Source organism: Pezoporus flaviventris, unplaced genomic scaffold, assembly GCF_033815535.1.
Source record: "Pezoporus flaviventris isolate CSIRO_AGI_PZ_B2104156 unplaced genomic scaffold, CSIRO_AGI_Pfla_v1 ptg000015l, whole genome shotgun sequence".
Classification (NCBI taxonomy): domain Eukaryota; kingdom Metazoa; phylum Chordata; class Aves; order Psittaciformes; family Psittacidae; genus Pezoporus; species Pezoporus flaviventris.
Window position 1 is genome coordinate 37613119 of NW_026892563.1, and position 70761 is coordinate 37683879.

General features: G+C 48.0%; 2 protein-coding genes across 2 annotated transcripts; both read right to left on the reverse strand.

Moving 5' to 3' along the window:
* Positions 1–1438: 1438 nt before the first annotated feature.
* On the reverse strand, positions 1439–31347 carry CASQ2 (calsequestrin 2). The gene is made up of 11 exons (XM_061454036.1): positions 30873–31347; positions 18207–18291; positions 16924–17024; positions 14826–14937; positions 13656–13729; positions 13079–13209; positions 9168–9213; positions 6344–6398; positions 5578–5678; positions 5182–5256; positions 1439–2111 (listed from the first exon to the last, which is right to left on the reverse strand). Exons 1-11 carry the CDS (start codon positions 31143–31145, stop codon positions 1902–1904), a joined length of 1263 nt encoding a protein of 420 aa, XP_061310020.1. The 5' UTR covers positions 31146–31347; the 3' UTR covers positions 1439–1901.
* A 30291-nt stretch (positions 31348–61638) lies between these two features.
* On the reverse strand, positions 61639–66603 carry NHLH2 (nescient helix-loop-helix 2). The gene is made up of 3 exons (XM_061454035.1): positions 65406–66603; positions 65136–65213; positions 61639–63295 (listed from the first exon to the last, which is right to left on the reverse strand). Exon 3 carries the CDS (start codon positions 63270–63272, stop codon positions 62835–62837), a length of 438 nt encoding a protein of 145 aa, XP_061310019.1. The 5' UTR covers positions 63273–63295; positions 65136–65213; positions 65406–66603; the 3' UTR covers positions 61639–62834.
* Between the last annotated feature and the right edge of the window lie 4158 nt (positions 66604–70761).

Genomic DNA, 70761 nt, shown 5'->3' on the forward strand with positions numbered 1-70761 from the left:
TACCATATAAGCACAGTATTCATTCATATACATAGAGGTAAATAGATACCCAGCTGTGTGTTGTTCATACTGGCACTTTCCACCAAGGGGCTAAGTACATGTAGGAATATATCAGTACTTCAGCTTTGTTATACCAGTAGTTTAAAATATCTATTTCAGCTAATGTAGAGACAGAGTCAAAGAGACTGATCAACAGGCAGGGGAAAACAAATCTGTAAAATATTGCTTTGCAGTTCATCTGATAAAGGAAATACATAATGTGTAAACCCTGTGTCTCATCAGGCTGAGTCACATTTGTACAAGGAGCTCTGCTTCTCCCGTCCCTCACACTGTTATTTCCCCTGTAACATCACTTACCTCTGACATAAGCCAGTATAAGAAAGGTCAGGACAATGGTTTTTGCCTGTAGCAAGAGAGGACGTGTTAACCTATGCTAACAAGGCTGGACAACTGGAGAACATATTTATAAATGTATTTATAAAGATAAAACTATCTCCAAGCTTTCCATTCATTGCACTATTGTCAAATCTAAGAAGCTAAGACAACTGAAATCTACCAGCATGGAAAAGCAGGGCAACCTAATGCTGCTGCAGTGACCTGCACATGGATGGTGCTGCACTCACCAGGATGGAGCTGCTGACGCTCTGCTTTGAGAGTGACCCCCTTGACTATGAGCTCCTTCTCAGTCTGTAGTCAAAAGAGGCTTCTCATGAACTACCATGAGTCTCTAAGCAGGGAGTAACTATGGAACTGGATATGTAAAAGCCAAACAGCTTTCACTGCTCGTTGCCCAACGCATGTTATCCAGCATCTAATACGGTTGGATGGATGCGTTCCCTCCCAACATCTTGGTCATGGGAAAAGATGCTCTGTAGGCTACGGGTTGAAAGCCAGCCAAAGCTGGAAGGTCTTGGGCAATAGGAGGGCTTCAGGGTGGGCCCGCAAGAATGTTTCCACTGGCACTATCTCATGTACACCACCTTCAATCTGTCTGAGGTTCACCTGAAAGGGAAGGTAGGCCCAGCCCAGACCTGGTTGCAGATGTTTGCAACTGGCGTGGAGTCTGCTTTGGTGTTTCTTCTGGGTTAAGGCCAGCGATTTGGCTCATGATCTTCAGCCTCAAGAGGCTGGGCTCAGACCTGGATCAGCCTTTCCAGCCATTCAGGAACTCACAAAAGTTGATGTCCCCTATCAGACTACCTGCACTTACCCTAGCTTTGGCCTGAGCTTTCGAGAAGAGGTTCAGACAGGGACTGTGGTGTTCGGTTTGCATTGCGCTGCCAGACAAGAATATCCTGTCATATGGAATCACTGAAAACTTAAATAGAATCCCTAAATCCCTTCTCCTTTCCCAAAGCTTTTTGCTGCTTTTAAGGTGCTAGTGAGCAGCTACCGACTCCTGCAGCAGAACCTGCAGGATTGAGTGGTCTTGGCAGAGTAAGCTGCAAAGGGCATTGTGTTTAATAAAAGGACTGAACTTCACAGCGGCCTTCCCTGTGTCTTGAAGTGAGATTTGGTCTTTGGATGTTAAGTGCTGGGCCGATGAGCATGGAAAACACAACTTTGCTTCCTGTGTCCCTCTGGCAGTGAGCAGGCAGGCACTTTTCTCCCACCCTGGGAAGCTCAGGGCAGATTCCCTGTGGATTCCTATTGTCCTTTCTAAGGAGGCATGATTTGCAGCGGTGCTGGGTGCCTGCAGGGGCAGTCCTGGTGGCTCAGCACCACTGAGAATCAGGCTGGGGGGTCCCGGCAAGGGCAGAGGCAGGGGCAGGGAGAGCAGGGCAGGGGGCAAAGAAGAGCATCGGTGCTTGCTGACGCTCAAGCACAGGCCTTCCAATGGAGGGACCTGCCGAAGGGGGAGGGCTCTGGGCCCCCACAAGTAAAACTGCACAGGGTCACAGTTAATCATCATCATCATCGTCGTCGTCATCGTCGTCGTCATCATCGTCATCATCATCATCGTCATCATCATCATCGTCATCGTCGTCATCATCGTCATCGTCATCTTCGGTGTTTATCTTCCCAGAAAGCACATCTTCTATCCAGTCCTCCAGCTCCTCCGCTGTGGGCAGGTCATCATCATCTCTGATATCCATCCAGATGCTGTCAGCCTGCGGGGACAGGTCATGGGGGGGTTAGTCACCCTCAGAGACACAGGCAAGAGATTCACTGCTGCTATGGATGCAGGGGTGGTGTTGACATTAGCTCCCTCCCTGCCACAGCCTGCAGGCAGGCTCAGCCATAGAGTCTCTCTGCCTACACCCTGGGATTACCACTTCCCCCTGAGGTGCTGTTGCTTCTGACTAGGGGCAGTGGGACTGGTCAATGGGTTCGCAGGAGTGTGTGGTGCTGTTTGACCTGGGTTGGGTATGTGCCCGCTGCCTGTTCCTCTCCTGCAGCAAGAGCATTGTCCACCTGATGCATTGTCTTCACCCTGTCTGGCCAGATGTGTGGACTCCAAGTCTACATAAAGAGAGCATAAAGAGAACTATGCCAGCTCCTCCTGCATCACCCCAGTTCACAGGACATCACAGCATTCCCCTCCATCCTTCCTTCCTTCCAGAGCCCTTCTGGCACCTCTTCCTTTGAGCCTTTACACCCTGCTGTCAGCAGCAACCCTTCTCCCCAGCCTCTATTACTATCCTCTTTGCCTCAGGATGTTGCTCTGGACTCTCCACGTGTGATGGTGGCTCCTTCTCTTTGAAGAGCCTTTCATCACATCATCTCAACCATGCTCCAGCTGAAGAACGATGAAAAACACAGATGCCCTGGAATGCAGGTGCCCCCTGCTCTTTCTCTCCAGCTGTCTGCATTACTTCCATAAACTAGGTAGAACAGACGAGGGGGAATTCAATAAGAAGATGCTGTCTAAATTGTGGCTGCTACCCAGGGACAGGAAGCATAGCTTAGGTGGTCTCTGAGGCCTGGAAATGCAAGGTTTTCCCTCTGCTTTGCTATAGGTTTCCTAGGTAAATGCCTGGGTAAGCCTCTTTCGCTTCGCTGTCTCCCCTCCATGAAACAGGATCAGCGTCCTGTTTTGCGGAGGTGCTGTGAGGTTATCTCAGTCAGTGTTTAATGTTGCAGAAGCAAGTGCTTTTCATATCTCATAAGACAAATACCTGCTTTTGGAAATGTATCCAGTGCAAATACACCCCCAGTTTGCACTGGGTGCAAATGCATCCCTGTCTGTGGTACTCAATTCTCTTCGGTTTATGGCTTGCTAAAAGGCCGGACCAATTTGTGCTCAAGAAAAGTTGTTTCTCCCTTACAATATTTGTCTTCCTTCTAAACCACTAAAACTGTAATAAAAAAGAGCCACAAAGAGGCATGCAGCTCCTGCTTCATACAAACGATCTTGTCCTCAACCTCAGGACTGTTCTTGAAGCAAAACCTGACACCTTTAACGAATGGGAACTGGAGTGGGCCCATTGCCCCTCGAGAAGATGCTGTGCACATACGTAAAGCAGCATGGTGCAGAGCACCATGGCCCTAATCCTGAGCCAGTCCGACGTGACAGAGCAGCGGGGACTGCTGGGAGCTCTGGTGTTTGTATTGGCAGGTTCTTAGAGGAGTGATAGGGTCACAGGGGTTATGTCCACCGAAGCCAAGAGCAGTGTTTATTTTTACTCTGTTGTGTAAGCTTCACTTTGTACCTGTGTAACTTGGCTGAATGCGGTGATGTAACACTGAAATCACGAAGTGAGCTCAGTGTTTGGTTTAGATAGCACCCTCCAACCCAGAGCCTTCTTCAATCTCTCTCTTGAGGAATAGAAAATAGGCTTAAGAGGAATTAAAGAAAAAATGCAAATAATGTAATCAGCCACCTGAAACACTGCCTGTATCAAAGCTAATGCACGAGTTTTCACAGGTTTCTGAGTGACTGCTGGATAATGTGGCATATGTTCCTGCCTAATACTGCTTTCTATAGAGTTCTCTTGCCACTGACAATCCTACTTTCATGAATTTCTTCAATGGAGCTGTGACATGACTTAAACACGGAGAGCTGCAGTGAACATAATGCAGGGAGATACAGTGGACTAGTAATAAGGGGAAAAGACTGGAATACGTGAGCTCTGTTTCTGTCTTGCCTGTTCATTTCTCACATGATCTTAGGTTTCAGACGTTATCTGGGCCCTTTTTGCCTTTTATCTCTCCCTTCATAAGTTTCTAACAAGCCTTCACCCACTGGGTACTCACTCTCTAGGTGTACATCCGCTTTCTGCATCACACCAGAGCTTTGCTTTCCCTACCATGTCCCCCATCTTGCAACATTTGCTGTAACAGGAGGCACAATCGTACAGTACACCCTTGCTGCCCCTCTTGCCCTGCAAAGCTACAGGAGAGAGTGCACAGGAGCCACGAACAGGGTTGCTGGTGAGGTCAGGACCCAACCCCGGGTCCTTCCCTGCTCTCTCCTAATGAAACATCAGTTTCCCATGCAGTTGAAACTTCAGACACGAAGTCAAGCACCAAATTACAGCCACTTCAGCAGTGATTTATGCTTCCAGAGACACTCCCACACGGGTCCATTTTAAAGAGATTAAAACACGCAGCACTTCAGCATCAGAAATAAACCTAGGGAATAAGTCAGGCAGGCTGCAGGATGGCGTGGAAACCCTTCACTGCCATGGGGTGTGGGGCAGACATATACCCTCTTCCCACCCAAACCCCTGCATGGCAGTGGCTGGGGAGGATGAATCCCAGTATAGCCCCTTTGCCACAGCAGGATCCCTTTGTTACCAGTTTATATCATACTCTTATTAAAGCTGTGTATTTATTTAGGTTTTTTTTTCAAGCTATGCAGTTTCTCCCTGTCATCTGTTTGGGACCATCTTTCCCTCCTACATTCAAGCTGTGCTGTTCTGCTTCTGCTGCAAAAAACACGCTCCTTTTGCTACTCTTCTCCCCTAATCACGACTTGCTTTCCCCCCTACATGCACACTTTTCCTCCACAAACCCACCCAGGTTCAGTCAGACTGAAGCCCTGGAGCTCAACGTCAGAGGTGTTATGAACGCTGCACATGGGAATGGTGAGGTCTTTACACGTTTTCCTTGGGGAAAAAGCGTGTTCTGCCTGCACTTAACAGCAAAAATCCCACAGATTCCAGCAGACCTCAGATCCTGTCCTTTCTAGCACCCTCATTTTGGGATCGCTGGATTTCCTGGGTACACGCTACTCACGTCTGTGACGTTCACCACCCCGATCTGTGGCTTGAACAGGTCGATCTTGAAGGTCTTCTCCCAGTAGGTGATGAGCTGCAGGAGTGAGAAACAAAGCTCAGACGAGGGTGCCTGGATTAACAAATGCCTGTTGCATGAATGCACCCGGGAGAGGCTGAACACAAGCTTGAACTGCCACACATGGCAAAGGAAAGTGCCGGTTCTGGAGATGTTCCCGGGATACCCCCTTCATTGGGGGCAGACCTGAGCAAGCAGCTCTCAGGGATCACCCATTGCCCAGTTCTTCCCTGCTCCAAATTCCCTGGGGAAATCCCTGTGCTCATGCACACACCACCACACCAACCTACCCCCTTCCATGAGTTAAAACAGGAAAGGCAAGGAGCCCCTGCCACTCACCAGAGGGAAGTCATCGGGGTCAATCCAGACAATGCTCAGGTCGGGATTATCGGTGTTGTCCCTGGCAACCTGCTTCAGGACTTCCAGGAACTCAAACCCATCTGAAATGATACATGAAGTGCTGCAGCTCTCTCCTACAAACATCCAGGCACTTTTTGCTCCGGGGGGGGTTTCAACTTCCCTCTCCCCTCTGTGCACAGAGGGTTGTTCACAGAGCTCATTAAAACGCTGTCTGCCAGCCCTTTCTTCTGATAATAAGGCTTTTAATGTTGAGCATCCTCCCCGGGTACTGAAATTAGTTACACATGAATTAAGTCTCATAACCCTTCTGCAGACTGGAACAATGACACTGTTTTCTTGTGGCAAGGGAGCAATTGAGTCCCCAAGAGGCCAAAGCTGTTTGGCACACTGATGCATGAGAAGCACCAATGCTACGACTTTCCAGGAGCTGATGCTCATGGGTTTCCAACATGCCCATCAAAAACCAAGCCAGCAGCACTTTCCTGGAGCCACAAAGCAAGGAGGGAACAGAGTTAGGGACAAATCCTGGTGCTAAGGTGCAGGGGATGACTTTTCTTTTGCAGCCAGCTATTCATTTATACCCAGGACTTGAATCCTGGCTAGCACACCCACTAGTGTAGAAACCCAGAAGCATCCCAGCTCCCTATCCCAGCCTAGGCACTGGGCTCCACAATGCAAACAAAGCACAGGAAACTGCACTTCTTGACTGATGGAGAGTGACACAAGGAGGAAAAAAGCCTCCTACCTGGGTCATCTTCTTCTGCGAAGGCCACGATGTGAATTCCCTCCATGTCATCCTCCTGGAAACAGCAAAACTATTACTGATGGGCCAGGGAAGGAGAACAGAGTCCAACAGAGAAGTGATAGGCTGCCTTCAAGACACTGAGGTCAGGCTGAGCTGTGGAGGTATTAGGTTCTAAAGCAGGTAGTTTGGGTAGTGTTGCTGAAATCCTTCAGCTAAAAATGAGATGGGCACCACAGTGGCAAACGCAAAGGAGTGGTGCGGGATGGTGTGGCAAAAGCTTGCCTGCAGAGAAGGTCAAGAGCTCTCTAGCATGGGAATATGGGCTCACCTTCCATGCCTGAGGTCAACTACCCTCATAAATTTGCAGCTTTCAGGGAATGGTTTGCAGGGAAACAAATCTTAGAATCATAGAATCACAGAATGGCTTGGGTTGGAAAGGAGCTTAAGATCATCCAGTTCCACCCCTCTGCCATGGGCAGTGATGCCTCACTCTAGACCATGACACCCAAAGCTGTGTCCAGCCTGGCCTTGAACACTGCCAGGGATTCACCACTGCCAGCATTCACCACTTCTTTGAGCAACCTGTTCCAGTGCCTCACCACCCTCACAGTAACGAACTTCCTCCTTATATCTAACGTGAAGTATATGTCACCACTCTCAACTCCCAAATGTGCTCCTTTGGGGCCAGCAAAGGAGGTTTCTTCACAATGCAAGCGCTGAGGTGGCTCACTTTGGCCCCTTTGGGGAGGTGAAAGGTCTCTGCTTTAGGTGAGGGTTTCCACGACCAGCAAGGGGAATTCAGGGCTCCAGTGTGTGGAGGATTAGAAACAATGGGCTGGTGGACTGCTTTTCTCCATGAGACATGTAAGTAGTGAGTAATGATATTGGCAAAGGCCAATGGATCTACTGGCTGGTTCATCATCTGCCTGCTATGAATGTCATCTCTGAATTATCCCACAGATCAGCTTTGCCTTCCTCACCCGCTGCCAGTCCCAGTTTCCATTTCAATTGGTTTTAATGCAAGAAAAAATTCCCATCTAAATGCTAATTCCTTTTCCCTTCTGAGCCCAGAGGTGACAAAGCCACCATCAAGACCTGAAAGGAACCCCCCCCAAAAAAACCCTGAATGATTAAGTGGAAAACATTATCTTTAAAAACAATAGCGGATGCTGGGCCTTTGTTGGTGTCTCCAGGGAATACATTTTCATTGGGGCATTCTAGGCAGATCTACTTGGGATTCAGACCACTTGCAGCTGGAAAAATCTACACTGTTGTTTTTTCTCCATTGTCAGACAGAAAAGTAGAATATACATATATGTGTGATATATAATTATATATATAGCTATATAATGTAGCTGTATTCTGACCTCCAAGGCAGTAAACAAAACAAGGGTAACTCCAGTGAAGGCATTGATGATGTTTTGAATTTGCAGCGAGATCAAAATCCAGCCCATTGTCTCCTGTAGGTACAAGTCCCCTACTCATAGTAGAGACAAGCTCTGTATCCCCAGGCTGCTAGTAAAGCAAACATCCCACCACTGACAATTCCCACTTTTCCTAAGGTTCAGTATGAAAGCAAAACCGCTCCTTGTGAAAGTTGGGTCCTGCTGCAGCCCCATGAGGAAACTTGGAGGGACCTCAGTGGATGTGGGAAGCCATCATCTATACATAATCTGTATTTCCAAACCAAATGAAAAGCTCTCATGCCCAAGTGACTCATAACTCCTGCTTCAGTGTGATTACCTCTCGTCTTGTTGCATTAAAGACTCCCAAGGTTTTTGTTGCTTTGGAATCCCTCAGCATTTCCTGTTCCACAACCAAGCAACGAGGCAACTGAATGCTGTTATAAATGTGATGAGCTTTTTGGAGGAATGATTGCATCTTCCTTAGCATCTGTAAAGCACGTCTCCAGCTTTGCTTTTCAGCATTTAGCTGCCATTCGAAGGGCCCTGACTAGCTATTAACATTGTGCTCATCCACAGCAAAGGGATCATTTGTTATACAAGATTTTTCTTTCATTTTCACCCATCCATTGTTTCCCACCCTTGCAGACCAGGAGAGTCCTCTGTGTGTGACTGGTACCAAACTGCTGCTTAGTTCTTCATAATCTCTCACTTGCAGCTTGCTTACACTGTGAGAAGCACAATCAATACACAATTTGCTCTGTAATCTCTATAATTAACTGAACTGCCTGCCCTCACTCGCATTTTGAGTTGTACAATTGCTCTGGTACAATTGCCATGAATCATCTGTTCAGTGCAATCATAGAATCATAGCATCAGCTCACTTGGAAAAGACCTTTAAGACCATCAAGTCCAACCTTTACTCCAGCACTGCCAAGGCCACCACTAACCCATGGCACTGAGGGCCTCATCTGCACAGTGTGTGAGCACTTCCAGGGACAGTGACTCCAGCACTGCCCTGGGCAGCCTGTTCCAATGGCTGATAACAGCGAGCAGGCCACTGAAACCACCCCACCAGCAGCAGTGACGCCCATTAAATGACATGGATCATCCTTGGGGAGGATGCTCTCCATAGCTATGTCACAGCCACTAAAGCAGCAAGACTTGGCACGCTTGGTTAGCTTTCCCTGTCCCACCTGTGGAGCAAACAGCACTCAGCTCAGCTGTCCACTGCTGCTAAGCAAAGCAGCAGTGGGACCCGGGCTTTACAGCCAACGCTTTCCCTTCTTCCCAAAGCAGGCAAAGAGGCTTTGCTCACGGGGAAAGAAAGATAATGTTGTTCCCAGCCAGAGACTGGGGCTCTTGTGGTTTCTTGTTGGAAGCTATCAGAGGACACCAGACTTCCTGCTGTGCGTGCTTACCCATGTCTCAAACATGTCCTCTGGGCGCAGCTTCCTCAAGGTGGCCCTGAAAGGAAGACAGAAACACTCTTTGAGGACACGTCCAGCACCATCACGCGTGATGCTGATGGTGTCACGGAGAAGGTCACTGAGGCATGTTTGGTTGATGGCTGGAGTCAGTGTTGTCAGCCACTGCATTTTGAATGAAAGCAAAGGGGGCACGGTAGGTCAACTTATGCTTTTATTTATGGTGATAAAACCCTGCCCTTGCCCCTGCTGGAGTCGCTGCAGCCGCTGTTTGTGCTTGGGAAAATGAGACCCTTCTCTGTGCTGGCATGTGCTGGTGAGTTAGTCCCACACATGGCAGATTGTTCTGTCCGTGCTGAGAGCATGAGGGGAACCATTCACTTTTGTCTTGCAGTCCCCGGGACATTCCTAATGAGCTTTGTTCCCCTTTTCTTCTGGTTTTACCCCAGCATAATTCCACCATAAAAACCTTTCCAAAACCTTCTGAGGCAAAGAAGACAGAATAACCTCTGGGAAGAGAAGTTGGATCCTAATTGAATAGTAAACCTTTTGATACACGTACATAGCAGGAAACCTGTCAGAGAGGCTGGCAGTCTGAGGGGTGACTGGGGTGTTAAAGAGAACACAAGGAGAGAAGAACAAACAGTCCCTCACACCTCTGCTCACTGTAGCATGAGGTGTTCAGGCAGGTTCTCCAGCAGAGCAGGCCTCTCTAGTTGACCAGCCCCAGAAAGCTGTTGCAAAGAGAAGTATTGACGAATGTGGTCCTAGAACAGATTGGTAAAGGGAGTAGCAGCACGTTGGCATCAGTGAGATGTGTAACCTCTCGCTTCAGTTTGCTTCACTACAAGGGCAATGGAAACAAGGAGCATTGTTTTAGAGAGTTCCTGAAGGATCTGAGGGGCCACAGGTCTGGAGGAACAATGCCCTTATGGGCACAATGCCACCAGCAAAAGTAAAGTTAACAGACATTTGAAGGAATATGACACAGTAGCACTAGAGATGCGTGTAGCCTTTAAGTTCATGGCCATGGGTCTGCTAGAGTCGCCAATGAGTGGGTGAAGGTCAAGGCAGTGAGTTGCCTTAAGAGGACCATTGGCCAAGGTCCCTTACTAAAGGCTCTCAGGAACAGAGCTTCAGTTAGATCAGAGGAGGGGTCCTCCTGTGGATTAATGACATTGGAAGATGAAGGTTGAGATGAACAATCAATTTTCAAGACAAAGGGAATTAAGATTCATAGCAAAGCATATGATTTGGCATGATCGTATGCATAAGATCTTCTCACATAACCTGAAAAAGATGTGAAATAGGAATATAGCAGTGGTTGCTTATCGGATCCAGTTCTTTTACAATCAACACAGGTCTAACTACGAGGAGACACAGGGGGATCTCTGTGAGTTGAGAGGCTGCATGACAGATACATATAGCAAGCAATGCACTTGTAGAATAACCAACCCTGATTATACAGGTGCAACAATGGGTTCTAAATGAATTCTAATTAACTATTGTCTTCAGGAGAAGGGCCCAAGTGTCACAAATTGAGAAATCATCTGCTCCAAAGGTAAAAAGAGGGTTACAAGCAGTTGGGAAATGACTGAGGAGTAAAACACATCATACCATTAAGCAATAGGCAGCTCTACGCTGCATCACCACAGTGAGTGTATGTGTGATTCTGGTCATCCCATCAGAGAAATGATATGGAACAACTGAAAAAGGGACATGGAAACATGGCAGTCGTGAAGGCAGGTATGGAATGACCTCTGTGTGTGTGTGTGTGAGATTCAGCCGATAAGAACCCTTTATCTTATGAAAAAGGTGACTGAGGATGGGGTGGTGGGGCTAAAAATATTGGGATGGTAAAAGCTGCAAATGCAAAGCAGAGAATGGTCATGGTCCTCACAACACAAGAGCTTAGTGGTGCCCGTGAAGTTTTTAAGTAGCAAGTATAAACTGAACAAATAGAAGTGTTATTTTGATACAGTGCATAATTCAATTGCCAAACTGGCTGCTTTCAGCATCAAAATAGAAAGGAGGTAAAAAAGCCTGTAGAAATGGAAGCGTAGTTACTAAGTAGAAGATCAGGGATGCAATTTTTGACCCAGCAAATCTCCTCATTGCTGATCGTCTGAAGCTAGAGATTCTGTCAGGCGAATGCATGTTATGTACCTCTACATGTCTTTCAAGACGCTTTCCCTATCCGTCCTCTGGGGGCGGCTCTTGGAGAAGGGAAACTCTGTCAGGAGGATTTGATCACACCCAAGTGTACCGGTTGCTATAGAGATACTCCAGATTTACTCTGGTTACTTCCCTGTGCTGTAGGAAGTGGGGTTTAGGTGAGTCAAGAGGGAGCAGGATTCAGCCCCCATGTTGCTATATCACAATTACAGAAAACATGGTCGAGGGTAGGATGGGTGTCTAACCCCAGCATTACGGCACGCGAAACAAACGTTAACCCAGAGACCTCTTGCTGTAGGCAGAGGAACTAGCATGTAGTTGGTATTAGTGCAGCCTCTCTTACACTATTCCGTTCTGTCTTATCCCATTCTAGTCTAGTGTATTCTACTGTATTCTAGTCTATTGTACTATATTCTCTGTGAGACTCGGCATTAACTGCTGTGAACATATCACTGTCAGCTCAGGGTTTTTCCCCTGCCATGCCACCACCTTGGTCCAAAGTTTGGGATTTCAGGCATCTGATTTCATGAGACACCTTTTAATTCCCTTCTGAGCCTTGACACTTGCAAAGTACATGGCCCATCCTCTCACTCCTACCAGGCCCCCCATAGCATCTTGGGGGGGGGGGGGGGTGTCCACTGCAGTTTTGTGCTGGTGGAGAGCTTGTGTTCTTAGGCATTTAGCTGTGTTTGACACCTTCTTTTTGACAGAAAGAGCTTGAGAGAAAAAAATGGGAAGGACTGAGGTCAGGAAGTCCAGGAGATCAATGAAGTGACCTGCAAGTACATGTACATGGGATATAGAGGACCCCTTCATATGTCAGAAAAAGCAGAGATCTGTTTCCAAGTCTGGTAAATTGGGAATTCCAGAGATAATCTTTGTGTCTCTAAACCCTCAGTGTGTGAACACAAACCTCAAGCTCAGCCTGATTTTAGGGTCCCCCAGAAGTATCGATGGTCCTGCTTTTCTTTTCTGGTCTCTTAAAGGTCTGAAATGCAGATGCAGGAGCAGCAAATCGCTCTGTGACTACCTTGTGCTGCATTCCTAATGGTCTGAAAATACAGCACCCCATGGGTAATTGTGCCCTTATATTCAACCCTGTGCTTTTACAAAGGATCGGCCTTTCCAGTCACTTGTAGACTGAGTCCCTAAACAACTGTGCAATAAATCTGGTTGCAGAAAGCATAGAGCATCCACAGCTCCTGCTGAGCTGATCAAACACGGTAGGTGCTCAGCACTATTGCCACATGAGGCCCAACGCTGCCATAACAGCAGTGGCTTCCTCTCCATGCCTGAGGTCAGCAGGAACCTCTTAGTCAATCCTGGTTCCTCTGAGCTTGGAGCCTGCCTATGGACATAACTGGCATGAAGAGATGGATATAGGATATACCCATCAGTGATGCTGTTTTGGGGAAGGAGGGAACAGACCTAAATTAAAAGCATGGGCAAGTAGGGCAAGGTTTCCACTCTGCAGTGCCTGCAAGCCTCCCTGCTCCTCGAGGGAGCAGGAGGGAAGCTCTGTCACAGCCCCATGGTAGTGGGCTCTGATTGCAGCACTGACACTTGCACCTCAGGGAGTGGGAAAAGATCAGCCAAAAATCTCAAACCTGGGTCAGCAGGTGCTTGTCATCCCAATTTTTAAGGAGAGGGATGCTCTACGGGGGCAAGCCTGTGATGCCAGACACCTTTACCTGCTTCCCATGGCCAGGAGTGTCCTGCATGCTACATACCTTTTGTGCTCCTTCACAAATTCCACCAGCTCCTCTTCTGAGTAAGGCTTATCAGGGATGTGAACAGGCTCATCCATAAATGGTTCATAGAAATCCACCTCATTCATCTTCAGACCCAGCTTCTTGGCAACCTGTTGCAGTGCAGATGGTCAGAAGTGAGTGAGCCTGACGTGCCTCTTTGCCTATCCAGAGTTTCTCCTGGTCAAAGTGCTTGCTCTGTCTCAGAGCATCCACTCTCAGCGATGGTCAGCAGAATATGAATGGATCTTTCCTTGGTTATAAAACTATGGAAGCTCTCTGCACTACTGGCCTCAAGCACTGAGGCAGAGCAATGCCAGAGTCAAGCTCTCACAAACTTAAAGGGACTGGTTTCCAAACCCAGGTCAGGACCTGCCTTCATGCTGCAGAAATGGCCTTTTATCTTGCCACAGGGACAAATCCAAATTTGGACACCACAAACCACAGCAACACTGAAAATGAGAATCTGAAGCCTGATATTAAACCTGGGAGCAACCTGAGCTGCTGGAAATCAGGTGGTGGAGTCTGTGAGCTCCTATGGAGGTCCATGGATGCTTACCCCTTTGTCGAAGGTGGCAAAGAACTTGACGTATGGTTGGAAGTGTTCAGCAGCTTCTTCAAATGCTTTGTAATCTGGAAGGAGAAAAGGGGAATGAAGAAAAGATTTCATCGGCGGCTGATCAGCACAGAAGGCACCAGGGAAGAGCAAACATAAACTATGGCAAAATACATCAGATGATGGCACTATGCTTCTCCCACCCTTCCAGGGTTTGCATGGTGACTGTCGCCAAGGCATGCTTTGCCTGCTGCGGGAGGAGGGAGCAGGAAAGAGGCATGTTTTTATTGTTACTGGTATCGGGTCCTCAGCTGGGGTCAGGAAGGGTGCTCTCAGCCCAGCAGGAGCTCTTTACAACGGGTATTTCCCACCTTTCTCCAAAATACTTATTAGTGCCCTGCAGCCCATCTTGAGTGAAGAAGAAAGCTGAAGGGAGAGATGGAAGGGCTGCTGTGGTGCAGCAGACCTGGTGATATGTTGCTTGTTCGGGTAGGAATACCTGTCTTTTTGCTAAAGGCAAGCCTTGCAGGCAAGGCTTTTCAGCACTACCTGGAGAGCAAGGGGAGCACTCGGGGCTGGCAGAGGAGACCACTGGGGCTTGTCAGTGAGAGTCTCTGGTGAGGATTTCTCTAGGCTGGTGAAAGATGGTGGTTTGAGTTGCATGTCTCTTGGTACATGGGACCAGTGTCTTCTCAGCCTTGGGGTTCAGTGAGGAGAAACAAGTCAGTGACTCAGCTGGGCTAACCTAAGATGCCCAGCTTACTGCTGCTGTATGTTTGCCAAATGAGTACTTAGTGTGTGTCCCTCTCTTTCCCTTTTCCTCCTTCCCTCTTTCTTTGACCTGCTCCTAAGAGGGGGAGCTTTGCTTCTTTTAGGCCTTCAACCAGTGTAACTGTAACCTCATCTGACTCTGAGTGACATAGGCTTACTTTACTTCAGGAGCCCCTGGATTATCACCTCCTTCTTTTGCCAACAAACACCTTGCAGGAGGGTCATCACTGTTGGTGTAGACATAGGCTTATGCATGGCAAGAGCAGAGATTTGCCTGCAGCTCCATCTCATCTTGCCATATACCCCCAACACCCTTCTTAGCGTTCATGCAGAAGAACCAATGCCCAAGCCCCAGAGCCCCCAGTCAGGCTCCATGCCCCACGACGAACATATTTATCTTACGTTCAGAGTCTTCTCCTTTGAAGTAGCCAATGAGTTTGATTTCCTCATCGATTCGGTCAAAGGCCTGAAGCTCCAGCTTGCTGTTTATGACCTCCACAGGGTCTTCTAGCACCTGCCATGACAAATGCATTTGATAGCAGAATGATTTGCAGCACCAACCTATGCCTGGCAGTGTATGTCACCAGCAGGGAGAAGGAGGTCACCCAGTTTCTCAGCTGCTGGAAACACTGCTTAGTGTTCTCTGCCTTAATGTGAGAAGAGAGGTGCAGGTCACCTTCAGAGGGAGCCATTAATAGGTTCACTGCATATGTTGAAGCATCAAGAGGGAATCTGGGAGAGGTCTCAGTAACCCAAATTGGTGCTGAGGGACCTGCTGTGATGAAAGACAAAGGATAGCAATTGCAGCTGGCTTTAGTGGGGCTGAGAAGAAGGGAGAGCAGGTGAATGAGACTGATATGGAAGCTGTGTGCTTGCATATATTTGTTTTCAAGTGTCATTCGCTGGAACAGGTCATTGCAAAGAGCTTGCTTTTGGAAAACATTAAATCCAGCACACCAGAGGGTGGCCAAACAGTGTTTTGGAGCAGTGGAAAGTCTGGATGTGAATTTTCCTGGCTCATCTTCCTATGCAGAATGGCTTAAATGCATGCTTTGGCCCTGGACATATCATAGTTGATGAGGAAGCTGGAAGACCTATCTGCCACTTCAGCATGTGGTTGATCCAGACTTTATTTCTGTTTTCTCTATGAGCCACTGCTGATAAAAGGATTCGGTCTGGTTATTTTGCCCAGCAATACTGGTGTAAATCAGGTGTGGTTTCACTAGGAAAACAGAAGTGCAGGCAGGCAACTCACTATACAGCCTGCAGCAGAGCGGAGGATCTCTGGGTTTGTTTTCCTTTGAGATCAGGCTGTCCCGGCACCACAGACGTGTTTGTTTTTACTTCCCTGCTTTGCTGGGTATTTTCCCTCTTGAGTGGAAAACACACAAACAGAAATTCTTGCTCTCCTCCTTTGTTCACAGAACATGGCTTTTCAGCGGCACACCGCAAATCACAGCAAGCAAAACCTCACTAAATGCCTTACGCCAAGCTCCTTGTGATGGTCATAGAATCACAGAATCATAGACTGGTTTGGGTTGGAAGGGACCTTAGAGCTCATTCAGTTCCAATCCCCTGCCACAGGCACTTGCACTAGACCAGCTGCTCATAGCGGGAGCTTCATCTCAAAGGAAAGCCAAGCCCCTGCAAAAGGTTTTCACAACAAATCAAAGACCATGGTTTTGGGCTGTTGCCTTTCCTAGGAATAAAATTTTAATAGAATTGCAACATGCTGATGAGGGAGTCAGCATCTCTTTTGCACTTAGGCATAAAGGTGAATAAATGCGTCCATGCACAAGAGCAGGCAAGAGCATCCCATCCCTGGCAGCATTCAAGGCCAGGTTGTATGGAGTCCTGAGTGACATGGTTAAATGTGTGGTGTCCCTGCCCGTTGCAGGGTGATTGGAACTAGATGATTTTAAGGTCCTTCCCAACCCTAACTATTCTATGATTCTATAAATAAGTGTGAGGGCCTTGATCTTCTCCAACTCACGGCAGTGCAATTCAGGAAGTTCACTGAAGAGGCAGTAGTACACTGCTCTGCTTGAGTTATTGTGTCTAGAAAGGGGCAAATAGTTTGCAGCATATGCAATTTCAATGAATTAAACTCTTTTTAGATGCTCTGAGAATGCAACTTCCTGGGTATGTTTTTTTATCAACTTTAAAAAGAAAGAAGTGTGAGATTTTGCAAATGGCAAAGTGTTTGCAGGCCAGCTTGTTGAGGTGGGTGACTACCAGTCAGTTATGTGGGATTGTTACTTGATTCTAGTCAAATACACCATAACAGAAAAGAGAGCAGAGCATTTTTAAGATCTAAGTGGTTGGTAGCACATAAAGTTCCCAGCTTTCCTGGGAACTTGTGGTCAGACAAGTATTTGGGAAGCTGGCAAGTGTCATCTCTACCAGACAAACAGGGATGGAATTTCAATAAAGATAAAGCCACAGTTTTAGCAAAGTAAGGGCTTCTCAGAGAGGCTTTATCTATCTTATCTGTGCTTACATCCAAGAGGAATTCCACCAAGACATCTGTAGCCAGTTCCCCATCAAATTCAATCAACCGCTCTTCCTTAAAGACATAGAGACTTCCTTCTTCAACCAAGCCTGAAAGAGAGAGGAAACATCATGTGGTTAACTCATCCCTAAAAGCATTTCTGTTACAGGGCATCTTGCTTGCTATTCCAGCAACGCCTCCTGGGAACATGCTGATTCGCAGTGTTGGTCCAGTTAGAACCGATTTGAGCAGTCTCCTGACTGATGTTTCATGGCACAAGGGACAGAGCTCAGCCAGAACTCGCCATGGCTTCTTCCCAAATGTGGAACTTGTTGTTCAGGTCACAGTTTGGCCCCAGGTGGAAAAGTTCTGTCCCAGGACCTTGGTTTTGTTTGGCTATTTGTCTTGCAGTAAATAGTAAATAGCAAATAGATTTGGGCTCTGACATCCCAAATCTTAACTTCTCACTCAATGAAAAATGGATTGTGATGCAGGTTGTGCTCTCTGCCCAGAGAAGGCTATGTGAACATGAACAGTGACCTGAAAGCCAAAGTGAGTTCCAAACTCTCCGAGGCTTAGCTAGCCCTGGCAAAAGGGTTAGAAACCTGTGACAGAGATGCCATAGATGGCAGGCTGGCAGATTTGAATAGTAGATAACTGGACTGAGGGCTGGATGCCACAGCATCTCAATGGAGGCTCCAAAATTAACAGCACTGAGCCCCTGCAGTGCATGATGACAGGGTACCATGGGCCAAGGGAGGTGATAGTTTGTTTCTTCTAAGAGAGGGAGAAGCTCTCCCCTTTAGTTGAGTTTCCACCAGCATAGAGAGCCTTTAATTTAGGAAAGAAAATTACTTTGCCATCTGGTGGTGACATTTGTGGGCTTATCTGATTTCCCCATGGGTTTTAGTTCTGCACTGCTGTGTCAGACCTGTCTCTCTGTAGGAAGAGCATGGAGTTACTCCATGGAACCTATTTAAAGTATCTGCTCAGCAAGTGGTGAGCTTCCACCTTGTCACCAGTATGGCATGAACTGGCTTTCCTTTTCACTTTGTTTGGTTTGGTTTTGGCACTCTCAGCCAGAAAGCTTTTGCTGGAAGGGTCTTGTCTCATCCCTCCCATCCTCTCCCCATTTGATCCTGCTCATGTTGGGCTGGTAAGTGTGTAATTGCTGCCATCACCTTCGCCATCCTGGTAACAAGGATTTGGCTGTCCTTTATTGAGCTGGCAGCTGAGCATCACTCACACATCTCCCTCCAAGCTATTCCAGAGATTCCAGACATGGGACTCACCTAACTTCTTGGCAAGTTTGGCGTCCTTCTTGGAGTCAACCATCCCGAAGCCAATGCTCTTGGGCTCCAGGACCTGAGCTGCCAGCTGTGGGAGGAACCAGAGAGCCCCACCTTAGCAGCATTAACACCACAGGGTAGCTAAAGGGCATTGTGCATGGTACAACAGGCACAAGTGACCCATATTTTGCTTTCAGACAGCATTAACGGGTGGGATGCATCACATGCTGCCTCCCTGCTGAGATAACGCTGCCCAGAGGTCAAAAGGGTTGGGTTTCTTCCCACTGTGTTGCAGCACTGAGTTTGTTGGCCATACCACATGCTGGTAACTGCTGTTTGACACTCTGGCATCAGGAGAGGGCTCCCGACTGAGTCAGGGGCACCAAAGCAGTGGACATGGCTGGAGAAAGACTTGTGCCACTGACACAAAGCAAAAGCTGTCTCCTCTATTGTGCCTTTGTGGCCTCCTGAAGTGGAATGTAACGTGTGGGCACCATGGACATTTTAACTCCGGAAGTGCTTGGTGCCAGGCAGTAGTGGCTTCAAGCTGGATGGGATTTAGGGCACAACGCCATCACTTTTGCTTCATACATGTGATGGGGTGGCCAAAGCAGGCACGCAGCAAAATAAAGCAGAAGGGCTCGTGGCTTTGCAAAACTAGTCCTTTCCCTTATGAAACGCATTAAGTCATGTCTCTTGTCCAGGCTTTAGTCACCCCCCAGTTCCGGGTCCCTTCTTTTTCCTAAAGAAATGAGTAATCCCATCCATGCTTGCATTTGCCTTCTTGCAGCTCTGGGAAACGACTGCCCCCTGTTCCCACCATTTTTGCTGAAGGGGCCTCTAGAACATATCAAGTTCCTGCCTGTTTTGTGAAAATAGATATGTGAGGAAAGGGGAGACGCTCTGCAAATGCCCCATGGTGGGAGTGGCCATGGCTGAGACCCTGTAAGTTCCAGATGGACTCCATAAAGAGGAAGTGACCTTGGGAAATGAGACCCTTATTCACCAGATGACCGACTTAGCCCCGCTGCAAGCACGCCAGAGACCCAACAAGGCTGTAATGATGCTCTGAGATCCCCTCTGTCTCCCCCTTCCTCCCTCCTCCATGAATACCTCTGATGCTGATGGTCTTCTTGCTGTCCTCCCTCTCAACCCTGCTGGATGTGAGGGGATCAATAGGGATGAGGGGTTGGGGGCTTCCAGGACAGGAATGTCCCTATTAGGGCACAGCTGCCTGTGCTCAGTGGTGGGAGGCTGAAGGGGGGGGGGGGGACATAAGAGAAGCCATGGCCAGGGAGATGGCAGGCTGATTTATGAGGAACACCCTCCCCAGGACCCATTTTGGCATCCTCCCCCAGCCTCAAAGCCAGTTTGAATGTCACCCAGCAGCACTGCCCCCATGGCCACACGGCCCCTTGGCTCCCCTGCTATAAATAGTTTCCTCCTGTGCCTGGGCACTGTGAGAGTGAGCAGTGATTAAAGGCACCAGGGAGCAAAAGTGATGGGGCAGCCCCATTGCTTGCACACTGGGGTTTCATGGAGCCGGCATCCCATAGGCATCATTTTGGTGTCCCTGAAATCCTGAGGGTCAGGGCTCAGGGACTTTGCTTGGGTGAAGAGGAGTGATGGAGAACGTGGCTGTCTTCTCCCTTCCACCAAATATGTGTCTCCAGGTCTGTCCTGAAGCCCTCCAGGAGGACATGCTCTCTGCCAGGCACCACCGCATCACTGCAGCCTCGATCCCTGTGTGGCTGCCTGGCCAGTCCTGAGGGAAACATGCCACCATGTGTGTAGCACCATGCTCACGTTATGCAGGCAATAGGTGGTCTTGCTGCTTTTTCCTTGCTCTCAGCCAGCGTTTTGAAATAAAGGCAAGGCTGCGCATTCAGGGCTTGTGTTTACAATGGATACAGCATGCACTGCTCCATGTTTGTGCATCCATTGAGAAGGCATCCAAGCACCGCCCTGACTGGTCTAGCATCCCACCTCCTAGCTCAGGCCACAGCCATCACCTAATGAGCACCTGGTACCCTATAATACAGGGAGAGATGAACACTTCTTGCGAGCATCCTAGACGTTAGCAAGCAGGAAAAGCTGTTTTCTGTTCCCCATTATGGGGGTCTGCCTTTACTGGACAAGAGGATGAAGCCTGTAGGATCATCATCTTTTGGGGGCACTGTCAGCATGTCTCTGCATGCTGCCAGTTGTGTAAACTAGCAAGAGGTTCCTCAGAGTCAACACTTGAGCCTCTGGCTTGCAGTGTGAGCAGAGGTAACACACAAGAAAGCCCAAGGGAAGAAGACTGTTAATTCATATCCAGCCCACACTTGATCTAGCTACTTCCTTACAGGTATGTTAGCCTTGTGTCAGACAGCATCAGGGCAGTTCAAGCCTGAAAGTTCTTGACTCCTTCACACAGGAGGTGGTTGGGGTTTCTAGGGGCTGTTTGAAGCAGCTCAGAAACGTGCAGAAAAGCTGAAGCATCTGCTACAGACAAGAGCCTGGGCGTGCATGTTTACAGGAGAGGAGGCATTGACCAGGAGTGATGTGTGTCAGCATGCAGCTCTTGGGAAGGGAGTGGGTGCAGCTGGGAGCTTGCTGGGAAAGAGTAAACATGTCAAGAGAGCTTGTCTGATGGGGTGAAAGCCTCTTTGTGTGAGACTCTGGGTGTGTGCACTTCACCGGGGCTCAGGAAAGTTCACGGTGATGCTGGAGGTGTGCCTGGTGGTGTCTTGGAGGTGTGTGTACTGTGGGTATGAGTGCTTGGAGATGTTCCTCTGAAGAGGCTTACCCTGAGTGAAGGTGTGCAGCAGTGTGTGTGTATCTAGGAGAGAGCATGTACAGCACTATCCTGTATACACTGTGGGGATGGAGCTAAGCACGCAGCCTGCCTCCTTCCCTGGGACCTTGATGCTATGTGTGTTAGTGAGGTGAGTGGTACAGCTGTAGCCGGTGCCCGTCCACAGAGCACTGGGGTCTTGCACCAGGGGAAGATTCATGCAACATCAGACTCTGAGGAGCTCTTTCCACTGCGGCAGCGGAGACCTTTGCAAGTGTGTCAGTGCCCATGGGGGCTTTTCAAATGCAAATTATGCAGGGGTTGGATCTTGCATCTTTGCTTTCCATTACAGCAGGTGAGTTTCATCAGTGCTTAGGTGAGGATGTATTCCCACACCTAAACTTGAACCCCATAAGGCAGCAAAATATAAAGTATGCCAAAGGCATGTCAGCTTGGCTGGTTGTCCCCTGCTCATTACAGTATCAAGCATTTCTATATCCCCTTACAGTATTTTCTGATTCCATAAAGCTAGTGGGATTTGAATGCAGATAATGTTTCTAATCTTGACAATCCTCTTGGCTCAGAACCTTGGGACAGAGGCAACCGTAATGTAAGAACACATCCCTTCCCCCTCCCCCTTCTCCCTTTAAATTCATATCACTTGAAGTCTTGGCCAGCCAGAGCCCTTGCCTTTGTGTAAGCCTCTATAGCAAGTAATTTAGTTTCAACAGCTGCTTGGGGAGATGGAGGGGAGAAACTGCCTTGGAAGAACAGAACCTAACTGCTCTTGCAGTCCCTGGGATATAGCAGGAGCTTTGGGCAGGCAGAGTGGGCTGAGAGTGTGAGCAAAGATCCCAGCAGCACTCCTCCTTTCTCCCTCTTCCCTCAGATAACATCGGTACTTGAATTTGGTCCCTGGGATGTGTGAGAGGTGCCAGCCCAAAATGAAGCTTAAGTAGCACCGAGTAAGCACGCACCACCTCATCTTGGATGGTGCCAATGGTTAGAGGCAATCTGAATAATGGGGAAGGAAGGAAACAACTCCCTGCCAGAACATCTCAACTTCACACCTCCTGGACCAGTCTGAACCTAGGTGTGCTGCTGGAAAGCTTTCAGGAGACTTAACAAGTCCCACAGGATCATTCTGAAATGCTAGGTTACAGAGCAGCAGGGCTCCCTGACCACATTCCTATTCCAGCTTCAGGCAGCATGGATTGCACCAAACATCGCGTTTGGTGTCAGTTCTGCTGCTAAATGACAGACAAAATCCAGCAGAGAGGGTTGCAAACAGGGGTGGGAGGGGTGGGGGTCTCGGTAGGGTCAGTTTTCATTGTGGAGTGACTCTGGATTTCTGGCCTGGATTTTCTTCCCACTTCCCACTAGAAGCACCTGCTTGCAGCATCCACTGACAGGAAAGCTCATCACTGGGTGGCAGGGAGATGGGAACATTAAGGTATCTGTGAGAGCCACCGTGAGTAAAATACTCTTAAGCATTGGAGCATTCCGTTTCCCTAGCTGGCAGCAGTGGAAGAATAAAAGTCAAGCAATGCAGAGGAGAGCAAAAAGGGTTGATGAGGGAATGTCTCTCAGGCAACCCACACTTCTCTGTTGTTTCTCTCTAGCTTCGTTTAAAGCTGCACTCTAGGTTGATGGTCAGAACGTGGTTGATGCAATGATGATGATTTTATATCCTAAAATGTTAGGGGTTTATTTTCAGAAACAGCAGGAGGCAATAGCAAAAATCTAGGGTATTTCCCCCAAAGCTTTGAATCGATATGCAGGATTCATGCCTTCATGCTGTGGTTGGCTTCTCTGTTGTTCAAGCTAATGGGCAGTTTGTTGTAGAGCAGAGGGAGTTATCTCTCCTTGATGCTGTGTTGCCTCCTCTAGCATCCCCTTGCATACTCCACTAATAACATTTCAGGTTCTTGCTGGTGAATGAAGCTGGTCATGAAGCATCATGGTGATCAAAGCAGGCAGAAGCCTGCTGAGCCACTAGAGAAGCCACCCTGCTGGCAGCAGGGACCAGAGCAGAGCTCATTGCTTCCACCTTCCTGCCCTTTTCCACCACCTGAGCTGCCCCGAGAGGCTGTTTACTGCCCAACCTGCCCTCCCAGGACTAAAAGGCAAGTCCCCAAATATGGAACCCCTAAAGGTCACTCTAAAGGTGGTCACTAAAGGTGGCTTTCCCAGGTAATGCTCCAAGAACGCTGCCAGGGAGCTTTAATTGCTGCACAGCCTCTCAGCCCGGTCAGATGCACCATGTGCTTTTTGGCTGCCTCCCTAAAGGGTTTGCATAGTTAGGGCTGTATTTTTATCTGCACAGGGCATCCCTAATTTTAGCGAGCTGTAAGCTAACGCGCAGCCTCCCTTTCCATGAGCTAACCTGCACCACTGAGCACCCATGGGTGCTGGGGCCACCTGCCACTGCTCCCGGCCAGTCCTTGCTGGTGCTGCATCACAGATGCTTTGGCAGCTTGTGCACCGAAGACAGCCTGCAGTATACGTGCGTGCATGTGCTGTGGGGTTTGGGACAGTGCCCGGTGGCCACCCCTTGCTAAGCTGCCCCAAAAGGGAGCCTGCAGGACTGTCCTTGACAAAGTTGAGGCCATCTCTGTCTTGTTATTTCTCCAGCCTCAGAGGGGCTGGTTTGAAACTGAAGGCTGGATGCTGCCATGGATGCAGGGCACATGCTGGTTCCTTTCAGTAGATGGTGGAGGAGGGAAGCATGCTTGCTATTCAGCCTGTTCACCTCCGCAGATCTTTGTAATTCCTACACCTCCAGCTCCCAGGAACAAGCAGGATTTCTTGAGTTTCTGACCTAGTGGGTGTGAGCCTGTGCCTTTGAAACCCTGGGGAGTCCAGGATTCTGAGAGCCAGGACCCTCCATCCTGCATCCTCGAAGGATCAGTGAAGAGATTCCCTGGGGTAATGGAGTGGGTCCTTGAGACAAGACAGGGCTTTTACCCAAGGAGTGAGCAGAGAGAAACCAGAACTGAGGGAAGCTTTAAAAAGACACAGCCCTTTTTGCGCAGGGTCCAAGGTGTCAGAGGTGCATCTCCTGCCAGGGCCGGACAGGGTTCCCAGAAAGAGGACACATCGTGTACGGCAGCTGGCCTTCACCAGAGCTGTGTCAGAGAACACGCAGGAATGAGCACCATCAGCACTGCTTAGAAGGGAGCCCTGGCCGTGCCAGGGCACTGCCTGCTCTGTGGCCACCCTGGGAATTGAGTTATTCCCTGTTGCTGCTCGCTCTAATTCCTCAGGCAAGGTTTTGTCTCGTGTATGTAGGTAAATCCCAATGTGCAAAGGATAAAAAAACCCACAAACATGGACCTTCTTTCCTAGGCCATGGATTCCTTGCCCGAGTGCCTGTTATTTAGGAACAGAAGCTGAAAAAGAACATCTGGTCATCAAACCCAGGATTGTGTCATTCAATCTCTGTCACAAACTGGTCAATGTCCATTTCTAATTCGTCGAACTGTTCTCCCCTTGTTGTCTTCCTCCTCTGGTGACTAGGGACTTCCTAGTTTCCAGACTTGTTTTATTCATAGCCCGTTTGTCCTTAGGCTTTGCGCTTAAATAGCTCTTCTCCCTCTTGGGTGTTTAAAGAGAATTATCTTCTCCCCTTTCTATTCTCCCCACAAATGAAGCTTGGTCATGAAGGAAGGGCAGCCGCAGGCTTTGGTTAGTGTGGTTTTAGATAAAGGGCACTGGCAGACTGAGCTCTGGAGCAAGGCCATGGTGGGTGAGCTCAGCATGGGCCACTGTACCCATCTGCCTCCTAGAGCAGCAGCTGCCCCAGGCTCCTGGGAAATGTCAAGGTCCGGGGTGGAGAAGATGAGATGATAACTACAACCACCACACGTGTCCACTGAACAGGTGAATGTGAGCTCCAGCTTGGCCTTTTGAGGTCCCCCTCTCAGTTATACAGAGTGAGACCCTGCATCCTGGGAGCCAGCACAGCAGGAACCCCCTCTGGCACTTGTTTGGGAAGCTGATTAGTGTCAAGATAGCTGGATCCCAGCTAAGAGGATGGGCTTCCTCAATGCTTTTCTGAAGGGAGGAGTGATGCAGGAGTCTCCATGCGGCTTAAGGTCTTGCATGGCACCTACAGAGGTTGTCTGCGACAGCTGGGCAGTGGGAAGAGCTCCTCATATCAGGGCCAAGCAAAACTACAAAGCCTAAGCAGACTTGGCCTTGCACTGTGTCAGCAAGTGAAACCAAGCTCATAGGGGTCTGCCATGTCTCCAGGTGACATTTGGGTCTCTGGAGGAAACCACCTTGATTTTCCTTAGGTCCTGGGATTACAGCTAGTCTCTGCAGTAAGAACTGCTGCCAGTACATATATCTCTGATCATACCTTAGCAGCTGAGAAAGGTGCCTTTCAAAGAGCATTATGACATTGAAGTGGGGTCTTATGCTAGATGCTGCTCATGCAGCCAGTCCAAACTCACTGCTGGGAACTGATGGAGGGACTTCAAAGAAAGAAACTGGGCAGCACCAGGTAAAGCAGCCTTGGAAATAGTTTCTGACACTGTTATACAGAAAGACCGAATCACACACTTGTCTCTTGATGTCAGTGTGCCCATCTGCGAATTGGGAAGCTCTCTGTAACTTGTTTGTGTGACTGTTATGTCAGTGAGTGAAATCCTCCTGCGTGCTACTGCTGAAAATCAGTGCTCTGCTGGCTGTTGACAAACTGAGACCTACTTACATGGTCTCAGAGGGCAAAGTAACCAGTGCACCTTTTTTTCCTTTCCATTCCTTCCTTACTTTTGCATTAACTTATCAGCGGTGGAAGCCACTAAACTCCTCTTCCATTACAGGTACAAGGCACTTGCACTGCAGGCTTCTGCACATACCTATCCAGCCAGGTGTGTCTCTCACGTTGAGGATTTGCTCTGTAGGGACCCAGAGATGTGACAGTTTCAGTGATACTCAGTGGGCATGCCTTGTACAACGCGTACGCAGCCCTGGGAATTGGGTTGAGGCTCTGTCTTGTGAATATGCCCATTTTCAAAGAAAAAGACTGGAATCTGAGTCTGTGAAACAGAGAAGGGTGTTTAAAGAAAGGGCTTGGATTTATTGTTGTGTTTATGGTTGCACCCTGCCTAAACCAGACTCATCTGCTGGTTCTCAGGAATTTCTGGGATAAACCACACAGACCTAAATTTGAAACATTTTTCCTGGGTTTCACCTACTCTCAAGAGATTTCAAGACCATGTGGCTGAAGCTACCCCAAAATCACCTGGTCTTGCACCAGGTTTTCCATCCTGAGCTGGAAGCTGCGGTAGTTTCAACACTTGGTAGTGAATCCTGGCTCTCGAGTGAACTGGGAGGTAGCCCTTACACCCAGTTTAACCTCATCTTTTGCTGGATTCCAAATCTGTCTTTCCCTGTCACACCAGAGCTAGCTCCTGGTTGTGGTTGAACACTGGGGGGATCTCATGGATTTATATTTCCAGGTTCACAGGAGAAATTTCCCTTGTGCTCCAGAATCTGATCCTAGACTCTATTTGGAAAGGCTACGACCACGTCCAAACTTAACTCTAATCAGACTGGCTTGTCCTAGGGCAGTTCTACAGGAGTTTTCAGCCCAGGGGCACTATTGCATTAAAGTGCCTAAAATATCCGGGCCCTCTGTTTTTAAGGATATTATACATGCACGCAGATGACAAGGAAAGAATGGCAGGACTGAGTGTTTCAGCAGGAGATGTTACGGTAGTGTGAGACAACCTCAGTTGCTGGAGAGAGCTTCTCAAGCGCAAAAGGAAAGCCTCTAACTCCGCTGTTGATTGTTCTTGCTACATGATTCCTAGAGAGAGGAGCTGCCCCTCTGGAAGGCAAAACTATGCCAATATTTTAGGACATTCAGAGTTGAAAGAGAGATGGGATAAAGTCTAAGAAGTAGTGTGATACAGGACAAAATGAAGTAGGGGAACTACAGAGGAGAAGAAAGGCAGAACAGCTATTTATCGACTTCACTGCTTTGGTCTTTTTCTCTATTGCCCCTTCTTCATTAAAGCTGAGACCTTTCAGGACAAGTAGCTTTTTTTCTTACTTGTCTGTTAAATAACTGATGGGAACCCTTGTGCCTGGCTGTTTCCTCTGCTTCTTCACCTCATGGGCACACAAGGCTCCTGTAAACATCACCACAGAGCAGGAATAGCTACTGTTAGCTCTGGGACTGCCTGGTCCAACCCCTGCATTGCCCTGTACAGAGGCTTTTCCCTGCTCAGGCTGCAGGTGCTTTTCAGGAGTCAGAAGTGCAGAGTGGAGTCATAGGAGAAAGCAACCAAAGGAAGAGAGCCCTTTAACCTGAGCTGTGAAACAGCCTGTGCTCATGCTGTCTCTGCCCTGGGTTGTCTTGCCCTGGGTTGTATCTATGGATACATAGCAATCCTTCCCCAACACTTTTCTACCCTGGCCAGAAAGCAGTAGGCAGCTGCATCTCCAGGCACTGTTTTGTTTTCCCAGCAGACTAAAACAGCAGCCCCAGCTTTCCCTCCCCAACTTGATGGGCTGACACTGCTGTCCTTGGAGCTGTTGTCATGTACAAAGGATGCTTCAGAGAAGCTGCTTTTGCTGCTAGAGGGGGTTGGCTGCCCCTGGACCCTGTCCTCACCAGGTAGTACACAACAGCATAGCTGGCAGGGCTGCTTCATGATGGTCTTCACCTTCATTCCCTTTCTAAACTGGAAAGGGACCCTGGGCTGCATGGGAACGTGGTGACAGTTCTCATTACGCCTGGGTGCGGGGAGTCAAAGACTCCATGTGCTGTCCCACTGTAATATTAGCTTAATGATGGCATCCCTTTTCTGTGATAGCTGAGCTTTTGACAGTGTCAGTCAGTCCTACATGTGGGACTTCTGTCCTGGGAAGGTAATTTTTCCTATCATATCATTTCCTTCTCAGCCTGCTGCTCATAGATGTGGTTTGGGAAAGTCCTTCAACTTGTGCTTAACTTCACAGATGTGCTGTCGGGTTTTCAACTTGGTTTCCTAAGGGTATGAGACCCTTGTGACTCCTTTCTCCCACCAGGTCTGTCTCTAAGCTGCCCCTCCTCATGTTTTCTAGCTATTGGCCTTTCTCAGCCAAATCTTCTGAAGTCAAGGATCTCAAGCAGGAGACCTCAGTTTCCTTTCATGAAAGGAGACTGAAGTTCCCTGAAAGAAGGAAATGTTGCCACATGAGCTCAACCCCTGTTAGACACTAAAGGACAAACTTAAGAGGGAGCCTCACATGCTCCTCACTCATGGGAGAAGCCCCTGTCAGAGCTTGTTACTGACCATGAGCTACATACTTCAAGGAAACCATGATAGGTCTCTTCTGCACTTTTCTTGGTGTCTGAAGATATTTCTTTAGGTTTTTGGCCTTTGGAATTATACATTTCTTATAAGGTACATGTGGGACAAACAGAAAGGATGGACTTTTTGGCGTTATTAAGCCCATTCCCTCCCATGTTCATCAGGCAATTTGACATACCAATCCCTAACCATGCAGCTCAGATATTTGCTTAGTTCCACACCTGCCTATGTTTTTGGATGAAGGCTCCCTGTTTTTTTCCAAATGACGGAGACCAGTGCCATTGGAACATAATGTTTTCCATGCTGTGGAAGCAGCACATTTCGTTGTGAATAAGCAGATACATAGTACAGCCAGATGGAAACAGAAAAGCTGCTCCAGAAAGGAGCGTCTTACCACAGGCACCACCTTACTCTAGGAACTTCCCAAGCTGGCTGGCAGGGAATAGCAAGGGCTGGAGTCTTTGCCTTTTAGATACCTCATTTCAGGCATAAAGGACCTTCAGCACTCAGAGTCCCGAACCCTCTGCTCCAAAGAGATACATAAAGCCTTCCTATGTATCTCTCAGGTGTATGGCTCCGCATCTCAGCCATTGCAGCCACTGCAACCATTTCTTTCCCTCTCCCTCTCCTGGGAGAACACGAAATCTTGCAGCTGCATGGGCTCTGGCAGGGAAGATTGAGAGTGACCCCCTTGCACAACACAGTGTGGTTTGAGGTGAGGGAGGTGGATGCTGTCTCAAGAGGGACCAGATTACAACCTGCCTTGCCCACTCCTTTCACGAGTGCTCCCATGGTTGAGTTAATACAGAAACTGGGAGCACTAACACCTTGCTGGCCTGTGTCCTATGTAGGATAGCACACATCACATCTTCTCTGCTGCCTCCTGAGGCCCTCTCCCCTCCGATTCCCTTGGGTGACAGAGGCAAATGGGTGCTCAGCTTGCAGATTGCTCTTGTGCTTAGGCTGTCAGATGGCTGCTGCTGCAATGGGGGGAGAGACTGTGGAACTTTGAGACATGCATTGAATCAGCATTGCAAGTGCTTGGGAAATGTTGAGCTCGAAGCCACGAGTGCCAGTTGATGTGTGTGTGGCACAGTTAGCTGGTAGCTGAGCATTAGTGAACTAGAGCACCTCCAGTTATGTAAAGTCTGCTGCAAATCTAATCCTCAATCTCTTGGCCAAGGTCACGTAAGAAGTCGGTGATAGAGAGGCAATTGGAAACCAAATCACCCGAGTCCTAAGCTAATGTACTTGCTGCTGAATCAAACCCTGCAAAATGAAAGCTTTAAACCAGGTTGTATTGTAGCCATCACACCCTTGATATGGTTAATAACTTGAGTATAGGTGCCATGGGGACTAAAACTGATAGTACACGACAGATACCTGCTTCTGTCAGGTTTCTATAAATATGTATCTAGTAACTGCTTGCCATCTATTGGGCATGAAATAGCTATGCTATTAAACAACAATGCAATTATACTACCAACCATAAACATTTCAACTGGAGTTTCCTTTTCTTTGCCAAATGTTATTTGATCGCTCACTGGAGCAAGTAACTGTTCCCTGAGAGCAGAGTAAAACCTGGGGAAGGTTTTGAATCTTTCTTGTCTTCAGGCTTGCTAAGGAGGTCAGTAGACTTGGAACTTGGCATTGGATGTTTTTAGGTCCTAGCCCTCAGCAAACACGCTTTGTAGTTCGCATTTGCTATACTCCTAAGGGTGCAATGCATTTTCACTCTGGATCAGATAAAGAAAGCCTATGTGTTTCTTCTGCAATTTTCATTTTCTTCCCATATCTTTTAGCTAAGAGGGAATATTTGTAAGTCCCTGATAGGAAACAAGCACCAAACAATCCAGGCTTGCTGCTGTATGATTCCCTAGATTACAGCTGCACTGCAAGAAGGAATGCTATGAATCTACTTTGCAACTTTCACTGTGATTTATTTTACTGAGGATTTAATTAATCATTCTTTCACCAAAGAATGAACACTGCTCTTTTTCCAGCACAGAAGTGAACGGCTGCATTAAGAAGCAGCTCCAGACTGATTCCAAGCAGGCAACCAAGTGTCGGAAAAACAAAAAGGGATTTAACGCTGCACCAACAGGGAGTGTTTGAGATGGGGAGCTATGACACTCATTTGCACCACAGTTTTGTAAGGCCTCTTGGCTGATTGCTCCTAGAGGGACAGAAAATGGGTCTGAATCCAGAATGCAAGGAGGATACATAATGAAAAACGTTCTAAAAACCTTAAGCTACAAGCTCAGGTCTGAGCTGGCATTTGGGAAAGCTCAGCTGAGCTGAGCTCACGTTGCAGAGGTTTGCAAGGTTGCTCGTTTCTCACTATTGCCTGGGTTTCGGAAGCACCATCCAGAAAGACTATTTCCCAGCAAACAACTCAGAAGAGCACAAAAAAAGCTTTTCCTGGGCTTCAGAACTCAGGTGCTAACTCAGATCCAAGCAAGCAAGCCCAAACCTTTGGGTGCTCAACTCCCCCCTGCACAAGAGCCTTTGACTCTCCTCTCCTCGGCTCCAAACAATGCTGTGCTATTGACCCCGGCTGAGACGTGCAGTGGTGCTTACCTCCAGGACCATCTCTGTCATCTGGAACTGCTTCTGGGAGACCTTGTCAGAGCTCACCGGCTCGTGGAAGAGCAGGCAGAGCATGTCATACTTCTTCAGGGCCTGCTTGTAGTTCTTCTCATTCAGGTCGATCACTCGGTCTTTCCCATCGTAAGTTGGAAAGTTCAGTCCCTCTTCTGCCTTGCAGCAGGAAAGCAGGTAAAGACCTGCCAGGATCCAGCAAGTCGCCTTCATAGGGGAGACCTTGGAGTGCAGCAGAAGGCAGGTAAACATCCCCCTCCTTCTTAATTTGGGGAGAAGGGGAGACCAAAGGCTCCAGGTGAAGTTCAAACCGAGTTTCTTTTTCTGTTGCCCTGTTAATGATCAGCCCAAATGCTGAAAGGCTGGTGGGGAGCAGCAAACTTTGCTGTCCTGGACTCACAACAAAGAGACAGACAGGAGAAGCTGTCAGGCCAAGCCCTGGATACCTTACATAGCTGTGTCCAGCTCCCGTGTCATTAGGAACTCCATTTTTAGGAAGCAGTTGTTTCAGGCTAAAAATAAACCCTGCAATGAATAAAAAGGACAGATATGACACCATTGAGGGACTTGCTGGCACTCTGCATCATCTGAGAGGGAGTGAGCAAGAGGGAGGGAGTGGAAGACAGCAGGGCTGGGAGTACACAGGCAGGGTTTGTGAAGGGACAGACTTCTCTTGCACAGGGAACCAAGGTGCTGCCTGTCCTATTAGGGCTTAACAAAAATAGACGATATTTACTGCAATTTAGAATAAGAGTTTCTCTCTTTATATATCCCCTTGGGCATAACAGTGATTAGGCTTTGGATAACAGATCTCAGTTTAAGCAGTTTCAGAGCCTCATCTGCACTGCTGGAGGAAAAGTCCCTGTTTCTCAGCAGCAAAGGAGGTGAGCACTCATGGGATTCCCTCCTCCTCCTGCCTGGAGCACTGGCCGGGGCTGACATTCAGCATCTTTTCTGCAGCACCTTCTTCTCTGCTTTTGGAGTACCAGGAGAATTGCTGTCCCTTGGGCCATTAATCCTGAAGCAGAAGGAAGCTTACACTGCAACCTCCCATGTCCGTAGTAGTTACCAAGCCTCATACATTGCTAGCAAGCGGTTAGAACCTTATTGTACTAAGGGGGAGTGAAGGATAGGAGATATGCCCAGACCAGAGGTCTCCTTAAGATGATGGAGAGAGATAGCCATCAGTGCTGGCCTCCCTTTCTGGGACCTGCCTGTTGGCTTAGAAGTGTTTTTTCACACAATCCCATTGCGTTTCCCAGCAAGCAGTCCTGCGTATTCCTTGCTCTTCGTTTCCTGGGAATGGTGAGTGGTTGCCCCTTCCCCAGCAGCTCAGTGCTGCCTGCTGCTCTGCTGCATTGCCAGCACCACTGCACCATGCTGCTGGAGGAGAACGATTTGGTGGCACAGTCTTTCAACTCTTCCCCTCCTGTGACCGGGCTGCCACCGCTGCCCCATGACTGACAGCAACAGGCAGGTCGAGGCAGGCCAGCTGGCCACAGACCAACACTGGGGCTGGCATGGATCCACTGGAGAAGGCATGCTGAGGGGCTGGAAGAGAAGAGCTTGACAAGGACCATGGGTCTGCCCCCCTCCCACCAAAGTGATGTGCAGACACGTGGCCTCATCAGCCTCCTTGCTCTTGCTCCATCACAGCCTTGCTCCATCCCTACCAGAGAAGGGGTGATGTCCCCTGCAACTCACACCCCAGCAATCTGTTCCCATTTAGCTGTATGTGTAGGATTGGTTCAGTATCTGGGGTGAAAGTGAGCATTGCTTAGCAATAACAGGATGGCTGAATCATTTAGATTAGATTGGAAAAAAACATTAAGTTCATCAAATCCAACTGTAAACCTAACCAAGTTCACTACTAAACCATGTTGTTAAGTGCCACATCTACATGTCTTTTAAATACCTCCAGGGATGCTGGTTCAACCGCTTCCCTTAACAGATTATACCCATCTTCTGGTGTCTTAGAAGAACATGTCCCCCTCAGCTTTCAGTTCTAACCTGAACAGCCCCTGAGAAAGCGACTGAAACTGTGGGCAATGGTTTCCAAGCCTGTTGTATTTCTGCTTTTCTGTATTTCTGTATTTCGTAGTTTCTGCTTTTAGAGAAATTCAATGTTTGCCTGCAACTTGAAGTCTTCATAATGAAGCCAGAGGGAATCTATGTAAAAGCCAGGGCAAGGCAGCCTCTGAAATACACTTGCAGGAGTGATCATTTTAGAGATGTGACAAACCTGGGTAAATCTGATTGCTTTTAGTGGGAGACACAAAACTTGTGTCACAGTGGGTGGCAATGGCTGGGTAGGTTGAATGTTTAGGGCGTAAAACACAGAACTGAGTTTGTGGGGTGACCAGGTCTACATCAGGCTGGTTGGTTGCCTTTGGACCCAGTGGATCTGGGGCGCAGGAGCAGGATTCCGCTCTCATCATAGTGTTTTAAAGCAGGCACACATAGACAGGGCTGTAAAAACTAACATTCACAGCTACTTCAAAGCTGGCTTCCCAGGCTCCTGCCCTCCTTTTATTCTTGCAAATCTTCAGCAGTTGCTCCACTTTCATATTGCTCAAGCTATTTATGAGGTGCTTTCTCTCCAGGCTGAATAACTTTTTAATCTGCCTAAAAATAGATACAATCCAATTTTCATTTTCTCCTTTTCTTGCTATCAAAAAAAAAAAAAAAAAAAAGAACAGAAATGCTTTTTATTAACAAAAAAAGTTGCTTTTTTCCCCTGGGGGGGCTGTAAGATGCCAGTAGCAGAGCTGGGGCTGAAGCGAATGTGCTCACACCTTAAAAAAGGCCCTAAGTATTGTGCCATTTTCTTCATCATCTTTGTGGGTCCTGATAGCAGCACACTGAAATGTGCCCATCTTGGACCCAGAAGCAATTTTCCTTGGGAATTCAAAGCTGTCCATACACCCAAATGATGTTTCAGACTGGGTGTAGGACAGTGTGTAGACGTTATGGATTTGGGGACCCTGGGTTTGTTGAAGGCCCATTTCTACACAACACTGACATAAGGTTTCTCTGTGCATTGGATCCTCCCCAATAAGGCAGGAGCAACAGCAGGGAAGGATGAGGGGGAGAAAAGTCTCTGTGAAATCTTGCATTTTGCACTCACGAGTTCACTACAGATATTTTGTGCTATCTTTCTGCACAGTCCTGATCCCATTTAGCTGCCCGTGGTTGCAACACATCTGTTTCTGTGGCCAGTGCCATGCAAGGAAATGGTATGGTTAACACTGTATACTGGGATACTTGCCCTTTAGCTCAGATAGCTCCTTTGCAAAGCTGGCATCTGTTAGTCTCTGATATAAGTTGATTGCAAGGCTCAGTCTCCCAGCTCTGACTAACTAAACATTGGCTCCATCAGCCCTTCTGCTGCTGCATCTCTTAGCCCTGCCTTGAGAAACCAGTACAATGCTTTTCCTTAACTAACCATCCTAGACCCATCCAACTGAAAGCTCTCTGAGAAGTGACCTGAAAGGGATCAATGCCTGTCCACCTGGGCAGGTGCCTACTTTGATCAAATGACCTTCAGAACTGGCCCCAAAATTTCAGGCAAAGAAAGAGAGAATTAAGGGAAAAGCTTGTTGTTGGTTTATCTTCTGTTCTCTAGGCCCTTTGAGGGATATTCATTGAGCAAAATCCTGGATCCAGGGAATTAGGTTGCAAAACCACCCCTGATGTTCATTTAAGTAGGATTTTACTTGGCTGCTTTGAAGTTTGTGAGGATAGGTAGCCAGTGGCAGCAATACAACAGAGGTGCTCAAAGCAGTACAACCTCAGGCCTTCACTATGGGCTTGCAGAAATGTTGGGTGGGGATGTAGGATAAATAAAACTCTCCTTCTTTTTGATTTTTCCCTTATTTGTATTATAAATTAGGTATATACACTTGCTGTTTCTCTCTCCTGGCTGCTGCTGTTACACTGCCGTTCTCACCTTCGTTGTCCTTTCACATAGTAAAAGAGGTCCCCAGCCACCTCTGATCCAAATGCCCCAGTGAGCCTTTTTTCAGGGCTTCAGGATTTAAGGTTCTGCTTTAGCTAATCCTTTCCAAGCTTCTAAGACCTTGTATGTTTTGTAAGATAGGAGTATTCAGAAAATATGCCTCTTGCCACCAGCTACCCAAGCAAGGTCACAGCTCGTAATAACTTGCGACATACTGCAGTCATCAGGGTGGGAGTCTTGGAAATGCACTGAACCTTTCTATGGAGACCAAGGGGACCACTATCATCCCAAGGAAAGCTGTGCAGTGTGAGAAAACCTTGTTCTTTCTCTCTTCTCTTCAGGCCTGAAAGGTGGCAAGTACTTCATGGTGCTTTACATTGCCCATACTCCGATGCAGTCATGTCACTGATGGTAAGAACAAGCCAGAGAAGTTGTATCATTGCACTCCCTCCTTTTTTTCCCTGTTTTAAACTTCCAAAGATCTTTGCAGCACGTGGTGATGCTTTGTATATTTTGACTGAGGTGCTGTGATCTGCTGTGTGATAAGAAAGTACTGTGAACCCCTTCTGTTTTCTGACAGTCAGATACTGATGTTTATGAGGAAATCAAACATAGCACAGACAAAAGCATCTATATGAAATTATATAGAAGTTTTAAAGAGAAGGTCAATAAGATGCTTCGGGGGTCCTGACTCCTCTCAAAAATAGCTTTCTTAGACATTGTATCCCCTAGAGCAAAGTTGGTCTGTGTCACCTTACAGGGATCATTGCACCCCTGTCTTTGGGAGCTGGTCTGGCACTTGTGTCTTACACAGGTCAGAAAGTACTTTAGAAGGTCAATACTGGAACTGTCCTGGAAGGATTTGGATAGATACATTTTAATGAGCTTAGAAACCCTACACAGCAAGAAAGGATTTAACTAAGGCATCACTTGTGACCAAATGGAAATGGGCTCATTGGCATGGATGGAAATGGGTGGAAAGGAGAGCAATAAAGTGAAAATGAAAAGAATAAGGAGAAATGCTGGAAGTAGACAAGGCTGCGTCTTCATTCAGAGGTCTGACAAGGGACATCATAACGCAGCCTGCAGCAGTGGACTGGAAAAGGCTGCAGAGAGCCTGCAGCAGGACTCAGGCAACAACTTGCCTACCCTTCCTGGCTGGGCTGGAAGCTCTGCTTTTGGAGACTTCTCCACAAGCAACCCACCCTGGAAAGGGTGTAGGGGCTCCCTGAGGGCTTCCTGCAGGTAACACTGGAATGGTGGGATTTTCTGCATTATTCCTTTTGCTTATACATAAAACACATGCCACCCCTAATACACCAAGAAGAGCTTAATAATGGTATTATATGAACTGTAGCTGTGGAGATAGCTTTATGCTTGACCATACCTGAATTGTGCTAGGCATACTAGAAGCAGCCTCAATCCTACTAATGAGTGGGCAGAGAGATGGTAAAAATACCCCCAAAACTGAGCTGAAAACATTCAAAGAGAGACCATTTCATGAGCTGCAGGCCCCAATCATATTTGGTATGTGTAACACTCGGGTGTCCTATTGCTCCCTGTGCTTTTGACTGCAAAAACTCCCCTCTCCTAGGATCGAGTAATTGGCACCTGCCTAGAGAAGCCAGATCCAGATTTATTCACTGAGCCTCTAATGGGAGGTTTTGGCATGCTGCAGAGCTGGAGAAGAGGATGCAAATGCAGCTGGCCACATTCTCAGTGGAGTTGGTTCAGAGACCAGGCCAGGCATATTCCTATGAGAGATGCTGAGAGCTGAGCTCTGGGCAGTCTCTGTGAAACCTGGTGATGCACAGCCAAGTCCTGAGCCCATGTGAAAGTATGGCCAAAGCTGGTCCCCTGAGAGCTGGGTTGTGAATGGATGCATGCTGAGCTCTGTCCCAGGGGCTTCAGTAATTATTAATGATACAATGATAATATAATCATTAATAGTAAAGTACAACAAATACAACGTGTGGCTTGGCACAGTATATTCCCTTCTGGAAAATTTTAGGGCATATACAGCCTGGTCATTTCCATTGGTCCCCTGCCTTTTTCTTGGAGGAGGAGGGATCACTGGCCCCCTGCCTAGCTGTGGCCATGATCGGTATGTCCAAGCTTATGTCTCTGTCCCTGCCTGCACGTACCCTGCATGCATTAATCACCAGCACTGCTTCCACGCAACCCTTTGGGGCCAGGCTCCAATGCAGGGCTCGTGCACCAGGTCTGGGGTGTCACTTGCACCTCGGGTTTTTCCTATCCAGGAGAGCATCAGCACATTTAATAACATTGTGACGATTGGAGGGGTGTTTAATTTAGCGATGTGGCGCCGGCCACTGCTGACAGAGCTGGACCCAGCAGCTTTACACCTGCTATACTGGAGCAGTAGCTCAGCTCTCCTTCCCTCCTGTCCTCCTGCGCTGTCCCTCAAATCCTTCCCCATCCCCTGCCTGTGATGCCTGCTGGGATGCAGCTGGGAGGGCTGGGAAGCACTGGGGTGAGATCATTCTGCCACCAGGAACCTCATTCCTTTCAGATGATGAGCTAGACAAGCTTAGCATGCTTCTCAACTCTGTAAGTTAAGACAGAAAGGACTTGGGGCTCTTAGGTTTCTGCCTCGCTTTGACACCCCTCTTCTCTAACTGGACTTTGTACAGTCTAGGACGGCCCTGAATCTCTTTACAGAGTCTGCTGACCCCCTTGCATTTGCACTTGCATTTCTAGGGTGAATAGCTCTCCTGGCAGTACTGGTGTCTCACAGGCAGTCCTTTATGCATGCTCTGGGCATGCTTTTTTTTTGTTTTCTTTAAAGCCAGGCAATTTTTAAATGCAAATTCTTCTATGTGAATAAGCCCTGTTGGCAGCAAACCTGCTCTGGACGTTGGTATGTAGCTGGGGTACAGTTACACAGCGCTCGCAAGCATTCAGAAGTAATGAGTAATGACTCAGGTATCCCCTTCCCTCAGATCATGAAGCCTAGAAACAAGGAGATCTGAGAAGTGTCTTGCTTGTGATATTTTTCCCTTGGCATGGAAGGGTCCCTGCGCTCAAGTTTTTACCTGCAGCCACAAGAGGTTATTAAAGCTTCTCTAGTTGAAAATGGAAGCTGAAATGCATGAGCCACAGAAGGACCTGAAAATCAGGGACTGTGTGATGATAGGGTGGAAGTTAGCAAAAAGGTGGTGACTTCGCCTCGCTCCTTAGGGATGGCTGAAAACTGCTGTTGGAGCTGATAGTGGGAAGAAACAGGTCTCTGCCTGACTGACAGTGAGCTGGTACCCACAATTCGGGGTGGGTAACAGCTTTTGGGCCAGAGAAAACATTTCGCAGCTGCTTTTCACTCTTTTTGCACCTCTCCTTAGAAATTGTCACCCATGAAGAGGCAGTGGCTTGTGTTGCTGAAGCAACTGCTCGTCTTGGGACGGAGCACTTCTGAGCCTCATGAGGCAGGAGCACAGCTTTGTGCATGCTCCTGCCTGGCCTTTTAGCTGTGGCTGCTGTGGGGAGCAGAATCTGAGGCTTTATCTGGTGAGGATGAAAGCTCAGAGGAGCCCTGCTAGAAGGAAGAAACCCAAAACCCAAGAGATCTAGAACCATGCAGCCAGCACTTTCATGTGGAGCAGGCAGTAGCTGTTTCTCCAGGCCAGGGGCCAGCAGGGTGTTGTGCCAGAGCTTTTCCTTCTACCCTGATGTTCCTAGGTAAGCTTCCCTGAGCTGCAGCCTGGGCTTCCATAAAGGGCTGTCGGGTTCACTCGTATTTATAACACTCACTCTGCTGCAACGCGCCAGCTTGCAGAGGTCAGCCCTCCCCTGGGAGCAGGGAGTCATTCCACAGGGTATGCTCCTGTTTCCATCCCTGCATGCCAAGGGGCCTCCCACCCGCTGGCAAATGGGACCTGAGGGTGTCTGCATGGGGGGCACAGCAGAATGGTCCAAGGAGGGGAAGGGGGATGGGGTAAAGAGGGTGAGCAGGAGATGTGGTGCCTGGTTTCTAGTGTAAACTCTGGGGTGTGTGTGGCTTTCTCCAGTGGGGCAGGGAAAGTGGAAGCTACTACATCCTCAAGGGACACTGCTGTCTCCGTGTAGATGAATAGTTTTCTTCTTCAGGTGTATTTTAGTTGGCACTGCAGGTAAGGAGGATCTCAAAAGCTAGACCATCACTCCTGCATGGATATGGCTTGGAGCCTTCTCTGCTGAGTTCATCAAAAATGACTTTGGACTTACTTGTGCAGCTGCCAGCTGTATAACATAGCAGAGATCAGACCACTAGATGCCAGCCTGTGGCCAACATTCAGATATTCCTCATGGTTTGGTAGGGAGAGTGAACTATGACATTGCTCTCAACAGGTCCTTTAGTGAGTGCCGTGGCCCTAGTGAAGGCTGGAGACCATTGAATGAGGGGGATTTGGTGTCCAGCAGATACAGGTCAGCTTGGAGGATGTGACGGGCTGTAGGTAAGGAGGGAGGTTGTATACTGAGGGTGTTCTTTGTGCCCTCCTATCTCAGAGCATGTGCATGGTGTCAGGAGCCAGCACTGCAAATGTGGCTCTTGTGCCTCTCCGGAGCCGCACGTCGCTGCCGTGTGTAGCATCCCCACGCTGACGGCTGCAAATAAGCTCCTATAAAGCTCCCCAGATCAGCAGGTGTGGATGTACAGGGCAGGGATGGAGTAATTTGAGCTGGAGTAACTGTTAGACAGTGCAGTTAGGCAAATGTCAGATGTGAAGAGAGGATCTAAAATGATCTAGCACAGCAGTTTGTGCTCAGTTCTTACCAGCCAGTAGCTGGAAACAAAGGTAGCTTTATTTTAATTCCTTTTTCTTTTTTCTTTTTCCTTTTCCTTTTTCCATTTTCTTTTTCCTTTTCCTTTCCTTTCCCTCCCTTCCCAGGTTTACAGAGCTTTCCTTATGCTATCTGGCACATTTTGACAAAGATACAAATGCCTGCCTTGCCATAAAGTGGACTACTTACATTACTATTCTGTCTGAGTTAAAGCCTGCAGATTTATGAACCCAATGCCCTTTCAAACACCAGTTTCAGGCTGCAGTCATTTCCCAATCACTGTTTCATATGCAAGTATCAGATTTTGGGGCTTTAAACAGGCAAATAGGTGTGTAAGGCTTGTCTTGTGAAGATGTGCTGCTCCTACTGTTCATTCTGATTACTGTTTTTCCAGATTAAACCCACAGAGCAGAGATTTAGGCAGCTAAATGAATCAGGACAGGGCCTGATTCAGTGATGCATTTCGTGTTTTTCAGATCAGCTGAAGACCCCAAGTACTTAACACTTAAGTAAGTCCTTTTGTCTTCCATGTGTTGTGAAGGTACACAGAACTATGTGGCTGACAAGCATCATTTATGCTGATGGTGTGAACCTGAATAACTGCACGTGTGAAACAAGGCAAGGCTACCTAAGAACCAGCTCAGGCAGGCCCTCAGTGACATTAATTGAAAGGCTAATGGAAAACTACCCAGCTGAAACTCTCCAGTGGCAGAAAGCAGAGATCCTGTAGCATAAAGGGCATTTCAAATGTGTTTTCATGACAGAACTGTTCCAATAAAACAGTGAGCGTATTTCTTTTGACATTTTTCATTGCAATATATTCATCTTTAGCCAAAATTCACTTCCTGTACTTAACCTGTGTCTCAGATGAGAGCTGGGAAATCACTGCTTGAGTGCCAGGCCCTAAACCCCACCATTCACTGGAAGCATCGTGAAGGAAACCTGGTGAGCCTAGTACCCAGGGAGAGGGTGCAGGAGCAATCAAGCCTGCCCGCAGTCCTCAAGCCCTGAGACACTTCACTTACTGAAGTCTAGTGAACCAAACACTACAACCAGTTGCTATCTATAGCTACCCAGTGACAGCATGTTGGCTTTTTTTGCCTGTAAATTAATGGACACAGGTGGGGAATTTATTAGTGTAAATAAAATTAGGAAGCAGCACTATCCATCTCCCTACTGCTGCTGACCTACTATGGGATATTGATCTCTAAAGCATTAGCCTCAACAGCCCTGAACCCAGAGAAAACCTAGCTTAATTTTGTATCCCATTAGGTCTGCCTTTGTGCTGGAAGTTAAGCAAGTGGGTCACTGCTTTCCTGGATCAGATCGTAGCTCTTGAAGGTCCTTCAAGATTTAGCTAGATGGAGATTCTCAAATGGTGCAATGTAATTATTGTAATGGGATTCTGCTCTCTTTCCTATTAGTGGCTGGTTTGTGACAGGTAGGTTGGGCTGGTCAGAAGTATACATCCAACCATCAACAGTTTCTCACAATCAGCTCTACAGACATCAGTAACTTCTAATTAACAAAGTCTCCCGTGTGGTGCCTTTTTGCAGCTGATCAAGGCTGTTCCTTCTTGCAAGACCCAGTGTCTGCTTGCAGAGGTATAAATTACAATGAAGGAGGCTTTAGCTTGGTTTTGTTAGAAGACTGAGAGCAGCAGCTGCAAGATAAGTAGCTCATCAGGGTGAGCTGGTGGCTCTCAATCCTCCTAGGTGGTGGGATATACGGCCCTATATCACTTGCATGGTGGTGTGCCTGTTGCTGTAGGAGACAGGGACTCATCTCTCCATCTCCTCTGACATAACAGAGTAGGTGATGGGATGGCCACATCCTCCATATGAGGTTGCTCTGTTGCTCCCCACAGCCTGCTTTTCTTGACTCCTCTGCCCTTGTCCTGTTCCTAAAGTCCTGCAGGGTTTGCTTCCTTAAACAGGAGAACAGAAACAAGTGTCTCACACTAATATTGGCAAAGTGTGCAGAGGAGCCTGGCTGTGAGAGCAGACATCCATGGTGCTGTGTGCAGCACAAAAGCAGGGGAGGGATTAAGGCAGCAGCTTAACCAGTTGCCACAGTAAACGATGAGGGATGCACAGGGGCAGATGCAGACATGGTGTTGCTGGTCAGCGTACACATGGATTTCCCATGGGCTACCATGGGAACCATGACCACATCTTCATGAAGATGCCCAGTTTCTCATTTCTGAGCAGGCTACATCACCTCAAATAAGGGCTGAGCTCAGTAACACAGAATACCCAGCTTCTGCCGCCACCTGCCCTGTCAGCATTATTCCACATTTTTGAGACACTCATTTTTTCCCTCGCCTTCAGGTAACTGTCCGTCCAGTTCAGAAGCTACGGGGACACCCCCACAAGGAGCAGTACGAATACGCGTTCTCTTCCGAAGTCACCGCTAAACAAAGAAACACCATCGGTTTCTGTGTCCCTCCGTTCATGCGGTATCACGGTCCTGCCGAGCCCCATCCGGACCCCGGGCTCTCCTGGCCGCATCCTAGGCTACCCCGCCAGGGCACCAGAGGCGCTGTTGTCGCCGTTGGCCGCCAGGTGGCGCCGCAGCCCTGCGCCTGCAGCTGCCGGTGCTGCCGCTGGGCCGCCCTCTCGACAGCAGCGGGAGGCGCCGAGGGACCACAGGTAAACCCGGGTCTGGACGAGGCGGCGGTGGGGATGTGTTACGTGGGGTGCTCTTTCCTTCCTCACCTGCCCTTGCCAGCTCAGAGATTCCTGACCTGTAACGCTGTTTGCCTGACAAGCGTTCATGGGGCTACAGCATGGTGCAGTTCAGAGAGCAGGGCCAGTTCAAGGAGAACCTCTGTTTTGCCGGATGGTGTTTTAGTCAAGAGCTTTTCAGAGGTCTGGGCTTCAGTGTGGTCTCCACAAATGGTGTTTGCACAGCCAGCAGAGTGGCTGCAATGTGAGGATCATTGAACTATCAAATGGTTTGGATTGGAAGGGACCTTAAAGCTCGTTCAGTTCCAAGCCCCTGTCACGGGCAGGGACGCCTTCCTTTAGAGCAGGTTGCTCCAAGCCCCATCCAGCCTGGCCTTGAACACTACCAGAGATGGGGCAGCCACAGCTTCCATGGGCACCCTGTGCCGGAGCCTCAGCACCCTCATAGTAAATAATTTCTTCCTAATATCTAATCTAAACCATTGAATCATAGAATGGTTTGGATTGGAAGGGGCATTATGTACCCTTTTTCAGCTTAAAGCCATTCCCCCTTGTCCTATCCTTACCTACCCTTGCAAAACATCCTCTGGATTTCTTGTAGGTCCCCTTTAGGTACTGGAAAGAGTGACTGTGAGACAGAGGACCTTGGAGTTGACTGCTACTGTGAAATTAAGGACTTGGCTTTCCGTTTTCAAAACCAAGGGCTCCCCCTAGCCTGAGCAGTAGCAGAGAGCAGCTTGAAGTCATGATCCATGGCAGGGTTTTAAAGGCTCAGAAGCTAGAGAATAAAATGTTAGTCCCCTACCAACCAAAACCACTCACAAAAGCCTGCTTGTTTATATTAAATCTTGTGATTTAAAGATGATCATGTAACTTTGGCGGCTATGAGTTTTGAAGACATGGGCATGGGTCTACTGGGTTTTAAAGGTGTGATAAACCCCTCTCCCAGGCCTGAATCCAGCACCAAAGCAGACTCCTACCTTTGTCAGTGTGGAATCATAGAATCAGAGTCATGGAATGGTTTGGGTTGGAAAAGACCTTATGATCCTCCAGTTCAAACCCCTGCCGTGGGCAGGGACACCTCACACTAGATCACGTCACTCAAGGCTCTGTCCAACCTGGCCTTGAATGCTGCCAGGGATGGAGTATTTACCACTTCTCTGCCATACTTTTCCAGCACTGATAGAAAGAGGGTTACTCATCCAGTTGGAGTCAGGTTTAGCCTCATCTGCTGGGACCATCTTTCATGCTAAGCCTGGCATCACTCGCCTTCTTTGTAGACCTGGGAGAGGAGGAAGCCGGGGTGAAGCGCAGGACTCCTCGCAGGCACAGATGGTGTTCTTCCCCCCCAGGGCCGCAGGGTGCCCGCAGCTATGCTGGTGTGTGGCTGAGCGGGGCGTTTGGGATTTGCAGGCGCCCTTTACACGACAGGAGCCGGCGATTTGAATTACAATGGAGCTAGGGGCAGGTTAGGTGGAAAGATGCTTCTCTGTCTGCATGGGCTGCTGCCGGCAGCTGCAGTCCAGCAGCCATCCTCGCCTCCCCTATCAATATCCTTTCCCCTGAGCTGAAAGAACTGAGGGATAATTTAGTCTTTATGCTGCTTTGGACTTTGCCTGATTACCAGCTGAGCCTGATTACACAGCCCTTGCTGTCCCTTCTGGGAAATAGTCCAGACAGCGCGGAGGGACTGCTGCTCCTCCTGCCAGTGCTGCCACTGCTGAGCCATCCTGTTTCATTTTGAATTGCAAGATGGGCTGCTTGTTCCCTCCGCTGTCCTCCCTGTGCAGTCACCAGCCGAGACCAAAGGACCAAGTTTTTCCTGGGGTCACTAAACTGCGTTGACACATGAGGCTTGAATGCAAATGGTGCTGGGAAGCTGAGCTCTTGTGACTACGGATGACATGGAGCTGAGCTCTGGAGTGAGGTGGAGCCCAACTTTAGGAGGACCTCCTTACCCACCTCAGTTTCCCTTTCCTTGGCACCTAAGCCACAGCCTGCGTCAGTGTGCTATAGCTACTACACTGGGTGCCTTGGGTTTCTGTGTAACTGGGAGAAAGAGTGAGCTGTCAGGTAGAAACTGGTTCAAGCAGCAAAGCTGGAAGACCATTCAGGCTGAACATCCCAGTTTCAGCTATTCCAGTGACAACAGTGAGTGGCAGGCCAGGCAGAGTTGAAGTACTAGGAACTGGCAGCAGCTAGCAGTTGCAGTCCAGCAGTCAGCCCATCCTCCCCCATCAATGGGGATTGCCACTGAGGAGCACTTGGATCAACCAGACACAAGATTCAGATCTCCATCCGTATCAGCAGTTCTGCAGAGTTCAGATGAATGAAAGCTTTGGCTTTGGACTTGTGCAGTTTTCAAAGCTAATTAACATATGGTGTTTTACTTGCTGTCTCCAGCCCTTCTGTATTAGCTGTGATCCAAGTTTAAACACTGTAGATGGATTAGGATGGTCATGGTCCCACATTAATTTGGAAGGGAATTATGCAGGGAGATGGAGGGAAATAATGTAAAACCAGAGCCAGGACTAGTTTAAAAGCATCTCTGCAGAGCTGAGATATTACTGGAGCAGCCTCTTGTTGCATAGAGAAGTTATCACAACTTCTGAAGCTCAATGAAAACACTTGACCCTTGACTTGAACTGAGACCTCGGGCTATTGATCCCCAGCAAAACTTCGGAGAGAGGGCAGTCACACGCTGCCTGCAGCAGCTCTGCCTCCTGAATGGCTCCTCCTGCTTTTAGGAGCTGTCACACTGAACTCTCCCTCCAGCCTCTGCATCATCTCCACAGCCTGTGACTAAGACTCTATGAGAGTTTGGCTCCATCAGCTTTGGAGCTCCCTTTGGAATAAGTATAGGCTGCTATACTGACAAGTAGTATCTCTTCACCAGGGTGGAAACCCAGCTCCTATAACGTTTTCTCACAAGTCCAGGCCCCTCACTACCTCTGTTGATGCTTCCAAGTTTTTTGACATCTCTCTGGAACTGTGGGGGATCTAAACAGGACACAATATCTGGGTCCCTCTTCACCAATGCTGAGCAGATTTGGATAATAATTTCTCTCTATCTGCTAGCTACCTTCCTCCTAATGTAGTCCAGAATGTGGATGGCATTATTTGCAATGAGGACTTAGCCTCCACTTGTAATTCCTCAGTCTTCTTCAGCTGGTATGTCTACACTGACAGACATATAGGCCCATGGAGTGCTCCTGGTGACGCTGGTGGCTCCCCACTATTAGCTGGCATTGGGGATTTGCCCCCCTGAGTCCCATTGGTGGTGGTACCCTGGGTGTTTTCTGTTCCAAGCATCTGAAATCATGTGAGAGCTGGGGTATGGCAGGGTGCATCCAGCTGCTGACAGCTGCTGACCCAAGCAAGTGTGGAAGGATGGAGCTGAAGCAGTGGTTGTCCGGTGGCACCAGGACACAGCCTGGCACAGCTCTTCTCTCCCATGCAGTGCAGGCTCAGGTCGCCCAGTGCTATCCCGAGCTTTGAGGCACAGATGGCCTGAAAGAGATTCCCTTGTACATGACAGAGCAAAACATCACATGAACTTCTGTGACAACTTTACTGCATCAAAGAGCTGCCTTTCAACGTGCTGTTTCCAAGCTTGGCTAGTAGCAGCTGTGTAGTGAAAAGGTACAGCTATCAGGAGATGGATCACTTTGTACCTATCAGGCTTACCTCTGTAGCTCTGGGACATTTTAGAAACACAGAGATAGAAGTTCAAGCAATCTTCCCATGACACAGCGTAACTGAAGAAGGATGTGTGGCAGCCCAAGCCTTTTGGTGCCTTTGCTGATGCACTGTAAGCTCCTTTTGATTGCACAGGCACTTTTCCCCCCATAGGTAAATTAAAGGTGGAACATCTCCAAGTTATTGAAATGCTCTGTTTCAATATTTCATTTTCAAGCAGCTTCTCACTTAAGCTTTTGCTTTTTTTTTTTCCTAAGGTGAAACAAAATCTTTTCATTGGTCTGGAACTCATTTCTTTGCAAAGAGTTTTAGCAGTGGTCTGTCTGTGAAAGCCTTGTCATTCCTTGTTGGGAAGAGAGAAAGCTGTTGAGCTATATCATGTTTACTAAGCCCAAACTTCAAGTGTTTTGCTTCGAAAAGCTTGGGGGCTTGTGTTCCTTGGTTGACTGGGTTTTTAAGAGCATCTATTTTCTATTCCCAGTGCCTGCAGATGCGCTAATGGGCAAAGTGTCAGCCTAGAGATAACAGTATTGTTCTTACAGACTACTGAAAACTGTGGCTGGTGGTTTGGTCTCTCCTGCTAACCCTTACCTGCCTTGTGCTGTGCAATTAAAGCTGATGTTCATTGTGGGATGTGGGCAGACCTTAGGGGAATGCTGCCCACTGCAGGTATTGGTGCCCTGCAGCCCCAGTCCTGGGCTGGGAGCACTGGGAGGTGTGCTGCAGAGACATTAAGAGCAGTGGGCCTGACATGGCTTGCCATGGAGCTACCGTGGGACCCGTCACCTTCATGATATAACCCATGTGCAACCTGGACCCACCACACACAGAGCCACCTATAAGCCTTCAGCTGGCTCTGTGTCAGTCCACGGTAATGTAGCAGGGAGCTAACTTTGAGCTCTGCCCCTGCTGCTCATATCTGTTGAAACTGGGCAACTCTGCATGGAAAACAGTTGGTAGAGGGGTCTTGCCAGCCACTTGTCTGCTGGCAATAACCTGAAGCACATGTGTTAGTGCAATGATGTTCAGGAGGTGTGCAGCTATGGAAACCTGCCACTGCGTGCCTGGGGAGCACGTGAGATCTTGTGAGCAGAGGTACTAATTCTTCTCTGCCTTGGCCCCACTGTGATCTTCCTGCAAACAGCCCCACAGGGAGAATCACTTCATTTTCTGCTCTGTGTTCCCTATGCTCACAGTACCTGGGTTAAAAATGACAGCTCTTTTCCTGAGACTACATGTCAAATGCCCAAGGCTGTAATGAAACATAGATCTGCCTGCTGCTGAACATAATATGCGGGTGTTCCTTTATACACTTGAGGAAAGAGCCTGCCATATCTCCAGCTCATAGCAGCCCACTGCAGCAGGAGGAGAGCTACTCTTGAGCTTTGCTCACCTTGTTACCCAACAGGTAAAGACATGATGTTTGATACAGCATAGCAAGGCTTCTGAGGAAATAAATAGCATCAAATACTAAGGTCAGTCAGGAGCTTTAACAAAGGATGCTGTTTGGGGTCTAGTGTGAGGTGTCCCTGCCCGTGGCAGGGGGGTTGGAACTGGATGGTCTTGAGGTCCTTTCCAACCCAAACCATTCTGTGATTCTATGATTCTATAATTGGTTCCTGACTCTACTTGTTTTTTCCAGTGCTTGTTTCAGAACCACCAACTGCCCATAGTACTTCTGATCTTGGGGCTCCTTCTTAAGCAACTGCAGATGTCTGGCACATCCTTCCTTCAGGCCTGACATAGTTAGAGGTGGGGAGCACAGTGAGCACAAATGGAGGCAGTATTCACCTGAGGAGAAAGGAGAAGGCAGCGAGATCTGAGTTCCCCAAAACCCTTTTCCTTGCTGCAGTGAGTGTCACCACTGGGGAAGGGGAGGAGAAGCTCTTTGTCTGGAGCAGCTTGCCATGCTCAGGCAGAGACCTGCTCTGCCATGCCTCCAACCATAGTCTAGCTGGTGTGCGGCTGCAGTACAGCATCTTGATAAACTGCCATGTGCCACTCACACTGCAGTAGCCATCTGTGTGTGCCCCACACCTGTGATGGATGTATGGCATGCAGGGATGCTGAGGAACTCACCTCAAGTCCCCACCTTCGCAAGCCAAGCTAGTTCAAGTGGCTAGACTTTGTCAAGCAGGCTGTGGGCAGTCACCTCTGAACCACCAGGCTGCAGAGCTCAGAGCTGCTTGTCCTTCTCCAAAGTGAGGAGTCAAGCTCTGCTGGAAGGACATGCTTCCCACATGCTGCCCATTCAGGCATTTACTGCCACAGGAGATACTGAGGCTGGTGACTACTCATGGTTCAAAAGAAGCATCAAATATTTGTTTAAATGGGGCTCCTGAGATTTCTGTCAGTAGAGGCAACATGATCTAGTGTGAAGTGTCCTTGCCCATGGCAGGGGTGGTGGAACTGGATGATCTTAAGGTCCTTTCCAACCCAAACCAGTCTGTGATTCTATATGGAAAAATATGCAAGAGCCATAGTGCAAATAAGAGCTTGGCTTTGAAGTTTTACAACCAACCCTATCCACAAAGCTTGTGAGGAGATGTTCTCAATGGACAGGGAATCTGTCATGGCTGAAAGCCAGTTTTTGAACACTTTTTCCAGAAGAAGCAGCCTTGGCCCTTTCCGGAAAGCCAGGCTGGATGAACCTCGCCCTGGTCCATCAGGTCCAGCCTGAAGCCTCTTCACATAGCTCCCGTCAGCCCAAGACACAACAAATGCTCCCCGCTCAGGTTTTAGGCTGATTTGATGACAATCTTACAACAGCCTCAACACCACATCAGTTGAAGGTTACATTTTTAAATTGTACAGCTGAATAAAAAGGAAATTACTTATGAGGAGGGCTTTTGAAAAAAGATATATATATTTTTAATTAGTTGGTGAGACATCCTTGGTAAATGCCTAGTAGCTGGCTCAATGTGGGTCTTCTGTCTGCCTTTGTGTGCGGGTACATATGGTCTCAGTGGATGTGTATGGAGTGGAAGCAGTCCTGTTCTGTAGGTCCCCTGTGCTCAGGTTTGTGTTTGTGTACTGGGAGCGTTAATGAGAACAGACTGCCTTTCTTTCCCTTCGTTCCCCAATCCCATCTGTTCAAACAAAAGGCTGAAAGGGAGAGAGAGCCGAGACCCTGCTGGTCAAGAGGGGATGGATAATAACACATATCCTTGGGCTACATTTCAGCACATGCAACCCTTTCAAGCTGTGCTTAAGCTTTTATTCAGGCAAGAGAAAGAACAACCAATATAAAATAAGTTGGGGTTTTTTTTCTTCTTCTTCTTCTTCTTCTTCTTCTTTATAAAAGAGCTGCATCAGGCCTGAAGGATGCTACATTTCGTTCTATCCCTCTAACATTGTATAAAGCTGAATTATCAGATGGGTCTAAAACAGCACTGATGATGTATTTGTGTATGTACAGGCAGGTTTTGGGCTAGAGCAAGCGACATATGCAGAGGGGCCAGGGCTGGCTTAGAAAGTCAATTTTCACTGTGTTTGCACATGGTAACAGTTCCAGATCCGTGTAATTAACTATACATCAAAAGGGTGTGAAGGAAGATATATTCCTCTCCACCTTGGGGATTTGATGGGTACTTTGCAATTCATGGTTAACCCCCTATCCACGTATTTGTCATTATGGTTGTGCCAAACAACTCATCTGAAGATCAAAACAGCTTTCTTGGGGGCTGTTACAGCGAGAGCAGCACAAGAGATGGCACCTTGAATCCCAAAGCGGGTACTGATGGCAGAGAGGGATGGCGGTGCTGGTGCTCAGCCCTCTGCCAGCCATTCCAGGGACGTCATAATGGTTTACGGGAGAAAAATGGTCTCAAATGCCATTAGTTTAATGCTTCATAATGTCGTTGTGTCTGTTTTAAGTGCAATCACGGAGCTCAGGGGACCCCCAGGACTCAAATAAAAAGGAGGAAAAGAGCTTCCAGAAATGTAACGATGGAAAGGCAGGCAGGGGAATCTTTGGTGAGTGAAGAAATGAGATTCACCGGTTCTTTTCCATTGAGCAGGTAGCACATGGGTAAGCAATGTTGGGCTGTTAAAGGGATATTCACCTGGGATATGCATCCAGGTTGCAATAAACACAGCAAAGCAATAGAATCAGTCTTGAGGAGGAGAAGAGAGAGTTTTACAAAGCACAGGATCTGGTCCTGGCCAAGATTTTCAGAAGCAGAATATGTGATCATTTCAGAAAGAGATCATAGAATGGTTAGGATTGAAAAGGAACATCTTCTACTAGACCATGCCACCCAAGGTCCCACCAAATATGTCCATCATCCCCTACCAATCCAGCAAGTTTTTTGACGTGCATGTGGGGGTCCCTGACTCCCTCTGGCTTAAAGAGAGGGACCCAGAAAAAATGAAACAGATCAAAACCAGTGAACAAGCTGAAGCTGACCTCTCCATGTCAATGGAGATGCAAATAAACACAGTTAAAAAGCAATGAGAACAGGCAGTGGTTATGCTTGCACAAGCTTTAGAAACGTTTCTAAGCGTCTCACATCTCATTTCAGTCGCACAGGTGGAGCTGTTTCCTTAGGGATGAAATCCTCCCTTGGTTCGCATTCCCACTCCAAGCGAGGCAGGTACATGCTCCTTGCAGACAGGAGCTGTGTGACTGCAGTGGTGATCAGGTATTATTCTTCAGAACAGAATTAAACAAGGTGTGGGGATTGTACAACAGGCCAGCACTGCTCTTTTGTGACCCTTGCCTTTTGAATCCTAGCAGTCAGGAGCAACCTGCTTTTGCGGGTTGACGGCTGGGGCTAAACTAACGTAGAAAATCTGCATGAGCAGCTCATCCCCTCTCCTCTCTACCCCTCTTCTCACAGGGGATCCATCTCACATGTAGAATGATCTTTATCATTCAAAAGCAGACCCCTTAATCCTGGCCTAACTGCTCACTACTAGCAGGAGATACTTCTGCTGAGTTCATCCATCACACAACCACAAGAGGTGATTTCTAGGGTTTAATGTGCTGGTAGGTGTATGCAGTGGTTAAAAGGAGAAGGGGTTATAGTAGTACCTGGTTTACTGAAAAGACAATCATAGAATCATAGAATAGTTTGGTTTGGAAAGGACCTTAATATCACCTAGTTCCAAGCCCCCTGCCATGGGCAGGACCACCTCACAGTAGATTATTGTGACAGAAATAGGGCCCCTAGCATTGCAGATAGGCACAGATCAATAGGTGGTTCCTTTCAGCTCCTCTCCTTGCTTTCTGCAACAGCTATTCATAGAAAACAAGAAAACACAGTTTTTGACAACACTCTCTACAAGTCTGTTGCATTATAAGAATCTGTCCCCAGTGTGTTACAGCCCAGCCAGATGTAACACTTGAGGCTGAGATCCACCGTGGTGGATGTCTCTGGTGGTTTGGGTTAGGGGAGCTGAGTTTAATCTGAAGCAGTTCAAAAGCAGTTTCTCAGAAGGATGCTGGAGAAAAGGAAACAGATGTATCTGTAGGTTAAAATTGACTTGCAGTGCCTTTCTTTGAGAAGATCTAAAGCTTCTGCAGAGCAGACACTAGAAATTTGGCTTGAAAGGGCCTCCACCGTGGCGGATATGACTTCTGTCATAGCCTGAAACACCATCCCACTTTGGCTACATTGTGAGCTTCTGAAGAAAAACAGAGTAAATCTCATTTGCACTTGCCCAACAGAGTTTTGTTGAGTTTAACAGCCAAACTGGCTATCCATCCTTAGCATGTATGACCACTGTGCATGACCCATCCCTATGGACTAAAGGAGTGTGCAGCCCCAAGCTGCATTTTCCTTGCGATAGGCTTAATCGTGTGGGGCTGTTTTGGCACTGAGTACCACAAAAAAGAGCATGAAGCATAGATTGTGGGAATACAGCTGAAGGACACCCACAGGAAGGTTTCTTTTGCGTTTCACCAGTGACCAAAAGTGTAGCCAGATAGACTTACAGCATCAGAAGTCACTGAGCAAGGTGAAAAGTCAGTTAAGTGGATATCTGATGTCATAGCCGAAACAGATAAAAATCTTCCTTTAGTTTCTGATGTGAAACAAATAAACTAAAGGGAATATCTTTCACTGCAGGCTACCGGAGACATTTGTTGTGGTGCCTAAATACACTACCTGAACGTGATGTACCCATCAGGCTTCCAACATGAGGGTTTAGAAAACCAGAGTGCTCACTGGCATGTGTTCAACACCCTTTCCAGGAAACATCCCTTCCTTTGACTGTCATTCAGGCTGTGTTTCACATCTTAATCCCCTTCCAGGAAAACAGCAGCAAAGGTGGTGATATAGAGATACTTAGGTCTGCAGAGGTGATATTTGGATATTGGGAAGAATCAATTAATAGCATGGATGGTGGCTTGGAGCAACTTTGGAAAAAGCTGGAGTTTCCAGCTGAACAAGCAAAACGATGTATTTCTTATGATGGAAATGATGTGCCTGAAAGAGAAGTTAACACAGCCAGGTAGGCAAGAAAAATATGTTCAAAGGGATACATGAAAGGTATTCAGGAACTGAAAAAATCAAAGAGAAGAGACAAAGGTGTTTCATGCTGGCATCAGGAGGCCAATGGCATTGAGGGAGCTGATGGAGCTTGTTGCATTTCTTAGAGAGAAGTAACAGAAGTATGAGGGTTACCATGAGTAAAATAGTAAACTTACTGCAAATAAAATATGAACAGAAATGTGGGTCTGTGTAAAACCATAAGGTAAAAAAATAGAGCAAGAGTTGAAAAGCTGGTCTGTATTGAGCATCAAGAATATCACTAACAGCAACCAAACTTGTAGACAGTAAGCTGTAAGCTCTGATGAAAATGCTAGGCCCTAATGAAAATGTCAGGGCTGGACTTCAACAGGGCCCTAACATAGATATCTCCTCCAGATATGGGCTCTGATAAACAGGAGGATGGTTACAGCATACATACAAACTTCCAAGATAAAACAAATAATAGGTGATTCATATTGCTATTATGAGTTGCTATTATGCATCTTTATGATAGGAGGCCAAGTTGCAAATGGTGGGATTAGCTACCACCAAAGGCTGTTGCCAAGTAGACTTGTCAGATAGATGCATACAGTGAAGAAATGAGGAACATCTTCTCACACCACCAGTGAAAACGAAACTGGGGTGAAGCATCCATCTTCTTTGGAAGGGCATCAAAACCAGCAGAATCACGAGACAGTTGATGTAACACGACCGCAATGTGCAGACTTACTGCTGCTTACCAGCTGTGCGGTTGCTCTCTCAAAGGAGACATTAGGACGCAATAGACAATGGTTGGACAAGCTAATCCAGAGACTAACTGGATATTTCTGCTTTTTGTAGGTATTTATTCAAAGTTCTGTGGTGCAGGGACATCAAGCAGGGATCCTGTTATATGGTGAACTATATCAGTAACTGCCTTTTGGGACAAGCAGGCAAGAAAGCTGGGTGCAGCACATATTGAGACCCACATCATACTGTACCATCCATTCTAGGAGCGGATGATGGTGACCTCCTTGCCTCTGAATACTTGTTGAAGGGTGCAACCTTTTACTCACATTCAGTAATTAGAGTTTTTGCACTTGTTAACACAGTGGCCAGCAGTAAAGCAGAGGCTAACCCACAGCTCTCCATCACAACAGCCTGAGATGTTGAACTACTTAAAAGCTGGCTCCTAGTTTTGTGAATGGATCTAATAATGCCTTAACTGGCTGACTACAGATGGGCAGAGTCCTGCTCAGCTCACTTTCTCTGCTTCATATGTCACTGCTAGAAACAGCGATTAGATGCCCATGTGTCTACTTTCAAACAGCAAGAGCCAGTTCTTGTTTCTCTGGAGGCACATACCAGAATAGCTCAGTCACCTCATGGGACTGAGCAAGCACATGTGCTAGCCAAGGGTTTATATACCTCTCATGGTGGGATGGAGCTAGGTGGGACAGGTCATCTGGAGAGACAGGGTGGGACTGGGCAGGTTGTGAATTCTGCTGGGTGGGTCAGATCCTTATACTGCTGACAGAGCATTTGCAGTCTACACACGTAAAGGGTGGAAAAGGGAAGCATATGTTGTCTCCCAGGAGGATGTGAGACACAGAGAGATACCAGACTGGTTGTGAGATTCAGAAATTCAGAGAAATGGCTTTGCTGGTGTCAGTCAAACCCAAAAGCTGCAACTTAAGGAAACTCAAGTTGCCACCATGCAGCGTAAGAAGGAGCCAATCTGGTGTGGACACTTCTCTAAGTGTGACAGTGGTGTAACTTTAACATGGCAGAAACTCTCCTGCTGAAGATGCTATTGTTTCGAATGCAATTATCTTTTACAGGGTTCTTCCAATCCACCTAATCATCTTTACCTTAATGTGCTTTTCCTTTCTACATTGTCACGTAAAATCCATTTCCTTTCAATTTACTTCATATCTATCTGCATCCAGATTACTGCAACTTGGACGCACGGTAATTAAATGCAGTTTGTCTGAGTAGAAAGGCAATGAATGCTATTACAGCTTGTTTATGCTAGCAAGCAATGCAGGTTTCTCTGTGCCATCCCACCAGCGTGGCTTAACCCTACCCTAGAAAGGCTGTCTTCTAAGGTTATTGATGAATGCCCCTTAGGTTTCAGATTCTGAGACTGTGAAATATTCATCCCACTCAGGTCTGCCTCAATAGCTCACAGTGTGCTGGCTCTCACCTGAACCTCTATTTCTGATTGAAATATTTAAGGGACTACTGACACCATTTGCATGGGTAAAAAGGTTACGAGGGGTTCTACCCTTCGGCTGCAGTGCAGCCTATTGCTAGCATCCCTGTGCAACTGATGGGACTTGACCCTGGCCTTGGCCCCTCATAATACTGTGCACGCTAGGACCTTGTAAATATGTACTCTGAATCAGGTTTCATGCAGAACTTTCACCTTTTGGATGCTACTGAGAGGCAATTGTTTGGTAGCAGGAGACCTGGATACCTTGAAATGATACAGAGGAGGTATTACTGAGTGTCTTTAGGTCAAGCATGCACTGTAAACCCACCACTGAGAGCTGGTTTAAGAATGATTCAAGAAAAGGTCAGGTGAGGTAAATTCAGCTTTACAGAGTAAGATTCAAATCTTGAATACTGTTACAGGATGAATGGGGTAGGGAAGTCTTGCAGTGATTTACTTTGTACACTGGAGGTACTTCATTGGTCAAGAAATCTGGTAGTTCTGAAGAAATCCTTTGGCTCTGATGAGCTTTGTGGGGAGAGCCCTGGAATGGGAGGGTTTTTAAGATACTTTCTTTGAAAACTATGCTTTCTCTGATACAGGCTGAACTAGAGGATGTAGACTTGGAGTCTAAAAGATCATATTTATCTTGTCACACTGACCCACTGGGGACTCACCATGCAGACAGCCTTTGTGTTCAGGTCCAAAGAGACTGAGGCTTGAAAGAACTTGGCATCTATCAAAGATCACGAAGATGTACACAAGAGCAGTTGCACTGAGCCAGACTGAGCATCCATCAAGCCCAGCATCCCAGTTCAAATAGGGCCCCAAAACAGATGCCTGGGGAATATCACAATAGCAGAGGTGAATATGATACTTCCTGCAAGAAGTCTGCTGGCCTTCAGCCATTTATGGTTTGTGGAGAGCCTGAGTTGGAAGCAATTTTTATTCATTTAAAAACCCTCAGCAGATTTCTCTCTGTAAGCTTCTGTCCTTGAACTCCTGTAACATTTTGCTTTCAAAACATCCAAAGGAAGGAACTCTACATCTTCACTACGCATGGTGTGAAGAGACACCCCCTTTTGTTTGTTTTAAACCTGGCACCTGACAGCTTCATTTGATGCCTCTTGCTGTTGAACTATATTGGAAGAGACAGGGAACAACCAATCCCTTTCCACCATACCCTTCCTAACTGCGATACATCTTTCTGTAAAATGGTGACTACCTCAGCCCTTTTCACTTAGTCATTCCTTGTACAGAAGCTATTCCATACTTTGGTTTATCCTTGCTGATATTCTCAGATGCTTTTGGACTTCTACTGTATTCGTAATGAAAGACTGGAGGACCAAAGCTGCACATGGTATTCAGGATACAGACTTACTCTGATTTTAGGCAAAGGCATAATGATGCTCTGTCTTGTTCTCTACCTGTTTTATTCTTTCTGCAATAATAATAATATCTAACATTTAATTTTCTTCTTCCATGCCACCAAGAACAAAGCTGATGTTATCATGAAACAATCTATCATAACTACAAGTTCTTGCTTCTGTGCTTGTCTCAGGACCTATCAGTTATATGTGAAGTTAGAAATGTTCCTCCCTACGTTCATCACCTTATCACTTCATTTAGGTTAAATTTCTTGTGCTGTTTTATCTGTCTTGCACAGTCCTTCTGCAATTTTTCACGGTCAGTCCTTGTCTTTATTATATGAAATAACCAAAGCCCAATGCAGGTTTGTGCTTTTATCCTATAGGGGTCATTTCTGGGAAAGTCTTGAAGCCTGTCTTAGATCCTGAAATTGCTTAAATGGGCAGAAAACCTTTGATATTGGGAATATTGCACCTGAGATGTGGGAAAGAGTTGTCATTGAACGTTGTGCCTGCATGCAGTTGAATTCTGCTCTCTCCTGCTCTGTTCTGCATTTCTTTTCTTTCTTTCTTAGTGCTTGTCTGTGAGCCTGTGCTGAGCTCTAGCCTTGGGGTTTGCAAATCTTTCTCCCACTTCAATATGCAGAATAGTTTTGAGCAAGGAGAAAGGCAGAGCACTTCTCTGGAGGATAGATGTTATATGACAAAATCCTTGCCTTTCAGTCCCTGTGCCAGTCCATCCCTCTGGCCATGATTAAAGTTGTGGTGATCAGTCCTCAGTAGTCCTGAATGTCTAAATGGTGACTCCTTCCGCTTCTCTTCCTGCCTGGTGTCTGTCTGTTCCTTGACTGAACCCACTCCTAGAGCCCTGAGCTAGCTGCTGCTTCTGGCTTGCCGGACCATCTTCTCCCCATCCACCTATATTAGCAGCTCTGCCCAGACGCTCATATCCTTCTCCTTCTCACACTTTCTGCTGCCATCTTTCCCCATGTTTGCTGCCTGCCTTTTCATGTGTGCTTTTTCTCATTGCTCCACCTGCATATGCCCCGGGTTCACATGTACAGCCCACCACCCTCATGCAAGATCCTTCATCCTCTGATTGATGTGGTCCCTCCATCTATGTGACCTGGCTTCTTCTGCCTTTCCCTCTTTCACTCTGCACTGCTTTTGCTTTGATTTAAGCACTTTTAATGCCACCCTTTTCACTCCTTCTCCCAGATCTCCTCTGAATTCTCCCTGGAGCAGCTTTCTCTTCTCTGATGATCTTCACGTTTCAGTGAGGAACAGCAGAACTGTCACTTGTTGCTTTACAAGTGACTCTGTGCCCTGCCACCCTAAGAGCTATCTCTCTCAGGCTGATTGAGTAAAACTGCACAGATTGGAGGGGAAATGAGAGACCAGCCCTGTCACTCTGCCCCTGAGCTGAAGCACCAAGCATCTCCCCACGGAAGCGAGATCCTGTGGCACCGCAGGGCATGGGCTGGCAGTGGTGGTGGACTTATGCATCTCTCAGGGACCTCGGAGAGCAGGAGGGAAGGATGGGAGACAGGAGGGGAAGAGAGGAGCTGCTTGAGGAGCTTGGCTGCAGGGAGCTGATGGAGAGCAGCAGTGGGAAGAGAAGGCTGCTCTAAGAGGGATAGAAGAGGAGGCATCAAAGAGCACAGCAGGGAGCTGAGAAAGAGGCAGCGTTATCTGTCCCAACTTTGTGCCTGCGCTTGTGTGTCTGAAAGTGGACGGGGTCTGAGCTCTCTTTCACTTAAAGCCCAAGTTATTCCAGCCCAGTGACTCGGTTTATTTCTGTCCCTGCTCATGACATTTCTCTTTCAGGTGGCTGCTGCCTGGTTTGGGGTGGGGCTGTGGGCTGTGGCGACTCGTGTTTTCCAGCTCTTATCGGTATCAGGATGATGTTCTGCTTTTCTTTGCTGTCACACGGCATCCCGCTCCCCTCCCCTCTTTCCCCTCCCTCCGTCGGCTCCCAGAGGAGGCGACAGACGGTCCTGTAATTTGGTTCCATTCGCTCGACTGGAGCAACACCTGCCCCCCTCTCTGGGGACAGGAGGGTCTCATCCCAAACCGAGCAAGGAGCCAAAGACGAATCTGAAGCCCACATGCAAATAGAGCCCGGGATAAAACAACACGGCCATGCTGGGCAGGAAAGGCAAAATCCGTCACCAGGGAAAGAGGCAGGAGAAATAAAATCTCCTCTGAAGAAATAAAGAAGTGGTGCCAAGAGATTGCCTTTTCCTTTTGGGTCGGTTGCTATTGCGGTTATTGATCTGTCCCACCCTGGAGAATAAACTGAGAGTACTGAAAAATAATGGCTGATATTAGAACACATTTATTCACCCTAAAAGGACTGGGTTAATTGAGTTACAGGGTGGCTAGATGGATAGATATGTGAATAGATAGATAGAATGTCGCAGGGGTTTCTTCATGGCTATATAATGGAAAAGATCCATTTCTTTGTTGAATTTCATATACAGCATCCTCTTCAGCTCCCTTCCCCCCCCCCCCCCCCCCCCCGAAGGTTTCATCTCTTTCTCATACGCACTCACTCATTGCTAGAAATACAGCAAAGATATCAAATCACATCGAAGACCCTCAGAATTTCTCTCCTGTAAGTATCAGTGCTAATATCCTACCTGGCTCACCCACTTTTAAGGCATCAGTAAGACACTACTTTCTGCCTACCGAGTAGTGTGATCCTGAATATACCCATACCATGCACTTAGCTAGTGAGTGATGGTCCATGTCTAGAAATACTTCCTTTTATATATGTGTATCTAATAGCAGCATAAATGTAAGTCTATATTTTGGAATATTCTGTGCTCTAGGAAAGTAGATTATACTCATAGAAACAGTTCCCCGTTAGCTGTACAGTCCTGTGGAAACCAGTATGTTTATTTGTAGGAGTTACTTTTGGTTTGCTGCCTGTCCTCTTTTGCTGTATGAGGCTTGGAATCTGTTTCCAGGGTTCAGATGAACGCATTAGATGCCCTGTTTCTTAACAATACTGATGTGAATGCATATTGCACCCCATGCCCATGTATGTCCATATAAGCTTGCAAGTGTGTCTTAATAGGTGTTACCACCTTTTGTTAAGGGAACACTGGATATACCTCATACTGGGATGTTCTAGGTCTACCCATTGGAAGTACTTCCTCTCTGTGACTGCCAGAGGTTTCCATTTAATGTTTTATATCCTGACTGAGTCAGGATTAAAGCACCTCTTTCAGCACCAGCTGAAGGTCTAGAAGTAGTGCTCTGCCTTCTCTGTCTTTGAGCGTGCTCTTTCATGGTTCATAGGATGAGCTCCTCTTTAAATGTGAAAGAAAGATATCTGAATGTAGCTTTAATCTTAGCTTTAGTCTTTAAAAAAGCAGGAAATATTACCTCTGTTTCTTCCCTGTCAACTGTTGCATTGGCCATGCATGGTATAAACTTCCATCGAGCCAGTTCCACCCCCTTCCTCCTATAATATTGTCGCTCAAGATCATTCGTTCCTGTATCACTGAGGCAACATATACGTACGCAAAGTAACTTTGAATTTAAGTAGAGTTATTTGCGTGTCTATCACAGACTTGCAGTGAGGTGGAGTTAAGGTTGTTTACCCATTCTTCATAAATCTGGGTTTATGAGCACTTAGCCATGCAGCCTTCTTATTACATTGGCCTTGAAGCTTGTACATACTGCTCAGATCTTTCTCAAGAGGAAAAGAAGGCATGGGATGGAGGTGAAAAAACTACAGCTTGTTTTCAACAAACATCAACTGCTAGATGAGAATGAGGCTCCTTCTTGGTGCCAGTAGGAAAAACTGAAGTGGTTGGGATGATGTTATGGTGGTGAGAGGATATAAACAAGGTGGTGAGAGATGGAAGTGAGACAGGGCTTGTAGGGAAAAGCAGTTTCTTCCATCAGATAAACCTTTGGAAGAAAGGGATATGTCTTCTCAAGCGCCCTGGCCCCTCTGTAGGTTAAACTTGTGACTTGATCCTGTGGATACCACCAAAATCAAAGCCCTTCCTGCCCTCTCTCTTGAGCACAAGCAGGCTCTCTGGTGTCTATGGGGATGGTGGGAATGGGATGACCCAGAGGATGTTCTTATTTCCAAACCTAACCTGTTCCCATACATCTCCACACTACCCTCTCCTGTGCTCACAACACAGGGTCTCACTGTCTTATTGCTTGGGCACAAGAGTCCCGTAGCTGGAAACTCAAGACCCTGGGCGAATAACCACTGCTTGGTCCACAGCATCTTCACTGAATGGCCCTGGCTTGAGCATCTCTCAGGCTGGGATCTGATGTGTTTGAAAGAGGTCAGAGTGTGGCCATGGGGAGTGCTGGGTTCACGCCTCCTTGTCCCACAGCCCATGTCCCACCAGTGACTGCAGCCAGTAAAATAATATAGTATATGCAGTAAGGTAAATCAGAGCACTCTTTTGCCTAAAAAGTGTGTTCCCATGCTCAAGGAGGAAATCATACATTAATCTTTTTATTATCTAAGCCCTCCTGCATGTTAGTAGCATGAAGGCTTGATGAATGGCAGGATTTATAATATCACTCAGGCAATTAGCATCAATCTCGACCCCGATGTTGACAGAACCTAAGAAACAAGCGTGTCCCAAAGAAAACCAGCTCCAAAGTCACTGGAGTTGCCCCAAAAGATGCAGAATTTGGAAACTCTGCGTTGAACTACCAAACCTGCCTGGGCTCCCTTGGGATGTGGGAAGCTTACATTGCTAGAAAGTGGAATTAACAGCCTCTTTGACAGGTATTTCTGCATGGAGCTTTTCAGCTGGTCAAGCCCTGCACTTAATTAAACCACTGTGCAAAGTGTTGGCCATAAAAATGGGAGGAGGAGGGGAGGGTTTTATCTCTCCAGCAAGTAACAATGGGAGACGCAGCCTTCCGAGCGAGTGGCAATATTCAAATTATAGGTAAAATTAACCCCTTGCAGTAAACAACAAAAACATTTAACAAATGAGGTGGCACAAAGGTCTCCCGTTACTCAGGTAATAATAACCTGTCTGTTACTGAGTCTGTCTCTGCCATGTTTCAAACAACAAGCTTTGGCAGTGAAGCCTTATATAAGGGAGTATGACTGAGGTTTTCAGAGACAGGGAAAGGATCCAAGAGATTTTACTTGGTTCCAGTAGAATTGGACCTGGCCGAGGAACTGAATTTAAACACAAGACAGAAAATGCAGTGCCGGACAAAACACCCACATTTTGGTTGCAAAGTCAGATGTATCGAAGAGCAATGAGACTAAACGGGTGCTTGCAAACATCAGATTAGATTTTACAGCCTAAACTTTGGCATGTGTGACCAGATGCCAGTCATGATGTGACTGGGAGAAGCTGGGGATAGCAGTCTTATGCCCAATGCGGAGCTGGGCACAGTGCAGCCAGGTAATAGTAGCTGGAGCAGGGAACCCCTGGTGAGGGGCTGCAGTCCGAGTGTCTCTAGGAAGAAGCAGGTAACCTGTTGAAGCTTTTCCACCCACAACCTGAGAAGCCTTTGCAATCCCTGTAATTTGTAAGGGCATTGTATCTCCGTCACATAGAAAAACCAACAGGGAAAAAGAATTAGGAAAAAACAGCTTTTATTTGATACTTTTATTTATATGCAAAACAGCTCACCATTCATGAGAGATATGAAAAACGCATCAGATAGAAACCAGATTTTTCTATTTTCACTACAAAATATTGCATTATATAAAGCAACAGAGACACACAAAAAAACCCTGAAAAAGACTAAAATCTTTGGATAGCAGATGTGGTTTGTTTTTTATTTTTCACTCTCTTTTTCTCTTTCGTCCCCTCAAATGCGCTTCCTGTTTTAAGAGATTCACAGCAAAGAACATGAAACATCTTCAGGTTATAGAATATCTTTTTTTTTGGTTGTCACAAAGGAAAGCAGTCCTGGATTTACTTTTTCTTTCTATTTTTTTTTTCTAGTTTTTTTCTTTAGGAAAAAGGTCCTTTCCTAAAAATATACCATCCCACATACACACCGGCGCTCACTCCCCCACACATGCACGTACACACACACGCACACGCACATATACACCTCACAAAGATACTACTTTCCTTATAAACGATTTGCAAAGTACTTTCCAGACGTAACTATAGATCAGAAGAACAACAAGTGTTTAAAAAACCCTCTCCTAGTTAAGTGCTAGTGGTTGTCCGTACCACACGAGAAAAGAAAGGGGGGGGGGGAAAGGTCAAGAACAAATGCCTTGATATATATAAAATATAAACAGGGGAGGTTTGTCGTACACAAGTGCAATATAATTGGAGCAGGAAAAATAAATTTAAAAGAATAAATAAATAAAGGAAAAGGAACACTGTATCCATCCCAACAAACACTCATAAAGTTAAACATAACGTTCCACACGGAGAAAGTGTAAACACCCGACTATAGAAACGAATTGGCACGAAGTATCCAAAGTAAAACCGCCACCACTCTGAAAAATAAATAAATCTTGGAAAAAAATAAATTGTCGACTCCTTCTACCATAAATAAAAAATAGTTATTTTTAACTGCACCCATGGGTCACACGTTTAAGGTCACAAGTAGATGTTTTTTTTTTGGATATATATATAAAGGGGCACTTGACAGCCTGAAGAAACAATCCGGTTTTACACTTCTCGTCGATAAACGGGAGAGGGGAGGAGGGGGGTCTCCGTCGGCTGCACCGCACCGGGAGGGAGAAGCCCCGGGGAGAAAGGTGGGGGAGTGTCCCGGGGCTCCGGGGGTCCGTCGGGGCGGGCGGGCGCTACACGTCGAGGACGTGGTTGAGATAGGAGATGTAGCAGATGGCGAGGCGCAGGATCTCGATCTTGGAGAGCTTCTTGTCGGGGGGCAGGGTGGGCAGCAGCTTGCGGAGCTCGGCGAAGGCCAGGTTGAAGGCCTCCACTCGGATCCGCTCACGAGTGGCGTGCGCAGACCGGTACTTGGCCGTGGCGCGGCGCCGCCGTCGCTTCTCCTCCCGGCTCAGCGGCGGCGGGTGCAGCCCTGGCCGGCCCCCGACCCGGCCCTCCCCGACGCCGCCGCCGCCCCGGCCCTCGCTGCCGCCGCCGCCGCCCTCGGCGGGCTCCGGGTCGGAGACGCAGCAGCTGAGCGGCTGGGGGTCCGCGCCGCCGAGGGACTCCGGGTCGGAGGGAGCCGAGGAGGGGTGATCGGAGTCGGCAGCTTGGTCAGGGCTAAGCATCATCTTGGAGGGGGCGGAGGAGGAGCCTTCCCGGGACAGAGGAGAGGAGAGAGCGGGTCAGAGTCCCACCACCGGCACCGCTACCGGGGAATAGGCGAGCAAGGGTAAAGGGGACATGTCGGTCCCTCGGCACCTGCCCCCGTCGCCGGTGGCTGCCGCGGCCCCGCTGGAGCTGGCCGTGGTGGCGGGAGAGCTGCTGCTCCTTCAGGGAGCACCAACGAGAGCAATGCCGGGGATAAATGATGCCCTGTCATTCACCATCACCATCCAGGGCACTCACCATGCCCGTCAAAGACTGATGTTTGACGGCAGCTTCAGAGGAAGCTACCCTCTCTCCATTATCCCCCCTGTTTTCTTGGGTGTAGAAACAGGCCCGGAAAGCAATAAAAAAATCCGTATTTTTTTACCAAACAAGTTAATATCCAGTGGCTCAATAATAGGTAGTTTTCTTTTTCTTTTCCGATTTTAACATCGTATTTCCTCCCCCTCCAACCTCTGCTTAACCATTTCTTTCTCGGTAACACTCTGGGAGAGCCGGGGCTGCAGGCATGATGCTTTTAAATATGCAGCCCAAGGCTCCCTAAACATAACAAGGCCAGTGGGGAAATTTATTTCCCCAATCCAAAGTACGGGGTCTGATGTATCTGCAGGGCTTTCCCCCTGCTCTTTTCTCTCCATTTCCCTTCCTTTTTTGTTTTGTTTACCTTTCCTGCTTTTCCTGCTGCTAACTGTGCGGGCATCGATTTGCCAGCGCCTGAACGGGGGATGTTTTGGAGAGAGCCTATTTTTAAGCGTGGGATTTAAAAAGAAACCAAAGCTTAAAAGCAGCGGCCGAACTTTTCCATCCCTTTAAATTTTCCCTCCTCTCCCCTTCCTGCGAGAAAAGGGGGGGGGGGGCGCTAGATAAATAAATAAGTGCGGACGTGCCTTTCAAAAGAAAATTGAATCGTATCTTCTTGCGGCCTCACAGAGCACCATCTGTCATGTAGACAGCAATACAAACCCGAGCGCGTCCGTGGACATGCCGGCATGTGATAAAACAATACGTCAGGCAACTAGTGAATAACCTTGGACACAAATGTGCGTGTGCTCAGGGTGTGCGTGTGTGTGCGCGGTCAGGGTGTCGGGGGAGGTGAGGAACAAGCCTGGGGGAGGAGGAAACATCGCGTCCTTCCTCTTCTCCCGAATTCAGGTTTGCCCAGTATTTCCACGCGAAGTTTCCAGGCAAAGTCCTCCCTCGGGTCTCGGGCCCGGTTGGGAAAAATGAATTAAAAGTAGCAACAATAATAATAACGATAATAATAATGACAATGAGACATTAAACGAAGGCAGGAGAAATGCTTCTTCCCGGGCGAGACACTGACCCACGTGGCGGGGCTCCACCGGGGTGCCTGGAGGAAAAAGGCCTGGAGCGGGAGGAGGGAAGCGCTTGCTTCCCTAGGAAAAGGCCACCGCCTGCCAGGGCCATGAGGAACCCTTCCTCTTCGAGTTTTAATAAGGAGCAGGGATCAGGCCCAGGAGGCAGGAGCAGGAAATAAACCCCGCGGGTCAGGTGTCAGCCATCTCTCGGAAGAAAAACAAAATAGATGAATAGGAAACGTTTAAAACCACCTTTAAGGGGCTCGTGCGAAAGCACAGGAGAAGAGGGCAGTTGTAGGAAAACGGGCAATTACAGAGCTGGTTCCTGAAGAAAGTTGCTTAAAGGTTTGAGTTGGATTTTCCCCTTCCGTTTTGGGGTTTACCCATAAGCAGGGTTTTGGCGAGCTGAGCCGGAAAGATGCTTTCCCCCCCTCCTCTATTTTCACCCCCCGTTTCAGCAAGCCCGTGATACCTGGCAAAGGGACATACATTGTGAAGGCTGCTTACCTCGGCGGAGCGGTTCGGACAGCCTCTCTCTCCGGGTCCCCTCGCCCCCTCGGCGATTCCTTTACAGTTCAAATGACCCTCCGGCAACGGAGCATGGAAAAATTAAAACATCAAAATCAAATCAAATGAATTAGGAGCGGAAAAAGTGTCCTGCTCGGATGGGGAAAAGGCAGATCTCATCCCTCGCCGCGGCCTCCAGCGCTCCGGAGATGGGGAGATGTTATCGCCGTGGTTGGTGGCAGAGTATAAATAACAACTTAAGTTACTTACGATGCATCAGGGAAGAAAAAGCGTTTCCCCCATCGAAGTCTGCCTCCGCCCGCTAATTCGGAGCAGCACCGGCAGCTGCTGCCAGTCGGGGTTATATTTTGGGGGGGAACTGCGCCGGGAAGTGCCGGTTCCCCCGCTCTTCTTTCCTCCTGTTCCCCAATCGCGATAAGTAACAAAAGGGATGCGGCGACAGCACCAGCAGGGGTTATTCCCTCTCTCCCGCCCCCTCGGGCTCTCCTTCCCCTCTGCCCCCCCGCCGCAGCTCGCGGGCCGGGCCCGGCGCGGAACCCCCGAGCACGGAAAACGGGGGGCCGCTCCGCGCTGCGCGGAGCCCGGCGCGGCGTTGCCGGCTTTGTTCGGCCGCGGCCCCGGTAACAATGCGTTGCTCCCTCCTTTTCTTCTCTAGTGTTATTATTCGGGGTGCAACGTGCGGTTTTGTTAATCCACGGAGAGAGGGGCAGGAGAAAGGGGAGAGGCCGTCGGGAAATAAAATGTTTGGTTTAGTTTTTCTTCTGGTCCTTCAAGAGCTGCCGAAGGGGTGGGAAAAAAGGATAAACGAAACCCCCATCCGTCCCTGAGCTTCCTAACTCCTCCTGCATCTCTCGAGGGAGAATAGAAAAAGCGAAATGCGAACGTTGAAAAGAAAAAATCAAAACGAAATAAACGCAAATCTCGGAGCGGGTTCGGAGCGGCTGCGAGGGGGAACGTCGGTGCAGGAAAAGGTATGCTCACTCGCACAAAAAGAAAGTGCAGTTCCTCCTCCCACCCCTCGCGGAGTGGCAAAGAAGCCAAGGAGGTGTGCGGAAGGTGGCAGGCAGACGGACAGAGCGGAGATGCATGCGGATCCGCTCCTGGTACCAAAGGGTTTAGCATCGAGATGGTCGGAAAAGATAAAGGCTCGGAGAAAAGGGGGCGGCATTTTTTCCCTCTTAAATTGATATTTAATGGGAAAGCCTATTGGACAGAAACCTGGACACGAGTCACTTAATTGGACTTGACATCTGTCACAGTGTGGGAGTTTTCACAGCCCAAATATTTTCAGCAGATCAGATTCTCGCTGAATCTGTGCCACAAATTATAACAGTCGAGAGCAGCCCGTGATACAAACCCTAGCCTCTGGATATACAGTCTCTAGCCATGCTCACTTCCACCACCGTTGTGTGTCCCCCCCCCCCCCAATATCGGATACCCACTGATCTAGAAAAACACCGCTGGCATTTTGCATGCAAGCTAATAAATAAGCTTTAAGCATCAATTTGCATCATATGCACCGAGCCTGTGGAGAATCGTCAGACTGGGGGTTTTGTGCATGTATTTTGGTAGTCCCCATTCCCTCTCTCCCACTCACCCCAATCCCAGTGCATGGCAGGCACGGCCCACCAGGGCCAGGGGGGGCAGGGAGGCCCTCCTAGTCCCTCTGTTTCTTCCCCCCCAGTGTCTCTATCCGTGCCATCCTTGCTCCAGCACACAGACAATGAGGCGAAGGAGCCGGCTGTGGGGACAAGGTTTTTCTGCTCACAAGAGGCCAGATGGAGCCAGGCCTCTTTGCACTGGAGCCAGGGGATGCCTTTCACAGGGGTGACTCTTCTTGCTGCCACCTTGCCCCAACGCCGTTCAGCTGGCAGCCTGTTCTCCATTCTGATCCCCTGTTCGCTGTCTCTCTCCACTCAGATCCCACCAAATGGGGACTGTAAGCCACTTTTCTTTGTGTAATCACCTTCCTCCCTGGAGACTTCTCTGTGTCCGGAGCCTGTGCTGGCAGGCTCTCTCTGCACCCCCCAAAAAAAAGAGGCAGCAGGAGGAATGTGTGATGCACAGAGCAGAGCTGGTTCTGCTGCTCACCAGCAGCTCAGTGTGGGTGCTTAGTCTCACCAGTGCTCCTTCTCTCTCCAGGTCCCATGTGCAGGATGGGGGGGGGGGGGGGGCAGGTGAGGTGGCAGCTAAGCACTTACAGGTGTCCCCAGGGAGGAAGGTGATTCCAAGTTCACCCAGTCACACATGCAAAAGGCTGAGAGATCTCTGAATAGGGAGAAGTTCTGCTCTTGATATGATTTGATATGATCTCAACAGGAATGCCTGGATAATTCTGGGGTTTGCCTGATTTCTTTTGAAAATGATAGATACTCCAGCAAAGAATACGATGTCCCTGCATGTCACCTGGTCCACTAGCAAAAGAAACACCTGCAACAACCTCATGGACATTTCTTTCAGGGAAATTTAGGGATTTCTCTCCCTTTTCCTGCCCACAACGTCTCCAAGGCAGCAGGAAGCTGTCTCTTCCGTAGGTGCTCTGACTCCACATATCTACACTGGATTCACGGACATCCAACAAGATCCCAGCAGTGCTTCTGGAGATGGTTGTCTAGGTGATCCTTGGGTGCCATGGGACATGCCTGTCAAAGACCCTCGATGAAAGGTTTCTAGAGCTGCAGAAAGCCTTTTGCTGAGCTTGAGGGGAGCAGGAGGCATTGTTGTGAGGTACCTGGTCTGCATGGAAAGGGGGGGGGGGGTGTTACATTGGTGCTCAGGGGGGCTGTTTGATCTCCTAGGCACGGGGACTCAGTAACCCCCCCTGCTACTGTGAAAAGAAGTAACTAAAATCGCTGCTCCTCTGCCAGGAAGGTCCAGATGCAAATCACCATGGCTGTGGCACATCCCCATTCAGCTCTGCTCTCCGATAACCTTCACAGATGTTCTTTGGTGATCAGGATCCGAGCAGCTGAAGGTCACTGTGCTCCACTTGCAAGACTCAAGGTCGCATTCCATCAAATGACCACGATCCTACACAAGGAGCAAGCTGTGAAGGAGCCCTTTGCCACCTCTTACTTGACTGTGGCTCAGTGCTAGGGGCTTTGGCTTGCAGCGCTCCTCAAGGTGTAAGCCTGAGGTCTCAGACCACAGAAGCTGCAGGTGATGGAACAAGTAGCTGGCTAAGGCTGCATAGACAAGAGCCAGGAAGCTGTTCTTCATGCGAGACACCCTGCTCTCTGCTGTAGATGCTGTCATCACACGGCTTGCTCTTTATTTTTAATCTCAAGGAAGAGCACGAGCAGTTCTTCTCGATGCCTTTCGGTTATGAATGGACATTTCTGACACCTCATAAAGCGCTGTTTACTGCTGCTGTGATCCGATTACCCCACTGCTCTGCTCCCAGATGTGTTAAATCCAGAGGTTCCCACCCTGCCCTGGACACCCCAGGCCTGTGGCATCTACCAGAACTTTAGCACCAAGAAGCCTGTCAGAAATGCTGGAGCTGACAGCCTGGCTCTTCTCTGAGCAGACAAATCCCAAAGCCCAGCAGCAAGGCCAGGTTCTCTCAGTGGAGAGCTCTCCTGCTTCCAACCACTCGCATTTGGAGGAAGAGGCTGGTTTCCAGAGCTGACTGGTCCAGATGTGGAGGTCACCAGAATCATAGAATCATAGAATGGTTTGGGTTGGAAAGGACCTTAAGATCCTCTAGTTCCAACCCCTTGCCAAGGGCAGGGACACCTCACACTAAACCATGCCACCCAAGGCTCTGTCCAGCCTGGCCTTGAACACTGCCAGGGATGGAGCATTCACAACTTCCTTGGGCAACCCATTACAGTGCCTCACCACCCTCACAGTAAAGAACTTCTTCCCTATATCCAATCTAAACTACCCCTGTTCAAGTTTTAACCCGTTACCCCTTGTCCTATCACTACAGTCCCTAATGAAGAGTCCCTCCCCAGCATCCCTGTAGGCCCCCTTCAGATACTGGAAGGCTGCTGTGAGGTCTCCATGCAGCCTTCTCTTTTCCAGGCTGAACAGCCCCAACTTTCTCAGCCAGAAGTGGTCAGGAAGTGCAGCTGATGGAAACTAAACCAGTTGCATTTTAGCAAAGGAGACTAAAGCTCTTCCTCAAGCTCTCTGTGTCTTTTGTCTTAGAATACAGACTGATGCAAGTGGAGACTCACACATTGGGTACCAAAGTATGGTCCCAAAGGAAGCTGCATAGATGCAAGGCCACCTGATGACTTATATCCCCAAATATAGCCATGGCCAGTGCAAGGTTATGGTTGGTCTCTTCACTAAACAAGCACCTCACTGGTGTCAAGACAAACTGAAATCTGGAGAAGGGCTTTTTACAAGGCTATGTAGGGACAAGATAAGGTGTAATGGCTTTAAACTGACAAAGAGAGAGATTTAGGCTCGGCATTAGGAAGAAATTCTTCCCTATGAGGGTGGTGAGACATTGGCACAGGTTGCCCAGAGAACTTCTGGATGCCCCATCCCTGGCACTGTTCAAGGCCAGGCTGGACAGGGCTTGGAGCAGCCTGGCCTAGTGTGAAGTGTCCCTGAACATGGCAGGGAGGTTGGAACTGGATGATCTTGAGGTCCTTTCTAACCCAAACCATTCTGTGATTCTGTGTGATTCTATGAAATTCCCAGATGGTGATCTTAATGGCATGAATAGCATTGGTTTGGCTTCTCTGTAAAAGGTGAAACCACGACCCTCAAGCTGCACCTGATGAAGAGAAAGTGAATAGGGAAAATGGAAGCATAGCAAAGGCCTTCAGTTTGCACAATGGATGTCCAGGGGTGTTGTATGGCTGTGGCCTTACTGAAGACTAAATCCATGATAGTAAACTTTGAAGCACAAGTGGACAGACATCTCCTGGAGGAGAAACTGGGATTACATTTTTCCATGCTGAAGAGCTGTAAGGGAGCCTCGAACATCTCTTCTTCTTTACCTGGCTTGAGATATTGCTTTCAGGGCTGAAGGTACAGGGACAAGTGGAAGTGGTTTCCTGTGGATGGCATTCCAGCTCATGCAACACCCATCTCCTTCCCAGCAACCTCATAAGTTTGATGAGAATGAAAGGCAGCCGGAGAATGATTCAGTATCAAAACCCCCACATCCCACCCTTGTAGGGGCCATCTCACTGAAAAGCAAGGAGAAAATCACTCTGTTTTGACTTCCAGGGCTCCCTGACAAGCCCATAAAACCTTATGACTGAGACAGCTCACTAGATAAGAGCTATCATGGAACTAATATTAGCTAATTCATTAATGATTGCAAATAAAAGCTGCACACTGCTATGACACAGCAAAGTATTATAGGCCAACAAACAATATTAAGTGATGGGTGGTGCTAAATGTGTGACAGAGACTCATGACCCAGGGTCTTTCAGGGGCCAGTGGGATAGGGCTTTGGAAGGGCAAGAGTCAGAAAAGGATTGTCTTCAGGGTGTAGTCAGAAGAAATAAGACTGAAACCACTGCTGCCATGTCATGATATTTTAGGGAAAGGGGGCACTTTGTTGTGTAAACATCTCAGATTCATGCCACATGATCATTTGAAGGTAATTCATTTGTGGGTCGGTACATACCCACTC

What these genes read in the sequence shown, in the direction of transcription:
- NHLH2 (XM_061454035.1), bottom strand. Translation starts at nt 63,272, where the DNA reads ATGATGCTTAGCCCTGACCAAGCTGCCGACTCCGATCACCCCTCCTCG.
- CASQ2 (XM_061454036.1), bottom strand. Translation starts at nt 31,145, where the DNA reads ATGTTTACCTGCCTTCTGCTGCACTCCAAGGTCTCCCCTATGAAGGCG. An exon ending in CAAACTTGCCAAGAAGTTAG is followed by an intron (nt 17,025 to 18,206) that starts GTGAGTCCCATG and finishes TCTCTCTTTCAG; the next exon opens with GCTTGGTTGAAGAAGGAAGT. An exon ending in CAAAGGAGAAGACTCTGAAC is followed by an intron (nt 13,730 to 14,825) that starts GTAAGATAAATA and finishes TTCTCCTTCCAG; the next exon opens with ATTACAAAGCATTTGAAGAA.